This window comes from Trifolium pratense, linkage group LG4 (assembly GCF_020283565.1).
Source record: "Trifolium pratense cultivar HEN17-A07 linkage group LG4, ARS_RC_1.1, whole genome shotgun sequence".
Taxonomy (NCBI): Eukaryota; Viridiplantae; Streptophyta; class Magnoliopsida; order Fabales; family Fabaceae; genus Trifolium; species Trifolium pratense.
This window is the reverse complement of record NC_060062.1, coordinates 57,572,830-57,644,918: the sequence shown is the minus strand read 5'-3', so window position 1 is coordinate 57,644,918 and position 72,089 is coordinate 57,572,830. Positions and strand designations below refer to the sequence as shown.

Here is a 72,089-nt window from a genome sequence, read left to right as displayed (position 1 = left end):
TTTGGCTCGCTGAGCCTTCGCTCAGCGAAGGCCACTGGGACAGCAACTTTTTGTTGATGGTTGTAAGTGTAATTAGACACTTGTAACATGGTTTAATGGTATTCTTACATGATTGTTGATGCTTGTTGATGCTTATAATGATTGTTAATCATGTATGAAGTTGTAAATGACGAATATTAAGGTTTTGTTAATCTTAATAATGACGTATGTTGGATAGTGTTCCACATAGTAAATGACGAGCTTTATGCTAAATAATTGTTGGTGAATTCATGAAAAACATATACATGCATTCATGAATTGTTGTTGTATATTGGATATTCCAATAAAGACGGATATCAGATTATATTTATCCGATAAAGACGAATATTAGAGGTGAGATACTCTAATAAAGACGAAACGGTACCACATGCATTAGATATGTCTAGGGTGACATTGCATGAAGTTGACGCATTAGAATGCATTAGGTTATGTGTACATTTATGTGATAAGTGATATGTGACACATACTTGGCTAATTGTGATAATTGATTGTGTGAGTATTCGATTATATGTGTTTATGTACTTATAATTGAATGGTAGATTGTTGATGAATATGGATGAATGTATGATATATGCATGATTATTGAAGAAGTGTTTAAGTACTCTTTTACTTGCACTTGTATTTTGATGATGTGATCTAACTCTCATGCTTTGTGTTATGTGCTGGACCGTTGGGGGTTCAGATTCTCAGGTTGAGGATCCCGATCAGAGTTAGAGGATTGCTCGTGCTCTTGGTAGTGCGCTTTTTGGTGAGGAGTTTAGCTTAGACTACTCCTTAGATATATTTTGTATATCTTTTTGACTGGGTTGTATAGAATTGCTCTGATTAGGTATTTACCGGGTCGGGTTATTCGTTTGAATTGTATTAAGCCCGTGATGGCGTATTTGACCTTGCTAATCGTTTACTTTTTGTTGTAAACATAATATCCTTGTTGTTGATATGGCCTAGAGCCTAGGGATATTATGTGAACAATTTGGATATTATATGATATGCACTATGATAAATATCGCTTTTAATTCCGCTGTGCTAGCATGATTTTAATTATGCCGTGATTTTGTATTATAACATGTGACGCCTGGATTTTCTTAAGTGTTTTATTTATTTATATTCAATAAGTTTCCGTTAAGGGGTTTGGGTGTTACAATAGTGGTATCAGAGCAAGGTCGGTTCATGTGGAACCAATTAGGATTAGTTGCCCATATATTCAACTTGTGTAGAGATAACACTGTTGATATTACCTTTCTAAGTCTGTTCTTGGATTGGTTGGTTGTTTAGGATCATGGCTGGAAGAGGTAATGGAAGGGGTAACAATCAGATGGCAGATGCGATAGCTACTTTGACCAACATTGTGGCTAGAGATCATCAACCCGGGAGGGAAGATGAGATGAGGTTGGAGCGGTTCATGAAGCATAATCCGAAGCTTTTCACTGGAGGCTATGCTCCGGAAGCTGCTGTCAAGTGGATAGAGGAAGTTGAGATTGTCTTTGAGGCTATGAGGTGTACCGAGGAGAGTAAGTTAACCTTGGGTACCTATGTACTTCGTGAGGAAGCTAACAAGTGGTGGAAGAATGCTAAGCTGAGGATGGGAGCTGGTGGTGTGGTAATCACTTGGGAGATGTTCAAGGGAGAGTTCTTGAGGAAGTACTTTCCGGCTGATATTAGGAACAAGAAAGTGGTGGAGTTCATGGAGCTCAAGCAAGGGAACATGTCTGTGGCGGAGTATTCCGTGAAGTTTGAGGAACTATGTGCGTTTAGTCCACACTACAACACTATGGAAGCTGAGAATGACAAGTGTGTCAAGTTTGAAAGTGGGTTGCGCCCGGACATCAAGCATCTTATCGGATTTTCTCAAATCCGAGACTTTGTAACTTTGGTGGATAAGTGCCGTATTTGTGATGATGATGGAAAGGCCAAGACTAACTACTACAAGGCTATGAGTGACAAAAGAGGAAAAGGTCAAGACCGTGGGAAGCCCTATGGTGACAAGGGAAAGAAAGTTGTTGAGACTAGTGGTGGGAAGAAGAAAGGTAGCGGTCAGTGCTATAGGTGTGGAGAAGTGGGCCATAAGTCTTATGAATGCCCAGGGAAATGAGACAAGTGTTTCAATTGTGGAAAGTGGGGACATAGGTCCGATGTTTGTCAAGTGAAGGTGACTTGCTTCAATTGTGGTGAAGAAGGTCACAAGAGTCCTATGTGCAAGAAGCCGAAGAAGACTATGGGAAAGGTGTTTGCTTTGAGTGGAGATGATGCGGATCAGGGGGATAATCTCATTAGAGGTACGTGTTTCATCTATAACACTCCTTTAATTGCGATTATTGATACGGGAGCAACACATTCTTTTATATCCGTTGATTGCATGAAGCGTCTTAGTATACCTGTGTCTGAAATGTCTGGTCGTATGGAAATAGAAACTCCTGCTAATGGTTCTGTAACTACCCGTCTCGTATGTCGTGACTGTCCCGTAACCATGTTTGGTAGACACTTTGGAATGGATCTAGTGTGTATCCAACTTAGTGGAATAGATGTGATCTTTGGTATGAACTGGTTAATATTTAATCGAGTCCATATCAACTGTTGTGAGCAGACTGTTGTGTTTCCTAAACCGGAGGAGAGTTTGCATTTGATGAGTAAGAAGGAAGTAGTAGAATCGTTGAAGGAACCTGTAGAGGTGTATGCGTTGTTTGCATCCTTGAAGATGGAAGGTGAAGTTAAGGTGGAAGAGTTGCCGGTTGTTTGTGAATTTCCCGATGTATTTCCGGAAGACGTGTCAGATGTACCTCCGAAAAGAGAAGTAGAGTTTACGATTGATTTTGTACCTGGTACTAGTCCGATATCTATGGCACCGTATCGAATGTCAGCATCAGAATTTAATGAGTTGAAGAAGCAACTAGAAGAACTACTTGAGAAGAAGTTTATTCGACCTAGTGTATCGCCGTGGGGTGCACCTGTGTTGTTGGTTAAGAAGAAAGAAGGGAGTATGAGGTTGTGTATTGATTACCGACAGTTGAACAAAGTGACGATCAAGAACAAGTATCCACTTCCGAGGATAGATGATTTAATGGATCAGTTGGTTGGAGCTTGCGTGTTTAGTAAGATCGATTTGAGATCCGGATACCATCAGATTAGAGTGAAAACGGAAGATATACCAAAGACTGCTTTTAGGACGAGGTATGGTCATTATGAATATTCAGTGATGCCTTTCGGTGTGACCAATGCACCTGGTGTTTTTATGGAGTACATGAATAGGATTTTTCATTCATTCTTGGATAAGTTTGTCGTAGTATTCATCGATGATATTTTGGTTTACTCAAAGTCCGAAGAGGAACATAAGGAGCATTTGCGGATTGTTTTACAAATTTTGAAAGAGAAGAAGTTGTATGCCAAGTTGTCGAAGTATGAATTTTGGTTGAAAGAAGTAAGTTTTCTTGGTCATGTGATTTCAAGTGGAGGAATAGCGGTTGACCCAGCGAAAGTTAATGCCGTATTGCAATGGGGAACGCCAGAGTCTGTTTCTGAGATAAGAAGTTTTCTTGGATTGGCCGGTTATTATAGGAGGTTCATTGAAGGATTTTCGAAGTTGGCGTTGCCTTTGACGCAGTTGACTAGGAAGGATCAAGCGTTTATTTGGGATGTGAAGTGTGAAGAAAGTTTTCAAGAGCTCAAGAAGAGGTTGACTACCGTGCCTGTGTTGATTTTACCGGATGCTAAAGAATCTTTCGTTGTGTATTGCGATGCTTCGAAGATGGGACTTGGAGGTGTGCTTATGCAAAAAGGTCAAGTGGTAGCGTATGCGTCGAGACAACTGAAGGTTCATGAGAGGAACTATCCGACACACGATCTTGAGTTAGCCGCAGTTGTGTTTTCATTGAAAGTGTGGAGGCATTACTTGTATGGATCTAAGTTTGAAGTCTTTAGTGATCACAAGAGTTTGAAGTACCTATTGTTGGAACAAAATTGATTTAAAAATGTTTGCCCCTAAATCTATAAAGGTTTTGATGATAACAAAGTATTAATTAACAATTGGAAGGACTAAAAATTTATTTTGAGTGCGCAGATATAAGCATCATATAAGCTCTGAGTGAAGTTCAGAGGATGTGAATTCAGAAGTTCACAAGCGCTCAGAAGATGTTGGATTTCAGAAGTTACAACATTCAGAGGATGAAGACCTCAGAACTTCATGTCTGTTCACAAGCTTCATCAAACTCTGAAGGTCTCGTTGATAGCTGTAAAGATTCCCTTTGCTAGTCAACTCTTCTACCAATGGAGAAAAGGACCTTTCAAGTCTGATCAGTTCAGCTACCTCTGTTTTGTCTGTCCTAACCTGAGAACGTGGGTCTTCAGGTTTGTTAGCTGAATAAGGAAAGTCTTCTCTGCAGTAGTCAAAGTACCTGAAACTCTTTCTTAGTTTTGGATACAACCAAACTGCATCAAGACAGGCTGCTTGAAGACAAAAGTTTATCAACTCCAACGGTCATTTAGCAACGACTCTTTTCTAGTGGTTTAAATACTAGAAGCTTCAGCTACAACAATAAGAACAGTTGTTAAGATTTGAACGTGCGCTGAACAAACTCTGAACTCTGTGATATACAAGCTCTGAACCTCTTATCAAGTGTTTTTGCACTTTAGCCAAATACTCTGTACTATTTGTATTTGCTCTCTTTAGGTTCATCTTAGAGCTGTTGTATATTTTCATATACTTTATTATTCTTGAGAAACTTAAACTTGTGTGCTTAAGTGTGAAGTCTTAAGCTTGTGTGCTTGAGCATTGTTGTGAAGTCTTAAGCTTGTGTGCTTAAGCATTGTTGAGAAGTCTCTTGCTTGTGTGCTTGAGCAGGTGTAATCTTGTGTGATTATAGTGAACTCCCTTGGAAGTGCAAGGGGACTGGACTACTCTCGTTTTGTGAGAGGAACCAGTATAAATTGCTTGTGTGATCTCTCTCTCTCTTTATCTTGTTATTTATTGTGTTACTTTTCCGCTGCAATCGTAGTTGAGTTAAGAACTTGAAAAAGTTTTAACTTAGCTAAAACACAATTCAACCCCCCCCTTCTTGTGTTTTCACACCTTCAATTGGCATCAGAGCACCTGGTCTGTTACTTTCACTTAACAGTGAGACAGTAAAGATCTTGTGAGAACACTATGTCTGGAGGAGATGATAGTAGTACTAGAACTACTGGTGAAGGTGAGGCCAGTGGAGCTGGTGGTGGTCCTAGAAATGCTTTTGGTTTTGACTACTTAAGTAATGAATCACATGAACATAGTGGCAACAGAAAAGCCCCTATATTCAATGGTGATGCTTCATTATTTGAGTGGTGGAAAGAGAGACTGTATAGCAATATTACTGCTATTGATCATGAGTTGTGGGATTTGGTTGAGTTGGGAGTAACTTTTGAAAACTTGAATGAACATGGTAGGTTGTCCATGGAGAATAGAAAGTTACTCACACCAGCTAACCTAAAAATCTACACAAAACATCATAGAGTAAAGGACATTGTTGTTGGTGCTATTAGACATGAGGATTATGTCAGAATAGAGAACAAATCTACTGCTAAATCTATCTTTGATTCTATGTGTGCTACCTATGATGGTAATGAAAAGGTTCAAGAGGCTAAAGCTAGTCTTTTGATAAGACAATATGAACTTTTCACTATGCAACAAGATGAAAACATTGAGACTATGTTTACAAGGTTTCAAATCCTTGTATCTGGGCTGAAAGCTCTTAAGAGAAGTTATTCAACCTATGACCATGTTCAGAAGATTCTGAGAAGTCTTCCTATTGCTTGGAGACCTAAGGTCACTGCAATAGAAGAAGCTCAAAATCTCAAGACTCTGAGTCTTGAAGCTCTGATAAGCAATCTCAGAAGCCATGAGATGGTTCTGGATGCTGATTCAGAAACTAAGAAGAAGTCTAAGTCAGTGGCTTTACAGTCAACTAAGACTACTTCTAAGGCTCTTAAGACTCAGCTTCTTGATATTGAAGAAGAATCTTCTGCTGATGGTCAAGAGGATGAGATGAATGAGGATGAGTTTGCTTTATTCACCAAGTTTCAGCAATGGAACAGATTTAACAAAAGAAATTTCAGAGGAGGTAACAGCTCCAGAAATTTTGTCAGCAAAAAGGATGATCAGAAGAACTGCTTCAACTGTAAGAAGCCAGGACACTTTATTGCTGATTGTCCAGAAATGTCTGCTAAAGACAAAAGCAAAAGATACAGCTCAAAGAAGCAACAATTCAAGAGCAGATTGAAAAAGAGTCTGATGGCTACTTTTGAAGAGCTATCATCTGAGGAAGAAGTTGAGGAAGAAGAAGAGGCAAATCTAGCCCTGATGGCTTCAGCTGACTCAGATGTAGACTCAGACGATGAATCAGAATCAGGATCAGATTCTGAAGTAACTGATGAGGTATTTTCTGACTGCTCTAAATCTCAACTTATAACTGCACTTAACAAGGTCATTGAGAAACATCTCAGAGTGTTGGGTAAACAAAAAGTTTTTCAAGAAAAGCTCAACACTCTGACTGAACAAGCAGAACATTTTCAAGGTCTGTATCAAGAAACTCTGAATAGAGTAAATGACTTTGAAAAGGGTTGTGCTGTTTGTCACAAACCTATTGATGAGCAGGAAATAGCTCTTCAACAGTTTGTGCATCTCAACCTTGGGAAGAGCAAAGCTGCTAATAGAATTTATAATGTTTTAAGACATAGAGGAGAAGGACTTGGCTATGAATATGGTAGAACATATTCAAAGCTAAAGACCTATCCCAAAAAGGTTGGAAAATCTTGGGTTTACTATGTTGTACCTCAGAGTGAAGAAGGAAAGAAATTTGGTACTCTGGAAGATGAGGACAATAATCTGAGAGATTTGGGAAATGACAACTCAGAGGAACCAAGTTCCTCAGGATCTGGGAAGAAAAGCTCAGAAGATAAAAGCTATTCAGAACTTGACAGTATTAGTTCAGATGTTCTGAAAGTTTCAAAATCTGAGGCTTCAACTTCTGGAACCAGAGGAATTCTAGTTCATGAGAAAAGTCAACCTAAAGGCTCAGAAATTCTTAAAAGAAAGTCAAACCTCAAACCTCAGAGGCAACATAGGACTAAGGTTATTTATGATTCTAGAGTCAGTAAATATAACCAGTCAAATCAATGGACTGGTGATAAATGCAAACTCTGGAAGCATAAACAATCCAAGTCCTGGAATAATAACAGAACTCAAACTAAGAAACATTTTCAAAAGAGTTATTATTCCAAACCAAAATCTTTCTCTCACACTCAACAACACAGTAAACATTTGTGGACTAACAAGCGAGGACCCAGAAGATGGGTACCAAAAGCTGAAATTATGTACCATTCAGATTTACCAACTAGGAAAGGATATGTCCTACCTAGTGTGTGGAAACAAGTCTTATGCAAGGGAAGAAGGGCTTATGTCCTAGATCAATGGCTGACAAGTTCTCAAGTTAACAATCAGAACTTGGGAAATGAAGAGGAAGAATACTGTGATGACTTTATCATTAACATTGATGAAGAGTTCCATCGCAATGATTAAAGTTGTTTCTCATACAGCCTGCCACTCAAAGAAATATCATGAAACATTCATGGTATCTGGATAGTGGATGTTCAAGGCATATGACTGGTGACAAACAACTATTTTCCAAGCTGACTATGAAAGAAGGAGGATCTGTTGGCTTTGGAGGTAATCAAAAGGGAAAGATAATAGGTACAGGTACAGTAGGTAATTCTTCCCTATCTATTAATGATGTTTGGTTAGTAGATGGACTTAAACATAACCTATTGAGCATAAGTCAATTTTGCGACAATGGTTATGTAGTTGTCTTTAATAAGGAATCATGTACTGTGTCTAAACAATCTGATAACTCCATGATATTCAAAGGTCTGAGAAAGAACAATGTTTATAAAATTAATCTTTCTGATTTGAATGAACAAAAAGTGATGTGTCTTTTGACCTTGAGTGAAGAAAAATGGATCTGGCATAAGAGGTTAGGCCATGCTAACTGGAGGTTAATCTCTAAGCTTAGCAAGCTTGACCTTGTCAGAGGTTTACCTAAAATCAAATATCACTCAAATACACTTTGTGGTTCATGTCAAAAAGGAAAGATTACAAAATCTTCTTTTAAACCTAAGAACATTGTCTCTACCTCAAGACCATTGGAACTTCTTCACATTGATCTTTTTGGGCCAGTTCAAACTGCCTCTATCAATGGAAAGAAGTATGGATTAGTAATTGTTGATGATTACAGTAGATGGACTTGGGTAAAATTCCTAAGAACAAAAGATGAAGCTTATGATGAGTTTAGCATCTTCTGCAAACAAATTCAAAATGAAAAAGGCTACACTATTTTAAAAGTTAGAAGTGATCATGGTGGAGAATTTGAAAATGAACCTTTTGAAAACTTTTGTGAAAAATATGGCATTCTGCATGAATTCTCTTCTCCTAGAACTCCTCAACAAAATGGGGTTGTAGAAAGGAAGAATAGAACTCTGCAAGAAATGGCCAGAACCATGATGCATGAAACAAATGTAGCAAAGTTTTTATGGGCAGAAGCTGTAAACACAGCATGTTATGTTCAAAATAGAATCTATATCAGATCTAAGTTGAACAAAACTGCTTATGAATTGTTCAAAGGAAGAAAACCTGATATTTCTTATTTTCATCAGTTTGGATGTACGTGTTACATTTTAAATAACAAAGTCCATCTAAAGAAATTTGATGCTAGAGGTTACAAGGGTATCTTTATAGGATACTCTGAACGCTCAAAAGCATACAGACTGTATATTTCTGAAACACATACTGTGGAAGAAAGTATGCATGTCAAATTTGATGACAAAGAGCCTGACCAAGTGTCAGAGCTTGTGGAAGGTTTGTCTAGATTTCAGGTATCAGAGGATCAATATTCAGATATTCCAAACTACTCAGAACATCCATTTTCTGAAGAACCTCTGAACACAATAGTTCCTACAGACTCTGAACAACCAAGAACTGAAGCATCTGCTGAACCTAATGTTGATGAGTCTGAAGATGATGAGCCCCCAAGAAATACTTTCAAATACAAGTCATCACATCCAGAGGAACTGATTTTAGGCAACAAGGATAGTCCAAGGAAGACAAGATCTCAACTGAGAAATGAGGAATCATTAGTTGGTCTTATTTCAATGATGGAACCTTCAAAGATTGATGAAGCTCTGAAGGATGATGCTTGGATTGTAGCAATGCAAGAAGAGCTGAATCAATTCCAAAGGAATGATGTATGGACTCTAGTGCCCAAACCTTCACACAAGAACATTATTGGAACAAAATGGGTATTCAGAAACAAGCTGAATGAACAAGGTGAAGTGGTAAGAAACAAGGCTAGATTGGTTGCACAAGGTTATAGTCAACAAGAGGGGATTGACTATACTGAAACCTTTGCACCAGTTGCTAGACTTGAAGCAATCAGGTTACTTCTATCTTATGCTGTTAATCATGGAATAACTTTGTATCAGATGGATGTTAAAAGTGCCTTCTTAAATGGTTTCATTTCTGAAGAAGTGTATGTTAAGCAACCTCCTGGTTTTGAAGATGTCTCAAACCCAGAACATGTTTTTAAATTGAAGAAATCACTGTATGGTCTGAAACAAGCTCCAAGAGCTTGGTATGATAGACTCAGTAATTTCCTTCTTGAAAAGGGTTTTGAAAAAGGAAAGGTTGACTGCACACTCTTTAGAAAAACAACCAAAGAAGACATTTTAATTATTCAAATTTATGTTGATGATATTATTTTTGGTTCTACTAATGCTGCTTTGTGCAAGAATTTTTCTAAGATAATGCAGGATGAATTTGAAATGAGCATGATGGGAGAGTTGAAGTTCTTTCTTGGAATTCAAATCAATCAGAAGAAGGAAGGAACTTATGTTCATCAATCAAAATACACTAAAGAACTTCTGAAGAAATTCAATCTAGATGACTGCAAGATAATGAATACTCCTATGCATCCAACTACCAACATGGGCAAGTCAGATGATGAAGGAAAAGTAGATCAAAAGGTCTACAGAGGTATGATTGGTTCCTTACTCTATCTGACAGCCTCTAGACCAGATATTTTATTCAGTGTTTGCTTATGTGCAAGATTCCAGTCAGATCCTAGAGAATCTCATCTTACAGCTGTAAAGAGAATCTTTAGGTATCTGAAAGGAACAACTAATCTTGGACTTCTCTATAAGAAATCCAATGATTATGTGCTAAATGGATTCTGTGATGCTGACTATGCTGGAGATAAAATTGAAAGAAAATCCACAAGTGGCAATTGTCAATTTGTTGGTGAAAACCTTATCTCCTGGGCTAGTAAAAGACAAACTACTATAGCTTTGTCTACAGCAGAAGCAGAATACATTTCAGCAGCTAAGTGTTGCACACAACTACTCTGGTTAAAATATCAGTTAGAAGATTATCAGGTAAGCAGTAACAATATTCCTTTATATTGTGATAACACTGCAGCCATTCATTTATCTAAAAATCCTATTCTACACTCTAGAGCCAAACATATTGAAATTAAACACCATTTTATCAGAGATTATGTTCAGAGAGGCATTATAGATATTAAGTTTGTTGATACTGAAAATCAATGGGCTGATATATTTACTAAAGCTTTATCTGTTGAAAGATTTGATTTTATAAAGAAACATCTGAACATGTTTTCAATCTCTGAATGAAAATTTTTTTTGCAATTAAAGTGTAAAAGGTTAAGTATATCAGAACTTATGATTCAGATCATCTGAAACACAAGCTCTGAAGTACCTAACCCTAATAGAGATTTTTAAATAACTCAGAGGCTCTGAACTATTTAAGTGGGAAACGTTTAGTATTCACTGCTGAACAGTTGTCCATTAAAATAGCAGTTACCGAGTAAATTTCTGCACGTGGTCTACGTGTGTCAGGTAGTGGGTGGTTAATGATGATTTTTGGTATTCAACTTTCTGTCAATTAGCGTAACTTCCCAAATTTACTATTTTCGTGTTAACTGTGTGCATTTAAATAAAACTTACACAATACACTTGCACACTATTCACTTTCACAACCTACACTTTCATATTCTCTCTAAACCTCCAACAAACTTTCTTTCTCTCTCGTTAGTTTTCCAAACCTTACCCTAATCTCCAACAATGGCTGGTACTTCATCTTCTTCGTCAAAAAGGATTCCACCGTTTATTTTCAAGAACCTTCAGATTGTTGGGAACGAGATGGAATTCCCAGAATCTGAACTCACATTTCTGTCAGAAAAGATAGTTGATTTCGACGGTTTGAAAGCTAATGGTTTCGACGTTAAGCCGTACTTTATCACTCAAGGTTGGGATAAGTACTTCGACATGCTTAACGGTCCTATCTACCCAGATTTGTTGAAGAAATTCTGGATGAAAGCAAAGGTGTTTGATAAGCATGAAGCTAAGAAGGAAGAGCTTGCTGCAATAGAAAGGAATCCTAGTCTGAAGGGTAAAACTAGGAAGGAAATGGGTTTGCTGGATTATACAGGTGTACAGATTAGGTCAAATATCTGTGGGATGAACATGGCACTCTCGCCTATCCATTTCAATGCTCTTCTTGGTCTGCCTAACTCTGGGATAGAGTTAGATGTGTTTGAAAAGGATACAAGATTCAGAGATGATCTTCTGCATCTCATATGCACAGACTTCTCCTTAAAAGGGAAAGTAAAGGGTTTGACTGATGAATGTCGAGTTCTTTTCAAGATCATCATAGCAGCTATCAGTCCAAGGGTTGGTGGGACTGATACAATCTCCTGGACGCATCGTCATCTGCTGTATTTCCTTCTGACAGGAAAGAAGGTAAATCTGGGAGATTACTTCTTTGAAAGGATTTGTGAAGCCATCTTTGCAAGTAAATCTCAGAGGAAAACTACTATAGTTTATCCTAGGCTGTTGTCAGACCTTCTGCATCAAGGTCATGTTGTTCAGAACTTGAAGAAATTCCACCCTGAATTGGTTGAGAAGAAGTTTTATCCAGAAATTCTGAACGCCAATTTTCTGTCCAAGATGCGTTTGATTGCATCTAAGCCTGTTGCTCCCCCACAAGAGTTCACTGTTAGACCTGAAGATCGTATGTATGTAGAAGGCTACCCAGTTATATCTGAAGCTGATGCTGAGCATGTGATTCAGGACTACTTAGAAGTGCTCAGACAAGAAGGTTTGGTTGTTGATAGAAGTATGGTTCCTCCAGCTCCTGTAAACATGTATAACCCTAAGAGGAAACCAAAGAGAAAGGCTGAAGCTCAAGCTGATCTTCCTAAGCCAGATCTTCTGGTTCAGAAGAAGATTAAGGTAGAAAAAGCTATGGTTGAGCAAAGGACTAAGAGGAAGCATGAAGAATCTGCTACCAAGGCTGCTGAAGGAGCTTCCAAAGAGCCTATTGTTATTGAGGAAGACAGTTCAGAAAGTTCATCTGAAGGATCTACATCAGAAGATGAGACTGAATCTGATGAGGAGACTCTTACTGCTAGTTTGAGGAAAAGACCTGCTTCTACTTCCAAAGATAAAGGTAAATCTTCTAAGTATGTCTTCAATGAAAATGAGATTGGATTAGGTTACACCAAACCGCTCAAAACTGTTTTACCAACCTCTGATATTCCAACCTCTGATAACCCCTTATCTGAACTAGAAAAACATTTGAGCCCTGACCCTCTTAATAATCACCCTCCTTCTCATGAAACTCAACACAAATCTAGCTCACCTCCTAAATCTCAATCACCTCAACCTCAACCTAACATTCCACCATCTGAACCTCAACCAGATATTCCTGTCACTGAACCAAACTCCCCTATCAAACAACCTTCTCCACAAAAATCTCCTAACCCAACTCCTGAACAAATTGCTCCTGAACCAACACCTGACCATAAATCTCCTGAACCATCTCCTGAACATATCTACCCTGAATCCACTTCTGATATCTCATCATCTGAACCAACCCCTGAACCCCATCCTAATCCAAGTACTGAACATGCTTCTCCTGAGCGTATTCATACTTGTGCCCCCAAGCCTTCAGAGGCAGAAGTTGTTATTTTTGACAACCCTGCCAATGAAACACCCAACCTCTCTACCATTCCCAATCCTTCACCATCATCATCCAACCCTTTTGGTAATCTATCCGCTCAGATTCATGAAGACTTAGTTAGATTATCTCTGCTTAAGGACAGGTTTCTAGTTTGTCCTTCTGATGTGGACTTGGAAGTTTCTAGCATTAAGGCAAGGCTTTGCAATGCTTTGGATAGTGCTGCTGAAGAAATTAAGGCTGTTGTTGGTAAGAGGGACTTGGATTTGATAAGCTTCTTGAAGGATAGTATGGCTCGGGCTGAATTGAAAAGGTTAACCATGTTCAATCATGCTGGATTTGAACTTGCTAGGCTGGAAGAAATTGCTGCTGTTGAACACCGTCTGAATGCCTTCAAAGTCATCTGGATAGACTCCAAGCTGTTTCCGAATCTTGAAGCTCAGAGGTCTGAGTCTGAAAGGTTAGAAGAAGCTGCTGCTAGAGTTGCCGAGTTGGCAAATGAGCTACATAATGAGGATGTCACAGAAGAGGATGTACTGAATGTGCTGAACCAGGATGATGTCCTGATGATTGATTACCCAGAGGAAGGTGAACCCTCTGATAAAGGCAAGGCACCCTTGGTTGAAGAACAAGTGCCTATGGTTGAAGATCAAGCTCCTGCTGTGGCTGATCAATTGCAGATACTTCAAGAAGCCCTGAGGGAACAGCAAGAAGGTTTAGAACGTCAAAGAGCTGCTCAAGAGACATTGGAAACCAAGGTGGATGGTTTAGTTTCCAATGTGGGATCCTTGAATGATAAATTCGACCAACTCCTAGCCTTTCTTAAGAAACCCTAGGATTCTCTGCACTTGTTTTAAGCTTTATTTTTTATCTTCTGAACACTTTATCTGGTTTATCTATTTTAAGTTGTTTTGTTTATGTTTTGCTTGCTTACTTCTTTCTTGTTCACTTGGTATTTATATTGTCTTGATAAATAAGAACATAAGAACACAAGATGTTTTTTTTAAAACGAAAATTTTTTTATTAATGCTCCAACAATGTTGAGTACATTGGTAAAAAGAAAAAGAAAAACAGACAACCTAATCCTAATCAGATGGATAATACTCAGAGGAAATCTCAGATTTCTCCTCAGCATCCTCTGATGAAATCTCTATGGGATCTGGGTTTTGTGCTTCTTCTTCTTCTTCTTGTTCCTCTTCTGGAACATAGCTAGCCAAGAACTCAACATAGTCAGCATCATCTTCATTCTCTTCAGCCTCAGAGTCTGATGAGATGATTATTATCTCCGCATCTTGTGGTTTCTTGTTATCTTCTTTATCTTTCTCATCGTCTTCGCGTTTCTCTTCGTTCTTCTTTCTCTTAAACTCAGCGATGCGTAAACTGAATCTTTTCATTATTCCTACCTTCTCTTGCTTCACTTGTTTATTCTTGTTTTTATGTGAAGCAGGCATGTTAACTTGTTCCTTTTTATAAACCTTTGAGCGCGTTGGTTTTCGTTTTTTGAAATTAATTCACCTTTGTAACAACCACTCTTCTTCTTTGACTGTCTTGATTATATCAATTTTTTTACTTTTTGATAATGACAAAAGGGGGAGTAGTTACGCATTAATTGATAAGTGATAAGTTCAAAACTGAAACCACGCTTTTATGCTTTTATCTCGCTTTTATCCGTTAAATTAAAAGTTGTTACTTTTAAGTTGTTTTACGTATTTCAATGCGGAGACTAAGTTAGTTGAAACTAAAATAAATTTCATAAGTAAGGATAAGTTAAGAGTGCAATTTTAACTTAGCCTTATGAGACTTAGGGGGAGAGCTTGCAAACCTCTCACTCTGAAGAAAGATATGAAACTTGTTTTATTTCAGATTATCTTAATCTTATACTAAATTAAAATATCATGGATATAACTTAAAGTTTTGGCTTTAAGGAGTATCAATCTTAGGGGGAGCTTGCAAACCTCATAAACCTAAGAGAAACATGTTAAGTTAATTTAACAACAATTGTCAATTAATACTTATGTTTGTCATCATCAAAAAGGGGGAGATTGTTGGAACAAAATTGATTTAAAAATGTTTGCCCCTAAATCTATAAAGGTTTTGATGATAACAAAGTATTAATTAACAATTGGAAGGACTAAAAATTTATTTTGAGTGCGCAGATATAAGCATCATATAAGCTCTGAGTGAAGTTCAGAGGATGTGAATTCAGAAGTTCACAAGCGCTCAGAAGATGTTGGATTTCAGAAGTTACAACATTCAGAGGATGAAGACCTCAGAACTTCATGTCTGTTCACAAGCTTCATCAAACTCTGAAGGTCTCGTTGATAGCTGTAAAGATTCCCTTTGCTAGTCAACTCTTCTACCAATGGAGAAAAGGACCTTTCAAGTCTGATCAGTTCAGCTACCTCTGTTTTGTCTGTCCTAACCTGAGAACGTGGGTCTTCAGGTTTGTTAGCTGAATAAGGAAAGTCTTCTCTGCAGTAGTCAAAGTACCTGAAACTCTTTCTTAGTTTTGGATACAACCAAACTGCATCAAGACAGGCTGCTTGAAGACAAAAGTTTATCAACTCCAACGGTCATTTAGCAACGACTCTTTTCTAGTGGTTTAAATACTAGAAGCTTCAGCTACAACAATAAGAACAGTTGTTAAGATTTGAACGTGCGCTGAACAAACTCTGAACTCTGTGATATACAAGCTCTGAACCTCTTATCAAGTGTTTTTGCACTTTAGCCAAATACTCTGTACTATTTGTATTTGCTCTCTTTAGGTTCATCTTAGAGCTGTTGTATATTTTCATATACTTTATTATTCTTGAGAAACTTAAGCTTGTGTGCTTAAGTGTGAAGTCTTAAGCTTGTGTGCTTGAGCATTGTTGTGAAGTCTTAAGCTTGTGTGCTTAAGCATTGTTGAGAAGTCTCTTGCTTGTGTGCTTGAGCAGGTGTAATCTTGTGTGATTATAGTGAACTCCCTTGGAAGTGCAAGGGGACTGGACTACTCTCGTTTTGTGAGAGGAACCAGTATAAATTGCTTGTGTGATCTCTCTCTCTCTTTATCTTGTTATTTATTGTGTTACTTTTCCGCTGCAATCGTAGTTGAGTTAAGAACTTGAAAAAGTTTTAACTTAGCTAAAACACAATTCAACCCCCCCCTTCTTGTGTTTTCACACCTTCACCTATTCGATCAGAAGGAGTTGAATATGAGACAAAGAAGATGGCTCGAATTTTTGAAGGACTATGACTTTGATTTGAGTTATCACCCCGGAAAAGCTAATGTGGTGGCCGATGCGTTGAGTAGGAAATCGTTGCACATGTCATCACTAATGGTGAAGGAGTTGGAGTTGATTGAAGAGTTCCGAGACTTGAGTCTAGTGTGTGAAATGACTCCTAAGAGTGTGAAATTGGGAATGTTGAAGTTGACGAATCCTTTTCTAGAGAATATCAAAGAATGTCAAAAGACGGATAAGAAGTTAATGGAGAAGTTGGAACTAGTAGTTGAGGAGGGAAAAGAAGCTAATTTCAAAGTTGGCGAGAATGGAGTTGTGAGATTTCATGGAAGAGTGTGCGTGCCCGATGTGCCCGAGATGAAGAAGATGATTTTGGAAGAAGGTCATAGGAGTGGAATGAGTATTCACCCTGGAGTAACCAAGATGTATCAAGATTTGAAGAAGTTATTTTGGTGGCCAGGAATGAAGAGGCAAATTTCTGAGTTTGTTTATGCTTGTCTAGTTTGTCAGAAGTCGAAGATTGAGCATCAGAAACCGTCTGGTTTGTTGCAACCTTTGTTTATACCGGAATGGAAGTGGGATAGTATTGCGATGGATTTTGTGGGAGGTTTACCCAAGACTACGAAAGGTTATGAAGTGATTTGGGTGGTAGTAGATCGTTTGACGAAGTGTGCGCATTTTATTGCTATTAAGAAAGGTACCTTGGTGCCTAAGTTGGCCGAGATCTATGTGGAGCAAATTGTGAAGTTGCATGGTATTCCGTCGAGTATTGTTTCAGATCGAGATCCGAGGTTTACTTCGAGATTTTGGGAGAGTTTGCAAGAGGCTTTAGGGACTAAGTTGAGGTTGAGTTCGGCTTATCATCCTCAAACGGATGGCCAATCGGAAAGGACAATACAATCTTTGGAAGATTTGTTGAGAGCTTGTGTTTTGGAGCAAGGAGTAAGTTGGGATTCATGTTTGTCGTTGATCGAGTTCACGTACAACAATAGTTTTCATTCGAGTATTGGAATGACACCTTTTGAAGCTTTGTATGGGAGGAGGTGTAGAACACCGCTTTGTTGGTTTGAATCCGGAGAGAGTGTGATTCTTGGTCCGGAGATTATGCAAGGGACTACGGAAAAGATTAGAATGATTCGAGAGAAGATGAAAGCGTCTCAAAGTCGTCAGAAGAGTTATCATGACAAGAGGAGGAAAGACATTGAATTTCAAGAAGGTGATCATGTTTTCTTAAGAGTTACATCGACTACCAGAATTGGACGTGCTTTGAAGTCGAGGAAGTTCACGTCGAAGTTTATTGGTCCTTATCAGATTTTGAAAAGAGTGGGGAAAGTGGCGTATAGGATTGCTTTGCCGCCATCATTGGCGAATTTGCACGATGTGTTTCACGTGTCACAATTGAGGAAGTATGTTAGAGACCCGTCACATGTGATTGAGTCAGATGATGTTCAAGTGAGGGATGACTTAACGGTCGAGACTGTGCCTTTGAGGATTGAAGGAAGAGAAGTGAAGAGGTTGAGAAACAAAGATATCGCCTCGGTGAAGGTGGTATGGGGAGGACCCGCTGGTGAGAATGCGACTTGGGAATTGGAGAGCAAGATGATGAGTTCGTATCCAGAGTTATTTCCAGGTAATTTTCGAGGGCGAAAATTCTTTAAGCAGGGTAGAGTTGTAACGACCCAATTTTCAAATTATTAATTTTTATGTGTTAAAATATTTTATTAACGTAGAATTTTAATTAAGTTAATAACTTGAGTTATTTATCGAGTACTTTAGTTATAAGCGAGTAGAGTGAGTTAAGGTGTTATTGGGCCAAGCCAATTGGGCTTGAGGCCCAATGGGCCTTGTGTGTGAGAAGGGCGCCCATATGGGCATAGTGAGGAAGAGAAATTCATTTTTCTCATGTTCTTTGTGTTCTTGAGAGAAGAGAGAGCTTGTGGAGCTAGGGCAAGGGGAAAGCTAGAGATTCGAGATCTTCATCGTGTTTTCTTCGAATCCAGGTATGAGAGTAGGTTCCATAATCGTGGGTGACTCGAGGAAGGGGAGAATGTCGATTTCTCCTCACCCGAACTTCCTCCACCCCATTTTCGTTTTAGCTTAGAACGGATTTTCTTGATGGAAATCGTTCCTAAGGTTCTTAATATGTTTAACATGCTTTTAACATGATTAATGAACGAAATTAATGGTTAAAAACGAGTTTTATGAAAGATTAAAATCAAGAACTTTGTGTTCTTGAGAGTTTTGATGAAAAAGTGTCAATCTTTACTTTTTCGATGTTTATGATGTAGATCTGATAAATGAACTGTCCTTTCGTGTTTATCCATGTTTGATATGCTTGAATACAAACTCTTTTGGGATTTATAACATGAAAAATGGGATTTTTGGGTGATTTGGTGTAGAAAACGCAGGTTTTGAACTGTCCTGACAGGAGACACTCGCTAGGCCTTCGCTCAGCGAACGTGTGGCGAACAGCTCGCCACAGCTCGCTGCAGCTCGCCATGAGCAGGTGATCCCCTGGTGACGTTCGCTTAGGCTCGCTGAGCCTTCGCTCAGCGAATAGTTCGCTGATGCTCGCCGATGCTCGTCGTGAGTCAGTGACTTCCTGGCATTGTTCGCTTTGGCTCGCTGAGCCTTCGCTCAGCGAAGGCCACTGGGACAGCAACTTTTTGTTGATGGTTGTAAGTGTAATTAGACACTTGTAACATGGTTTAATGGTATTCTTACGTGATTGTTGATGCTTGTTGATGCTTGTTGATGTTTATAATGATTGTTAATCATATATGAAGTTGTAAATGACGAATATTAAGATTTTGTTAATCTTAATAATGACGTATGTTGGATAGTGTTCCACGTAGTAAATGACGAGCTTTATGCTAAATAATTGTTGGTGAATTCATGAAAAACATATACATGCATTCATGAATTGTTGTTGTATATTGGATATTGCAATTAAGACGGATATCGGATGATATTTATCCGATAAAGACGAATATTAGAGGTGAGATACTCTAATAAAGACGAAACGGTACCACATGCATTAGATATGTCACTAGTACAAAAATTGCTTTATAGAAAACGTCTTAAGTCAGTTGGCATTACCACTAGAGGTGGGAATAGGCTAGGCCGAGCTAGGCTAGGCCGAGCTAGGCTAGGCCGAGCTAGGCTTTGCCAAGCCTGAGCCTGGCCTGTCAAAAAATCGAAGGTCTGAGCCTGACCTGTGGCCTATCATAGGCTTAAATTCTAGGCCTGAGCCTGGCCTTTTGAAAGTCTGATGTGGCCTGTTAGCCTGTTTAAAAGCCTATTTCATATGAACATATTTAAATAAATAATTATATTTATTTTGAAATATACTTATGAACTAATAAAATAATGTTCCATTTGATATTTTAGAGAATTTGACTATATATGTCATCATATTTCAATTCTAGTTTATAATAATACATTTATATATGTTAAAAACTAATGTAGATTAATAAACTTAAATTACTTAAAAAGTTAATAGATTTATAATTTAATCAAAGTATAAATTTTAATATATAAATAATAATCGTAATAAAAATATTATTCATGTTAACTTAAATAGGCCGGCCTAGTAGGCCTCAAAGGCTTTTTTAATGGCCTGCGGCCTGGCCTTTTTAGCTAAATAGGCTTATAAAAAAGCATTGGCCTGCTCTATTTAAAGAAATAGGCTGGCCTGGCCTGAGCCTATGTAGGCTAGGCCTTAAGGCCATGTAGGCCGGCCTGGCCTGTTCCCACCTCTAATTACCACCCGACCTAAGAAGTCACGCGGTGGCAGTTGTGTAAATATTCTTAAATATTTTAGATCGGTTTCCTGTATAACCGACTTCAAAAATATTAAATAAAAATATTATAATTCATGTTTAATTCCTTAAGTCGCCTATAATAACTAAATGACTTAAGAAACCTATTTCTTAAGTCAGGTTTCGCCCACCCGACCTAAGAAGTTTTATAATTAAATTCCAATGTGTTATATGGGAGAATCGAACCGAGTAGCTTTCGAAGAATCTAACAAATTAATTTTTTTCTTTTTTTTTTGGTACAAACAAATTAAACTTGTTAAAGATAAAATAAAAAATTAAATAAAAGCAAACACAAACAGAACCCAGTACCCTTCGCCATCTCTTCTTTCTCTGCAAACGCCTTCTCTCACTACGAACCAAGAAATCCTTCACTGGGAAACCCCTCGATTCCTTCTCTTCACTGAAAACCCAGAAATCCTTCGTCACTGGCAACCCTAACTTCATATGTATGTAATTTTTAAACCCTAACTTTTAATTTTTTTGTTGTTGTGATAATTCAATTTCTGTATCTGTTGCTATTTATGTTATTATTATTATTATTATTTTCCTATTCCAATTGTTCTGTATTGATGATAATAGGAATTCTAAAAACTTATAATTATAATTCCTTCTGTATTTATGTTATGAATTATTATTTTCCTATTCCAATTCTAAAAAAATTATAATTCATATTAGATTTTTATAGTTGTTGAGTTGTGAAATAGGTATTAGTAGTAACAAACTAAATATGAATAAATTTAAAGTGATTTTAGGTGAATTGGATGGAATTGAATTTCTGCCAGGATAGAGACTTATGCTCATAAGTATGGTTACACACTTCTAAACAACTTCACATATAATTAGTATTACTTTTTTTCTATGCTCACATTCAAATTAATGTTGGGGGTGAAGAAAACCTTTCCTAAAGAATGTATTCTTGCCTAACAGTACATGCAAAATTAACACATGCACTATGAGATGGTTAAGTGGCAATGTCTAGAGTTACTATGAGGAAGTTTGAAAAAACAAAGTAAAGGTGATTTTCTGCCTCCAAATCATTGCTACACATGTAAGTTTTTCATACTCTACAATTTTCCCTTCATTGTTTTTGGTTTCCTTCATTTTACCTCTATACGACATTATGACTCGTTGTGATTTTACTTTTTTATATATACACACACACACACACACCTTTTCTTGCCTAAAACAAATTCAATAATCGTGAAATATTCAATAATCACAGAGTTTCCTTCTCCTTTGATTTGCACCCAACTTTCCTCCGCCGCTGTATTTCCCTTCTCACTGTAAGGGTTCGCCGTATAAAGGCCTCCCCTGTCGTCGACATTGAAATTGGTGCCTTTGTTTTGTTTCTTCAACTTCACTTCGCCGTATTTCACCTTTTCTAGGGTCCGCTATATCAAGGTAATATCTCTGGTGGTTCACCGTATTTCACTTCACCGTAGTTATGTTATTCCCCTGCTATTGCATCTTTCTATATGTGTGGTTTAATGTTATTAATCCAAAATGTTGTGGTTTCTATTTAAGCTAAGAAGGTTGACGGATTTTTAATGTCATCAATCCTTGTTTTATGTTGATTTAATTGCTATCTTCTTCTTAGTTTAAAGGAATTGTTTCCGCTTTTGAACTTTTATTTTTCCTAATCATATATCAGTAGCCACCATATTAATTTAGTGATGATGATTTATTGTAAAATTGTGAACATCATTTTGATGTCTAGAATCTGGATACATGAGAAGGATCATACAGTATGTTACTAATGTGTCAAAATCCTTGTTCCTATAGAATTTTCACCTCGTGACACTCCTACTGGACTTGATGCTAGAGACCAATATGTTCTTCAACTTGGTAGGTTGATTGATGCTCTATAACACTAACACATTTCTAGGAGGAAGCTGATCTACAACTAGCTGGTGAGCTTCAAAGAAGCAACACCAACAACCACTTTTCACTGGAAGTTCAATTCCTTCTCCTACTCAATTGAGCCTCTAACATAAATATTCAATTTGTTTGTGTAGAGTGATGGTATTAATTAATGATTATGGAAAACTGAAATATCTTGGGTTTGTGGACTCTCATTTATGTATTACTGTGGAATTCATGTAATTGTGCATACCACTCTACCTACTTGGATTTAAAGGTATTGATTCTCTGTTTGATTTTTATCAGATTTGCTCAATTGCTACTATTTCCAAACTTCATAGTTAAGTTATTTAAAATTTAAATAGGACCAAGAGGTATTGAGAAATAACGACTTCTTTTCTTTCTCCAATGGCAGCATAATTGAATGACCATTCTTTGTACCAAACATGATGTAAATTTATCTCATTGAACTAAGATAATAGGTACATAGTTTTCCATCATAAGATAATACTAGTTTTTAATATTAGTTACTACAATATTGGAGGCATTTGAAGGGTATATGTATACACTTTAGTTGTGACTAATTCACTACTGTTTCTACTCCATTGCAGTCATTGGTCAAACATAAATTAGATTTTCATAGTTGTGCTTGAGGTGCTGGATGATTTGGATTCCTTAGTCAGAGAGTTGGTCTGTCATTGGTAGTTGAAATACTCAGAAACCAGGTTTGTACTCTATTTTAAGCAATTATTTTAGACCACTCTTATTAGTACTTGCTACTGTGTATCTTTCTCCCTCTCTATGTATAAGGCATTTTTGGGACTTAAATGATATCATAAAAATTATTGTTTCTAGTTTTGAAGATTAGAACAACTTTCTTCCACATATTTACTTCTTTAGTCTTGGACAGTGGCATAGTTAACCTTGGTTAAAGTTAAACTTTATTAAATTGCATCTTTCTTCCCCATATTTTGTGTTCCCCATATTTACATTAGTGTATTCAACATGGTATCCAACACGTGTTATAGGTTGCACTTTTCTTTCAACTTTAGTTGGGGATTTTTAATATTCTTTCAATTTTTAAGTTCAGGACATTTTCTTATGAAGGGCTAAACTTGTCATTCTCAAGCATGGTTGATCTATTCATGGGTTCCAAATGTCATTGATGCCAAGAAGTAAGAAACCAGAAAATTCACCTTAAGCATTAGTGAAAGAAGCAATTGTTGATGAGAGATTTGAAGTATCATTTGATTGTGGTATTATATTGCTATTGCAAGTTTTTAGTTTGATAATGATTAAAAGTTTTGTAACATTGTTTTCTTTTAAACAGGTTTTGTAACATTGTTGATAGTGGCATGTGTTAAGAGACAAGGGTTGGTGATATTTCTTATTTCTTTCACCTTGTCTTAGTGTTGTTTATTACCTGTGAATGTTATATTTTACTTTTGTTTATGAGTATATATATATATGTACTATGTAGTGTAATTTGTATTGAAATTTTAGATTTGTTCTTGTTGTGATGCATTATATATAGTCAATAAGTTAATTTTTGATTGTTATACATTCTATTCACTAAACACTTCATTCAGTGGTTATAATTACAAAATCAAGCTTGAATATTTTTTTGCATCTTACTTATTTTTTGTGTATATTGAATAATGCTGGGAAAGGTTCTTTAGAACGGTATTTAAATTAATATTTTTAGAATGCAATTTTTTTTTAAAAAAATTTGCCATGCTTTTTAAGTCGGGTGGAATATAACCGATCTAATAAGATATTTCTTAGGTCGGTTCCAAATCCGTGTTAACAACTCAATACTTCTTATGTCGGCTTTTCTTAGGTCGGGCGTGAAACCGACTTAAAAGGTCATTTTAAACAGACCTAAGAAGTGTTTTCTTAAGTCAGGTTAAAACCGACTTAACAAGTCAATACTTCTTATGTCGGCTTTTCTTAAGACTGGCACGAAACCGACTTAAAAGGTCGTTTTTAACCGACTTAAAAAGTGTTTTTTGTACTAGTGTGTCTAGGGTGACATTGCATGAAGTTGACACATTAGAATGCATTAGGTTATGTGTACATTTATGTGATAAGTGATATGTGACACATACTTGGCTAATTGTGATAATTGATTGTGTGAGTATTCGATTATATGTGTTTATGTACTTATAATTGAATGGTAGATTGTTGATGAATATGGATGAATGTATGATATATGCATGATTATTGAAGAAGTGTTTAAGTACTCTTTTACTTGCACTTGTATTTTGATTATGTGATCTAACTCTCATGCTTTGTGTTATGTGCTGGACCGTTGGGGGTTCAGATTCTCAGGTTGAGGATCCCGATCAGAGTTAGAGGATTGCTCGTGCTCGTGGTAGTGCGCTTTTTGGTGAGGAGTTTAGCTTAGACTACTCCTTAGATATATTTTGTATATCTTTTTGACTGGGTTGTATAGAATTGCTCTGATTAGGTATTTACCGGGTCGGGTTATTTGTTTGAATTGTATTAAGCCCGTGATGGCGTATTTGACCTTGCTAATCCTTTACTTTTTGTTGTAAACATAATATCCTTGTTGTTGATATGGCCTAGAGCCTACGGATATTATGTGAACAATTTGGATATTATATGATATGCACTATGATAAATATCGCTTTTAATTCCGCTGTGCTAGCATGATTTTAATTATGCCGTGATTTTGTATTATAACATGTGACGCCTGGATTTTTTTAAGTGTTTTATTTATTTATATTCAATAAGTTTTCGTTAAGGGGTTTGGGTGTTACATTATACACATGAGGCGGTACAATTTTGACTTTTGAATCTTATTTTGGGGTTTTTTTATCAGGTGTTTTTTTTTATTTTCTAACTCCAGATGATATCTCATCTAATTACATTAATTTTCACTTAGAAATTCTAACTTCATAATACAACAGAGTAATATAATTACGGTTAAACTACACAAGATTGATGATTTGTTAGTGACATTTTCTTATGTCATTATTTAATCATATAAGCTATATGTGCCCGTGTGTTGCACGAGTCCGATTACTAGTCTGAAACAAACACAAGTAAGATAAAAAAAATCTGAAACAAACATGCCCTTTATGTCAAGGCTTAGGTTTGGTTAAGATATGATCTACTGCTGCTACTCATTTATTTCGTTAAAGTAAGACCTCTGACATTATAGTGATCAGCGATGCAAACAAGAAGTTATTATTTTCTGTTCTTCTGGTGATGAATTTAGATGATGACTCCCTTGGTTCGCCTCTTTCTTTCTAAGCTCTCTGAATCTTTCTTTCTATTTTTAAGTGTAAAATAGTAAGCGCGGAATATAAGTGAGAGAGACGTTATTTATAAGGACAACAGTCAAGTAGAACTAGGTGATATTTACTAATCCCACTACAACAAAAATGGGTCTTCAATAGCGTTTTTTTTAACTTTTAATAGCGCTTAAAAACGCTATTACTGATACCGCTATTATAGGTTTGGTGCCTATAATAGCGTTTTAAAACGCTATCAAATGTCCACCTTTAATAGCGTTGTTTTCAAAAACCGCTATTGTATGTAGTCAGCCGCTGCTTGGAAACAATGTTTTATAGCGCTTTTTCTAGAAAACGCTATCATATGTCAGTTATTTAATAGCGCCCGCATATAAAGCGTTGTTATAATCATTCAAGGATACAGCTTTTAATAGCGCCCGTAACCAAAAAGCGATATTGTAAGTCCTTTTTAAAATTAAAAAAAAAATCCTTTTTTTATCTGAATCTGGATAATAAAAACCAAACAAATTTCATTAATCCTAAAATCAAACAGCACATAAGAAATAAAATAAGTGACATGCACTACAATATTAACCAAGTATTGGTTAATAAAATAATCCAACTTCAAAATACAACTCAAATATATCTAGATGTATCAAAATGACAAACTTAACTTAATCAATCCTTTGCTTATAAATGACACCATTGATTTCAAAATAGTTGATCTTTGGTACATGAAAAAAGCCTTAATTACTAGCTCAGATTGTCACAAAATTCATAACTACATGTGGTGCCTTAGTACTTAGAGGCATATGCAATTCCACATAATGAACAAAGTCACCTAAAATGTCTACACATGAGTGCAACGTGGACAATTTCTTCCCATTTAAATAAGTTACTCTCCCATTAGATCTTTATCTACTATTTGATTTAATCTTCCCTCTGGTGCAGAGCTTCTTCACCTGAAACTTGATTCTTGTAGATAATAGATGTCTGCGGGCTGCAACTTGATTCTTGTAGTCAACTAGAAATAAAATCATTAAGTTCAATGAAAGATATAGATAATAGATGTCTAACCTCAGGAAGCCTGGCAGAAAGGTGTCTTATATAAGCAATGTCCGCTTTCTTTAGTTGGAACCTAGAAGTTTATTGACACAAATCCAAAATTCTTAGAACTTTGAACCTAACAATGATCTTATAGCCTAAAACTTCACAACCATCATATCAAAATCAAAAGGCAGAGTAGTATGCTTTATCAAATAGAAAATCAAAGAAATAGAAGCTCACCCAATAAAGTTAGATATCAGAAAGCTTTATCAAATAGTGGACCACATCAAACTAATTCTTTGAAAGCTACAAGACAAGCTTGTAACTCTTTTCAAAAAATATTACAGCCAAGGAACCAGAAAATTCATCACTTAGTGTTCAAACTTGAATGAAGCATAACTAATAACACTAACAAGAAAAGAAGCTACTCACGAGTCATGTGTTCAAACTTGAATGAAGCATAACTAATAACACTAACAAGAAAAGAAGCTACTCATGAGTCATGTCTACGGGAGTAATATTCAGAAGTTTCAGAATTAAAAATAAACATGATAAACAAAAAAAAAATTATGAGCTACATACACTTAAGTACATGGTTACTTACACAATATGAGTGATAACAGTTCGACACATCAAATACGCTTCAAGGCCATCAAACAGCTGAATGACTACGATAAAATGGAGCACCGTTAAATTGTTTGAGTTACATAAACTTTGGAAGGTAAGTGTGAGAACTTGAGGGGAAGGGGGCACTGTCTTGCTTTCTTTTCCCTCTACCATTTTCCAAACCAGGCCAACAACTTTCTCATCTTACCAAGAAGTCCCTGAAAAATTAAAGAAAAATAAACTTAATAACAATAGCTTAGCTTATAAGCAAACATACAATTTCAAATGAACCGATTCAAAGAATATTCTGATTCAATTTCAGTGAGCATCTATACTTATTCAATAACAATAACTACTTTTTCTTTTAACCTTGTTGTGTGGAAAAAGTCAGGGTAAACTATATTTACTCAGGTTTCCAGAATTTCACATGTAAAAACACACCTTAACATACAATATGTCCAATTTAACAAATCATTCTTATTACTAAAGTTGGTTTTGAGAAAGCATATTTGGTTCTTTCCTTTATAATGAATCTGTAACAGGTTAATAAAGGTAACATTTATATAAACAAGAAATAAAAAACATTATAGATCAATGAAATAAGATAAACACATTTACGTCAAAAAAAGAAATAAAAAAGAAATAAAAAACATTTATATAAACAAGAAATAAAAAACATTTATAAAATAAAACATGTTTTCAAGTTTGTGCAAAATGTCAGCAGCTTTCATTCTGAGGAAATAAATAAAGGCCAATGCTGAGATTACTATTGCATCTTCAAAGCCTTTATTACCAAGCAAAACTAGAAACACTACCGACCTGCCTCCACAAGTACCAAATAGAAATCCAAAAAACTAAAAGATAACTACAGCACATAAAAGGGACAAAACACACCTTAAAATTACACCTACACACTCCCAAACCAAAAAGGAAGACAATCTCAAAGAAACAATAATTCATTAAAACCAACTCAACAACACCACATCTAGAAACCACTCCTACAAATGGCAAACACACCACAGTCTGAAGCAGGGACAACCGCACCAGAAGAAGATTAACATAATGACCGCATCTATAAACCTCTAATGTCACTTTCTGCACTCTTTGACTTGTATTAAGAAGATCATTCTTCCTTCTATGTTATTATATAGAAATTTGACTAATCCTATCAAAGTATCCTATAATATTTCAATTATCCAAGATATATCAGCATAATCACAAAAACTTACCAAGGCCATTAATTTTCTATGTTTAGGAATGTTAAGATTTCAGAAATATAAGTAGTACATCATACGAATTATGTCACACTCTTTATCACTAAATAGTAATACAACTTGCAGCTTCAAATGCAAGTGTCCTCCCCCAAGTGGAAACATGTCTTCCCAACCTGATATGTGCTCCTGCCAATTAATTACTGCATCATGTTAGAAACATTTAATCTTTGATCAACTTTAGAAAATATAACTAAACCTTTCTATCAAATGAAATCTTATCAATCAAAATATAACCTGCACGTGATATTTCATTTCCTTCAGCATCCTGAATTTGGAAAGAAAAAAAAAACAGAAATTACCATAAAACATTAAGAACATAAGTATAGTTTAATTTAGTTTGTGCAACAAAAATTAGTAGAATTGAATTTGTGCATAACCTGTGAAAAAAAGACAACAGCATAATCCCCAAATCAGACAATTTTAATCAATCTGATATAAACAAAAAAAACAAAAAAAAAAGTGTTGTTGATTGAGTAAGACTGAATAACCTAACCACTTATGATAAGATGGAGGAATGATGAATTTCTGGGTAAATGATGGACAATGATGAACGATGGGGAAATATGGTTTTAGTGTTTCAGCGAGTTCTCTAGGTTCGATTGATTTTTAATTTAGGGTTTAAAATTCTGAGTTCAATCGATTGAGATTTAATGGGGTTTAGGGTTTTAATGAGTTTATGGGTGAGTGAGAATGATGAGACGAAGGTCGAAGACGAAGAAGGGTTCTATGTGGAGTGAGATGAATGTTTCTGGGTGGTTTGAAGAAGGTCGTTGGGTTTGAGTGAGATGAACGAAGGTACAAAGGAGAGAAGAGGAGAATTTGAACAAAGGAAACTATAATCTTTTTTCTAAAGAATTTATCTATGTTTTTTTTTTATTATTCAGCAACCAAGGGGTCAAAGGTTCGACACCCACCCCACTACAGATTTTAATTTATTTATTTTCCTTACTATAGCGCTCATGTAAAACGCGCTATCATAGAGTTACGCGTTTATAGTTTTAATAGCGCTTTTCTCAAAAACGCTATTGTAGCACTCCTGGGTTCAAGGTTTTAAAAGCGTTTATACTGAAAGCGCTATAAAAAGGCTCCGTGTTTCATTTTTAATAGCGTTTTTTTAATAAGCGCTATTAAATAGGCGCTATTAAAACTCATTTTTGTAGTAGTGTCCCGAACTATAAAGATAATATAACTAGAATTGGAAACAGTAGTACATACAAAGGTCCAAGGCTAGGGGTTACTAGGATTAAGAGTTGCATCATTGTTAAATTCTGCATATTTTCAGTTATTTAATTACGGTAAAATAAACGTTGAGAACTTGTTAAAGGTTAATACGTGACAAATAATGATTTTCTTATCACGGTAAATAATAGCGTCTTCACTTGCAATAGGGGTAATTTTAGTATGCGAGAGCACATTTTACAAATTAGAAATTAATCTGCCGGCTAATGAAAGAATGGTAATAATATAACGCCGAATTACCAAGCAGAGTAGAGGAGAGATTCAAAAGCACTTAACCTATTCTCTAAACCCTACATCTTTTATCTTCTATTATCTGAATTTGTCTCAAACCTTTTTTAAAAACCAAAGCGAATGCAAACTATCTAATTCCTAAACAAAACTAATCGTTTTGGCACAATCCATGTGAATACGAACTCATTCAAATGAGAATTATTACTCGACGATAGACTGATCCACTTGCCAGACTGCACTCATGAAACCAAAAAAAACTATCATCCTATGACACATTTTTCCTAAAAAATTATTTTATTTTTCTAATAAATTAAATTTTGTATTACAATTATTTAAAACCTATATACTGTAAAATATTTTTACTATTAAAGATAAGAAATAAAAAAATTTAATTCTTTCTGTTATTGTTATTTTCTTTGACTATTCTATTATTTTTAACCTTGTAAAAATAAAAAGAAGCCCTTTGTCAAATTTTGTATAAAAATATTTAATTTTATCCAACTATTAAAAACCTATGATAAGCGACTGCTTAGGATCGTCTTGAAAACAGGTAAAAGAGAAACTTGACCCTAACCGCGACCTGCCGGTAGAACCAAAGTTATCAAAGAAAAGAGGAACTTGACCATAACTGCGACCTGCCGGTAGAACCAAAGTTATCAAAGAAAGTGCGACCCTAACTGCGACCTGCCGGTAGAACCAACACTATAAAGTTCTTATCTCAAGAACAATGTTCTTATCACAAGAACAAAGAAAAAGTTCTCAAAAGAGAAACTCTCAAATTAGATTATATTCCAAGTTTCTTGAAAAGTACATGATAGTCCTATTTATAGCATATCCTTACATAGTAGGATTTATTGTCCACTACCATACATTCACCATAGGACTTAGAAAATTCCCACTAACATGCTTATAAATTTCCACTAGCCACTATAATGACTTAGTGCACCACTAGGAAGCATCTAGAGAGCCTAGGGAGCAACTAAAGGTCATCTAAAAACCCTCATAATACCAAAAACGAAAATTACAATAAAAATAAAGAAAATTGGACTTAATTGTTTTTTATTTAGTCCAATATTATTAGACCACAATTCAGCCCAATGATGTTTCTTATCATGTGAAATTGGCTTCAAGTTGGGCTCAAGCATCTTCATCCAAATATTTTTTTGTGCATTTTGTTTTTATAAGTTTCCTTCCACATGTTTAGCGAACTCATGATCGTATCATTCTCTTCCTCTTCAAGAGGATTTGTCCTCAGATCCAAACCTGCATAAATAACTAAAGGATTAGTAAAAAAAATTCTCTCTTTTGGATACTCCCTTTCTTTTTGCAAGTTGAATTTTTTTTCTTCAATCTTCTCAAAGTTGTCATCCTTTTCAACCTTCTCGTTTATTTTCCTCTCATAAATTTCCTTTACTTTACATTCATTTTTCTTTTCTTCTTTTCTCTCAATATTTTCTTTCTCCTCCACTACAATAACATCATTATATTCTCTATCACAATTTTCTATGTTCATAGAAAGTGCGACCCTAACTGCGACCTGCCGGTAGAACCAACACTATAAAGTTCTTATCTCAAGAACAATGTTCTTATCACAAGAACAAAGAAAAAGTTCTCACAAGAGAAACTCTCAAATTAGATTATATTCCAAGTTTCTTGAAAAGTACATGATAGTCCTATTTATAGCATATCCTTACATAGTAGGATTTATTGTCCACTACCATACATTCACCATAGGACTTAGAAAATTCCCACTAACATGCTTATAAATTTCCACTAGCCACTATAATGACTTAGTGCACCACTAGGAAGCATCTAGAGAGCCTAGGGAGCAACTAAAGGTCATCTAAAAACCCTCATAATACCAAAAACGAAAATTACAATAAAAATAAAGAAAATTGGACTTAATTGTTTTTTATTTAGTCCAATATTATTAGACCACAATTCAGCCCAAGGATGTTTCTTATCATGTGAAATTGGCTTCAAGTTGGGATCAAGCATCTTCATCCAAATATTTTTTTGTGCATTTTGTTTTTATAAGTTTCCTTCCACATGTTTAGCGAACTCATGATCGTATCATTCTCTTCCTCTTCAAGAGGATTTGTCCTCAAATCCAAACCTGCATAAATAACTAAAGGATTAGTAAAAAAAATTCTCTCTTTTGGATACTCCCTTTCTTTTTGCAAGTTGAATTTTTTTCCTTCAATCTTCTCAAAGTTGTCATCCTTTTCAACCTTCTCGTTTATTTTCCTCTCATAAATTTCCTTTACTTTACATTCATTTTTCTTTTCTTCTTTTCTCTCAATATTTTCTTTCTCCTCCACTACAATAACATCATTATATTCTCTATCACAATTTTCTATGTTCTCTACTTCCTTTTCTTTACTTCTCTCAAAATTGGAATTTCTATTTTCCTCAATAACTTCTCCTTGAGATAAAGACTCTAGAGTACAAGAAGTAAAATAAACATTATTAAAAGGAATGATGACATTTCCGGTAGCCACAAAAACGCTATCAATTTCTTTTTCAATAATCTCTTCTTTTTCTTTCTCACTCTTAGGAATGGTGACATTTTCGATAGCCACAAAAATGTTCTCAATTTCTTTTTCAATAATCTTTTCTCCCTTCACTTCACTTTCAAGTTTCTCCTTGCTCTCTTGTTTTCTTTTCTCTCTACCAATCTCTTTATTTTGGAAGTTACCCCAAAATACATCAAAATTTGCAATATGTTTTTTTGTTTGTCCCTCACTATTCATTCTTCTATCTTCTATCTCCTTTTCTCCGTCTCTTTTTATAATTTTTTTTATAATTCCTCTCTATGCGATCAAACTTTTCATGAAACTTTTGAAATTCTTGAAATAATAACTTCTCCAAATGTTTCATGGAGACATGCTTTTCTTCCTCCATATTTTTTTTTCAACTCTTTTTTTTTTTAACAAGATAAAAAAAATGATAGATCAAACATGATTTCAAGAGCCGAAGCTCTGATGCCAACTGATAAGCGACTGCTTAGGATCGTCTTGAAAACAGGTAAAAGAGAAACTTGACCCTAACCGCGACCTGCCGGTAGAACCAAAGTTATCAAGGAAAAGAGGAACTTGACCCTAACCGCGACCTGCCGGTAGAACCAAAGTTATCAAAGAAAGTGCGACCCTAACCGCGACCTGCCGGTAGAACCAACACTATAAAGTTCTTATCTCAAGAACAATGTTCTTATCACAAGAACAAAGAAAAAGTTCTCACAAGAGAAACTCTCAAATTAGATTATATTCCAAGTTTCTTGAAAAGTACATGATAGTCCTATTTATAGCATATCCTTACATAGTAGGATTTATTGTCCACTACCATACATTCACCATAGGACTTAGAAAATTCCCACTAACATGCTTATAAATTTCCACTAGCCACTATAATGACTTAGTGCACCACTAGGAAGCATCTAGAGAGCCTAGGGAGCAACTAAAGGTCATCTAAAAACCCTCATAATACCAAAAACGAAAATTACAATAAAAATAAAGAAAATTGGACTTAATTATTTTTTATTTAGTCCAATATTATTAGACCACAATTCAGCCCAAGGATGTTTCTTATCATGTGAAATGGGCTTCAAGTTGGGCTCAAGCATCTTCATCCAAATATTTTTTTTTGCATTTTTGTTTTTATAAGTTTCCTTCCACGTGTTTAGCGAACTCATGATCGTATCAACCTATGTGTGTCAGTGTGTGTATATATTTCCTTTAAAATATCTCTATTGTTAAAGAAAATAATATAAAAAATTAGAAAATATCTCATTATTGTTATTTTCTTTGACCACAAAATAAAGTTTTTTTTTACTAATTGACTGGAATAATTATTTTTTTTATGAGTAGTTTGATTTACCATTTTTGTTTGTTTTCAGACATTATAAATAACGGTAACCTCTTTTCAATCAATCATACCTCATTTTCATTCGTGCTGTTTCCGAGTCACAGTTTCAGTTTCTGGGAACAATCTCTTCGTTCAATCGCTGTAAGTTCTTTCTTTTAAATTTCTCTCACTTTTCATTTCTATTAGTTTCTCTATTTCCCGCCATGCCAACATTGCTTACTGAATAAGTTTTGCTACATATACTTTGCAGAACAACTATTCGGAACTGTGGCTACTGAATAAGTTTTTCAATTTCGAATTCTTTTGTTTCCAATCGAACCTAGCATAGTTTGTAATCCGAAATCCTAGGATTATTATTCTTGTTGTTGTTGTTGTTGTTGGGTTGGAATTTAGGTTAATTTAGTTTGCGAATAGCCGAATACTAGAAAGGGTTATTTATTATATTTATTAGGAACAAACAATGGCAACTCAGTCTTCAGATGGATCTGTTTCGAGGTATTCACTGAGAAAAAAAGTTAATTCTCGGAATTATATTGATGTTTTGATGGATGATGATGACATATTTGATGATAAGTTGGATGCTAGTTTGAAGAAGAACAAGTCCCAAGAAGATCTGCAGAAAGAGGCTAACACCGAGTCTATGATTGCCTTTTCGCTCGGTTTCCCTATTAATGTTTTGCTTGAGAGTGAGATTCGTGCTGGGGTTGTTGGAGAGTTGGGTGGGAAAGAGCAGAATGATTATATTATTGTTAGGAATCATATATTGGCTCTTTGGAGGGGGAATGTTAGGAGGTGGTTGACAAGGGGGCGGGTTAGGGAAACTGTGAGCAGTGAGTTTGTTCATTTAGTAAATTCTGCGTACGATTTTCTTTTGTATAATGGGTATATAAATTTTGGGGTTTTGCCATCCTTTACGTCTCAGTTGCCTGAGACGACAAAAGGGTGTGTGGTTGTTATTGGTGCTGGGTTGGCTGGGTTGGCTGCGGCGAGGCAGCTAATGTCTTATGGTTACAAAGTTGGGGTGTTAGAAGGTAGGAACCGTCCAGGCGGTAGAGTTTATACGCAAAAGATTGGAAAAGAGGGTACTTTTGCGGCCATGGATCTAGGAGGGAGCGTGATTACAGGAGTTAATGCTAACCCTTTGGCGGTTCTAGCACGCCAACTTTCAATTCCTCTGCATAAAGTCAGAGCGAATTGCCCTTTATTCAAACCGAATGGGGAACCGGTTGATAGGGAAATGGATTCAAGTGTTGAATTTGTTTTCAATAAGTTGCTTGACAAAGTTATGGAGCTGAGGAAAATTATGGGTGGATTTGCAAGTGATATCTCACTTGGTTCAGTCTTGGAGACACTTAAGAGTTTATACGGTGTAGCTCAAAGTACTGATGAAAAGCAATTGCTCGATTGGCATCTTGCGAATTTAGAATATGCAAATGCTGGATGTCTTTCAAATCTTTCAGCTGCCCAGTGGGATCAGGATGATCCTTTTGAAATGGCTGGTGATCATTGTTTTCTTGCCGGTGGAAATGGAAGATTAATTAAAGCTATGTGCGAAGGAGTTGCTATTTTTTACAGAAAAACCGTCAATACTATCAGATATGGAAATGAGGGTGTTGAAATTATTGCTGGGGATCAAGTCTTTCAAGCAGATTTTGCATTATGCACCGTGCCTCTTGGAGTTTTGAAAAAGAAGGCCATTAATTTTCAACCTGAATTACCTGCAAGAAAGCTGGAATCAATTGAGAGGATGGGTTTCGGGCTTCTGAACAAAGTTGCTATGGTTTTTCCACATGTATTTTGGGGGGAAGAACGGGACACATTTGGATGTCTCAACGAAAAGAGTCACGATCGTGGGGAATTCTTTTTATTTTATGGTTACCACACTGTTTCTGGGGGCTCAGCACTTATTGCGCTTGTGGCCGGGGAAGCTGCGCAAACCTTTGAAACCACGGATCCATCCATCTTACTTAATCGGGTTTTGGCCATTCTAAAAGGTACCTCTCACTTTTTTTTTCACTTACTGATGAAAAGTAAACACCCTATCTATTGTACTTATTTTTTGACATGTGAAAGTAAACACCCTTATCTATTGTTTTTGCTCAATAAATTTTATTAGTGCTTCCTTTTGCACATTTTCCTTCTTTCCCTTTGTTTTATGTGTTACTTGTTAGGGTTACATGATTTGCTATTTTAATTGTACGATTCGATATGATTTGCCTTTTTTTTTTGTATGTATAATGTGTGAATAAATATCATATACATGCATGCAATTACAAGATTTCATATCATCAATATGAATCACGTGATATAGTAACTCAATGTTTACATTTATTTGGCTATACCATTCCTCTTTATTCACTTGCTTACTACCATGTGCACCGTATTTGACTATGTCATTTCTTTTTATGATGTGTGGCTTTTTATTTTGTTTTGTGAGACTTATAGTGTACCTCTTTCCCTCAATTTTTAGCTCACAATTATTGAATTCAACATTATTATTATGATATATCTCAAGCTATTAAGTTATTATTCTTAATCATATGAATTGATATGATTCACTGTTAAAAAAAATGTGGTTCCAACTTTGAATTTGATTATATATTTTTCCACAGGTATTTTTCAACCTAAAGGCATCACTGTGCCAGATCCAATACAGTCAATCTGTACCAGATGGGGAAGCGATCCCCTTTCTTATGGTTCATATTCACATGTTAGCGTGCAATCATCTGGTCAGGACTATGATATACTTGCAGAAAATGTGGGAAATCGACTGTTCTTTGCGGGTGAAGCCACTTGTAGGCAATATCCAGCCACTATGCATGGGGCTTTCATGAGTGGCTTGAGAGAAGCTGATAGAGCAGAGATAACAATATAAAATGGTAAGAAGTTATTGTATATATGATGAATGGAAAACTGGAAATACAACCAGAGCTAAGGCTCCTCAGTAGAGAAAGTTTCTCTTACTGCCTAACCACAAAGGTGAATAATAAAACCAAGTGATATCATAACTAATTCCCACTATGATATTTATTGGGGAATATCCTAACAAACTGCCACGTCAGCCATCACACTTCCTTTGTGACTCTTTTCTTAATTCTCCTCTCATACACACGCCACACTTTGGGCTTAACATTCTCTTTGTTAACCAGCACATCCCCTTCTTTGTTAATAGGCCCATTCCTATCATCACTCCCTCCTTCATAAACAGCCTTGTCCTCAAGGCAGAGGTCAGGAAATTGACTCTTCAACAACAACTCTTCCTCCCATGTCGCATCACCAATATCCATTCCTTCCCACTGCACTAACCATTCTCGAGTATGTGTGCCAGCATCAAACTTATCCCTCCAAGACAGCAATTTCGCGGGACTTACATCTCCTTTATCGACTTCCAGGCTTGCAGGCAGCTCATTAGTTGGTGTGTAATTACCAACGGCTTTCTTCAACTGTGATACGTGAAATGTTGGATGAATTTTTGATGTAGTAGGCAGCTGTAGCTTATAAGCAACTGATCCCACTTTCTTGATGATTTGATAAGGACCAAAGAATCGCGGAGCTAACTTTTGATGGATTCGTTGGACCACAGATTGTTGTCTATGAGGCCTTAGCTTAAGAAACACCCAGTCCCCCACCTCAAACTTCACATCTTTCCTCTTCTTATCAGCCTGAACCTTCATTTGTGCCTGCGCATTCTGCAAATTGAACTTCAGCTGCCTCAAAGCTTCATCCCGATCGCGTAATTCCTGCGCCACGGCTTCAACTCTAGTTTCTCCCTCTAAAAAATGTACCAACACCGGAGGCTTCCTGCCATACACCACCTCAAAAGGTGTGAACCCTGTAGATATATGGAATGTGGTGTTGTACCACAGCTCTGCCCACGGAATCCAATGAGCCCAAGATTTCGGTTGGTCAGCGATGAAACATCGAAGATAGGATTCTAAGCACCTGTTTACCACCTCTGTTTGGCCATCGGTTTGAGGATGGTAAGCAGATGACATCTTCAACACGGTTCCCAACAACTTAAACAGCTCCTTCCAAAAGATACTCACAAACAATGGATCACGATCACTAAGGATTGATTCAGGAACACCATGAAGTCGAACTATCTCTTTCACAAAAATGGAAGCAATGGAACGAGCAGTAAATGGGTGTTTGAGAGGAACAAAATGGCTATATTTGGAGAGACGATCAACAACCACCAAAATAGCTTCATAACCATTACTCTTAGGTAGATTAGTAATGAAATCCATGGAAATTTCGCTCCACACCAGCCCCGGAATAGGCAAAGGCTGCAGTAACCCGCTAGGTGTGGTGGCAGCATACTTTTGTCTTTGGCACGTATCACAAGCTTTAATAAACTCTTGAACGCGTTTCATCATGCCCTGCCAATACAATGTGCCTGCCATTCTTCTATATGTTCTGAGATAGCCCGAGTGTCCCCCACTAGGAGAAGAATGAAAATCTTTAAGCAAATCATCAATCATTGGGGACTTGGCTGAAATTACCAATCTGTTTTTGTAAAACAGGATACCGCCTTTGATAGTAAAACCGGGCTTAGACATAGGATCTGATTGAATGGCTTCCACAATCTGCTTGAGAACAGGATCTTGCATGATTTCTTGCTGCAACTGACCCCCTTGGGTCCATATCGGGTACGACAACAATGTTTTGACCTCTGCCTCCTCATGTTTCCTCGATAAGGCATCAGCTACCTTATTCTCCACCCCAACCTTGTAAATAACCTCAAAGTCAAAGCCCAACAGTTTGGCCATCCATTCTTGTTGATTGGAAGTAGTGATCCGTTGTTGTAAGAGGTGTCTCAAACTCTTCTGATCAGAGTACACAATAAACCTCCTACCCAACAAATAATGTCGCCAATGTTGGATAGCTAGGACTAACGCCATCAACTCTTTATCATACGCGGATTTGGAAAGTTTTGATGATGCAAAAGCTTTGCTAAAATAAGCAATTGGATGCTTTAATTGCATCAGCACGGCACCAACCCCTTTACCGGAAGCATCACATTCAATTTCAAAGGGTAAATTGAAATTTGGCAAAGCCAAAACAGGGGCAGAAGTAACTGCAAGTTTCAGGCGCTGAAAAGCCTCCTCAGCAGCCGTATTCCATTGGAAACCATCCTTTTTAGTCAATTCGGTCAAAGGTTTAGCAATGTTCCCATAGTTAGCTATAAACTTCCGATAATAGCCAGTTAAACCCAAGAAACCACGAACGCCTTTCACATTCTTTGGAACTGGCCACTGTAACACACTGTCAACCTTAGAAGGATCCACATTAACCCCTGCCTTAGAGATAACATGTCCGAGGTATTCAATCCTCTCTTGGCCAAAAGCGCACTTGCCTTTGTTAGCCACAAACTGATGCTTCAACAGAATTTGTAAAACCAAAGCTAAGTGTTCCAAATGATTGGCCCAATTAGTACTATATACTAATATATCATCAAAAAAAACAAGGACAAATTTTCTCAAGTAAGGTTTGAAAATTTCATTCATCACCGATTGAAATGTAGCCGGGGCGTTAGTAAGACCAAATGGCATTACCATATACTCATAATGACCTTCATGAGTTCTAAATGCAGTCTTATGAATGTCTTCCTCTTTCATCCTAATTTGGTGATATCCGGATTTTAAATCTAGCTTGGAAAAATATGTAGAGCCCTGCAATTCATCTAATAATTCATCTACCACCGGAATAGGATACTTATCTTGCACTGTGACTTTATTCAACGCACGGTAATCGACACACATCCGCCAAGATTTATCCTTCTTCTTGACCAAGATGACCGGACTGGAAAAAGCACTTGTGCTATTCCGAATTACCCCTTGCTGCAACAAGCTCTGGATTTGTCTCTCAATCTCGTCTTTGTGATGGTGAGGATACCGATAAGGTCGAACACTAACCGGACCAGTACCATGTAGCAGCACAATGGAATGACTTGTGTTGCGAGCTGGGGGAAGGCCATTGATGTCACAGAAAACACTTGAAAACTTGTGTAATAACACTTGCATGGCCTCATCTTGTACCTCATTCAGTCCTTGAGCTGAAACCCCATTTGTTGCCATCAAGGTAGGCCAACTCTCCTCCTCAATGACTCTGAAAGTACACATTAAACTTTGGAAGGTAACCATTTTGTCTTCCAAGGGTTGACCCACTAACTTCACTAAATTACCTTTGTAAGTGAACAACATAGACATCTCCTTCCAATCCATAGTCACCTTACCAAGAGTCTCCAGCCATACCACTCCTAAAATCAAGTCCACACCACCTATCTCCAGTATGTAAGCATCAAAAGTGGTTTCCATATCACCCAATGCAACAGAAATTCCAACACACTTACCCATAGTCATAACACGATGGCCATCACCTAACTTGACACCCAAAGGATTGGAGGGAACCAGAGAGAGACCTAGAGCTTCAACTACTTTAGGAGAGATGAAATTGTGTGTCGCACCGCTATCGATCAAGACCAGAATGTTAGCCCCTTTCAATCCACCTTCTAACTTCATAGTACGCACTTGCTTAGGAGTTGTTGATAAGCCAAACACTCCCAGAGACTTACATTCAAGCTCATCAGCCTCTTTCTCTTCCTCAGAGTCCCCTTCCAAAACAACAATCTCGCCGTCGTCGTTAATAAATTCATCATCACCCAGAATTAGCACCCGCAACTGTTTCGAAGCACATTGATGGAGAGGATCCCATCTCTCATTGCAGCGAAAACAGAGGCCCTTTGCTCGCCGTTCATTAACCTCCGCCCCCGGAATATGACGGATTCCACGAGGATTCCGGCGGTCATAGTTTGCACGTGATCCAACCGGTGACGTCGGCGAACGAGTTGACCCGGTTTGAGACCCTGATGCTTGGCTTGAACGAGTTTTTCCTAATTCGCCCCCAGTTTGGGTCAAATTAGAATTAGCCTTCCCTTCACCTTCACGATAAGCCCACAAAGGTTTTTGAGTCCGGGCCCAAGACCCTTGACCCGGTTTGAAACGTGACCCGGATCCGTGACCCACTTCTTCAGAAAACTCACGTTCTATATCACGTGCCAATTGCATCGCAACATAACGGTTTCGTGGTTTGAAGGTACGAACACGAGAACGAATATCGTGACGCAAACCACCAACAAAGTAACCCAAGAATTGTTGCTCCGGCAACCGTCCACATTGAGAAGAGTACAATTCGAACTCAGCGATGTAATCTGCCACTGTTCCCGATTGTTTCAATTCCTTGAGTTCCTCAAAAGGGTTTTCCAATCGGTCACCACCAAATCTAGCCATCATCGCCTCCTTCAAATTCTCCCAAGATAACTCCTCCGTTGAATCACGCCAGAGATTAAACCAATGAATCGTGGGACCATCCATGCTAAGCTTAGTCAATTGGATGCGTACTTCCTCAGAAATCCGTTGCACCTCAAAGTATGTCTCAGCACGAGTGATCCAAGCCACCGGATCGTCGCCGTTAAACGACGGCAACTCCACCTTCTTCGCCGACAAACGAAACTCATCCAACTGAGAGGTCACTGTTGCTGCACTCGGCATCGGAGTCTCACGACTCGCAACAGCACGTTGAATCTCAGCACCAATGAACTCACGTAACGCGAGAATACTCTCCTCAACACCGGCCAAACGTCCTTCAACAGCTGCAACACGATCCGCCATCTTAGGTGCTTTATAGGCACGGGGCATCAACAGCGGTAGGTCGGACCAATTGATAGAGCAGAGATAACAATATAAAATGGTAAGAAGTTATTGTATATATGATGAATGGAAAACTGGAAATACAACCAGAGCTAAGGCTCCTCAGTAGAGAAAGTTTCTCTTACTGCCTAACCACAAAGGTGAATAATAAAACCAAGTGATATCATAACTAATTCCCACTATGATATTTATTGGGGAATATCCTAACAAACTGCCACGTCAGCCATCACACTTCCTTTGTGACTCTTTTCTTAATTCTCCTCTCATACACACGCCACACTTTGGGCTTAACATTCTCTTTGTTAACCAGCACATCCCCTTCTTTGTTAATAGGCCCATTCCTATCAGAAGCTTCACGCATATATCAGTTAACCCATGTTCAGGAAGCTCATCCTAAGAAGTCCCTGTCGAAGAATATAGGACAAAGCACCAACGTCTTACTTAATTTATTCCAGAGGCCCGATCTAGAATTTGGGATTTTTGCTTTCGTATTTGATCTTTCAACAGAAGATTTCCAGTCGAAGGCGATTCTGCAGATGACTTTTCATGGTACTGAAGAACATTATAACGAGATATTATACTTCTTTCCAGATACCATAAAGTTACCGTTGAAGCTTTACACCATCATATCCCGCGAACAGGTGTATCAAATGCAGGAAATGACAGGTGACGAAAATAGGTTGTCATATTTGACTAAAAACCTCGGGTTGAAGCTGATGGGTATAAATGCTTTACTCATTGCTGGTAAAGCTGTAATAGCTAGCATTGCTGCCTTCCGAAAAAGCAGGACGTACCACACACTTATCGCGCATAGTTTGTAAATGGGAGTGCTTGTTATCCTGTCTTGCTTTGAAATGTTGTACTGTATGAAATCTTGTAATGGAACAATAGAAAATTTTAATGGGATAGGGAAAGCATTAATTTTCAGAGGGGTCCCCAATCCCATTGTATCATCTATTGTAACTTTTTATGTTGTTGTAGAGTTAGCAATACCCCAACCCTGCTTGTAGTTGTGTCATATTTATTTCGTTAATTCCTTCATTGGTTACAATGCCAAGTCGGAGAATAATATCAAATTATGTTCCTGGGTATTATGGTTTTGTTTGATTCTTATTGAATTTGTTGATGCAGTTCTTTTATATGGGGTTTAAAGTTTTCTATAAACTTTTTTATTAACCTAAACACTGATGGGTAGGCTTTATTTTACATGTTTTAGTTTATAATAATAGTGATAGTAACATGTTAGATACTGAAGTAGATTTACTATTATAACAGTTAAGATTATTAGGATTATAATAATGGCTTGTAACAGTTAATTCTTTGCTGCTAGTTAAGATTACAAAGAAGCATGGCCTGTAACAGTTAAGCCATCTTCTAACAATGGTTGCAATAAACCTCTTCACTGTAACAGGAATGTTGTAGGGCAAGGATGGTAAGGAAATTTTGCTGCCAGAACAACTTTTAGAGCATATGTAAGAGGATGGAATAAGCCTTAATCATAGTGATAATGATTCTCAGGTTGGTATTGTTGGGGATTGCGCTCCTGAAACCCCCCGTTGTCTGTCTAATTGATGTTGCTTGCAGAAAACTATTCGGGAATGGTAGGGACGAAACTGTCATGTATTTTTGTGACTCATTCTAGTTGGCATGAGGATGATTAAATGGCGAACAAAACTAGTAATAATAACATGATCATTGATACAAATGGACATTATGGCGGCATTTGGTGTTTATGTGATAGAAATGTTTAGAAAGTCGGGTGTTTTTTCAATTTTTCATATCGACTATGAATTTGTTTTGATTGTGAATTATCTTTATATGTGATGATTGATGCAGACCGGAGCTAACACCGAATCACGCGAGAGTGCTAATTCCGTTTTACAAAGATTTGGAACTGTTATGCGTTGAAGAAAGAAGGTTTGGTAGTGTTATCAAGTGCAAAAACCGATTTACTAACTCTCAAGAATTTACACATTCCTGAAGATCAGAAAAACATTGGCATTCCATTCAGTATTTTACGTCACGCCTCTATGCTCAAAGATTTTAATCATCCTCATATAGTAAGGTTAGGTTAATCATGCAAGTTTGGATTCAATTGGAGTAATTAATTAGTTTCTTAATTGTTTTTTATCGGCTATTTTTTATTAATGTTTAGTTAGGTTTAGTCGGTTATAGATTTAGTTAGAGTGATTAGTTACTATGTTAGCTTCTTTATAGATTGATATATGATTTACATTTATTTGCAAAAATAATCAAACTATGGATCAGCTTATAGATTTTGGTTCAGTTCCATAAGTTTGGCTTCAATTGCCTTTTATGTTCATGATTTATAAGATTTATTAGTTTTGAGATTTAAGTATAAGATGCTGCATAGATATTCACAAGACATGGTATCACATATATATCACGTTCAAGTCACATATATTAATAACCAACACATCACAAACCAATTAGCAAAGAACCTCAATGCTATCGACAGAGATGTCTCGGTCCCAGCAACACATAATTCTCCCGGAACATACAAAACCATACTATAACTCTAGATTTAATAACACACAACTCAAGAGTTATAAGGATAAACTGAAAGAGTGAAAGTAACTCTTACCAATATAAAATTGAGACTATAGTATCATACACTACTACACTAGTAGAGTATGGTGAAAGAGGAGATTCTGTTTGGACTATGTAGTTAGTGTATGATACTATAGTCTCAATACACAGAATATTCTGTTTGACCACTTCAAAAATCCTATACTGAAGCTATCTGAATTTGGTGCAGCAGTAACTAGTGAATCTCCTCTTTCACCATACTCTCCTAGTGTATGATACTATAGTCTCTCTTTTTTACATTGTTAAAACAATTGGAAACAGGTCCCTGTAAGCTTAGCTCAGTTGGTAGTGACATCAGCATTTTATATGCAACCCCGGACACTCCACTTATCCATATTTCAAGCCTAGACTACTTGACCCAAAAAAAATTAAATGGAAACATCTCAATTATCACAGTCAATGAAAGTACACATAGGATTAGCTTTGAATTTGAGGGTTTTTTTTTATACAGAAGCTTTGAATTTGAGTTACTGTAGTTAATTTAATGAATAAATGCTACTCTTGTTAAAAAAAAAAGAATAAATGCTACTAATACTAACTACATAGTCCAAAGTCCAAACCATTGAAATTAATTCTTCTGTAATTGTTTTTTTGATTTTCAGATGGGTAATCTTGTTATAAAACACCTGAACTTTTGATGAGTTCTACCAATTACTCGACTGCAATTGATATCTGGCCAGTAGAGTTAAGATCCAAATCCAATCTCTGTTCAATGGTAATCGTCATACAGCAAAGCAAATATATATATCTTGCAGCAGTGGTATTGCTGGCGCAATGGGATCAATGATGGTTAGAAAGGACGGAATCTTCACATTAAAGGATTGAAATCACAAAAAAAATAATATATAGAGAAAATCTGAAATTCACTAATATTACAGGAGATAAAACACTATTTAACCCTAATTTTTATTGATTCTTTTTCCTTATTTTTCACTTTCTTGCTATATGTAACGTAATCATCATGATTAATGAGTAGCAGTATCATCACTCACTAACAATTTTTTTTAGTGTGAAACTGACATTTTATTCTGTGTAATAGATTTATTTCCTTGGTTATATTTTACAATTTTTTTTTTATAAGCAAGATATATATAAATTATAGGTTTAATTAATAAAATGGTCCCTTAAAGACATTTTTGGTTTCAGATTGGTCCCTTAAAGAAAAAAAAGGTCCAAATAGGTCCCTTAAAGAAAAAAAAGTCTGAATAGGTCCCTTAAAGACATCTCTGTTAATCAGTTTGGTCCCTAAAAAGAGGTCTAAATAGGACCAAACTGATTAACGGATATGTCTTTAAGGGACCTATTCGGACTTTTTTTTCTTTAAGGGACCTATTTGGACCTTTTTTTCTTTAAGGGACCAATATGAAACCAAAAATGTCTTTAAGGGACCATTTTACTAATTAAGCCTAAATTATAAGGAGTACAAGGAGTACTCAGTCCCTTACAACTAAAGCAAATTATTATATGCTTTGGAAACAACCCATAGGGTCAATAATACATCACTCCGAAAAAGAAAGACAAGACTTTTGGCCATAACGGCCACCGAACCACACCCAAGAAGAGGCTTTAATATCATCCAATAAGGAAACAGTATTCGGGATGCCTCCATTGAAACAATATTCGAGAGACACCGTTCGCCGGGTTCATTGTTCAAATTAAATTCAAACAGATCAATCCAAAGTTTTTTCTTCCCAAATAAATTACAAGGAGAATATATATTGACAATATAGACCAACACTGCTTCCCATTCAACACAAACTCCAAGAAAACCGTCTCCTGAATTAAGCAATGATGTCAGACGACGTCGTTTCGCCGTATTGCCCCACCCACGCATGTTAAGGGACACAATCTTCATGGGAGACTTTGTTGATGTTGCTCCCTCAAAATTCGAGCTGATTCTTCTCTGCTTTCATTGATAAGAATCATCTCTACATACCTCTCCTCTTCCTCTTCACCTTCAACTCCCAAATCAACCGCTCCCTGCCAAACCTTACAAGCAACTTCATGATCATAATTTTTCACAAATTGCTTGTTGCAATTTTGAATATCCGAAGAGTTAAGCGAACTACAACATAAGACAGCTTCAGCCGATGAAAGAGAAGTGACTGGCTTCTTACCCGTCCGATAGCGCGACGGAGGATTGCGATGAACTCCTTCTTCACAATGCTCAAAACGGTGAGTAGACACTTCCCAACCTAGAATAGATGAATTCACGGTCGATAGAGAAGAATTAGAAGATGGAACCCGCAAATTGAGATTTTGGATGAGTTGTTGTTTTCTCACGCTAGCAGGAATAGGATTAACACGTTTCATCTTCATCTTGCTATTTTCTTGCGTATGGATATTAATATGAGGCAAATCTTTGTTATTTGGGCCCTTGTTCAGTTTGGAATAAACTTCTGTAGGACCATCACTACAGACACCACCCTTATGCTCCCCCTTACCACCACTGACACAATCATTAGAACTAAAGGGCTTTTGGATACAACCCAAATCCTCTGATTGGGTAAATCTTCTAATCGCACCCCCTGTGATAGTATGATGTATGTTAGTAGAATTTTGCGGCCTACCTGGTCCATCCTCCTGGCCCAACAAAACTCATACCTTCATAATCTTACTACCCTTCTTTAACACACACCCATATGGCTTCTCCAGCCCTCCTAACTTGGTCAACATAAGATTTGAAACTGAATTATTTGAAACTGAATTAATCGAGTCTTCCCTCCCTTCCTCCCTATCTTTAATTATTACCTTATTTGAATCAGACAAAAATTCTTGACCATTATTTGCATTAACAAATGGAGTTATTGCTAATAAATTATCTTCCTCTTCCAACAATTCTCTCTCCTCATCCTCCACCACCAGCCCCCGCTCCTCCTCCTCCTCCTTCGATTCATCTTCGATATCTCTGCCTACAGCCCCCTGGTCTTGTGGTAACAAAATCCTCATAGGTCCGTAAGAATCTTCGAGCACACGGAGATGAAAAAGGTCTCCATTTACCTTCACATCAATAAACTCATCCACCACTTGTTGACAAGACGTTCGGATCATGAGATGTGCTACATCCAAAGTAGTTTTTTTCATCGTACCATCGTCCGCATTAATAAAGGTACCCCATGGTTTGACAACTTGGGCAAAAAAGAGATCATTCCACGCATGAGGCGGAATTCCATAAATCCTTAGCCAAATAGTTCTTTTGACATCCATTACTTTGGGATCCCAAGGATGGATCTCCTTAAACCATTGCTCCAACCATCCTTTTGCATCTTCCATCAACGCTTGCACTTCGCCGGCCTCTTGTCCTTCTAGTAGAGTCAAATTTGACCCTAAAGGAGTGACCTTTACACCAAAATAACCTTGTCTATGGAATGCGTTTTGAATGTTATGCAACATCCCCGGTTGCACAACTTTCTCGACAAAAGCCTTCTTTAATCTCTCCATATCCGCATTCTCCGCTTCGTATGCTAGGACTAAAGGAGGGTGTCCCTTCGCCTGTCTCGAATGGCTACCGTTCCTTACCGCGTGAGCGTATGATGTTTCCTCTTCTCGTGGCTAATTTGGTTTCTGTGCAAAATGGAGTTTTGAGCGACCCCTACTCTCCTTGCTATTTCTTTCTTCAGGTTTCTGACTGTCTCTTGTATCCCTCCTAACATCACTTCTGCAGTCTTTCTTCCTTGAATCTTCATGACGTTGAAAACGTGACAAATTGACCGAAATTTTGCCTCTCCCAATAATAATATTATCCAATTCAGTGTCTACTACTCGGTTGAATCGATCGAATCCGAACCTTCTTCTGCCTTTGTCGCGTTTGGTTGGAATAACAACCTCTTTGATATCCCCATAATATTGAAAAGCATTGAACATCGCTTTTGCACCAAAACTGTTCGGAAAATCCGTGAAGAAATACGAAGTGAGATTGTCACTATTCTCTCTAGAAGTTCTCGCTGCTGTAGCAATATCAGGCCTGTGATCATTTTTTCCTTTCCCTTTTCTGAGACGTCCTCTCACTGGTTGCCAAAGAGGATCATCCTCGTCCCCTATAGTGCTATGCCAAAAGTGTAAGTTAAGTTTGAATTCTTAAAGATATATTTTACAATTTATAATTTTCCGTATAATAAGAACTACACTCTCCGCGACAATATATAAGCAAAAGTCACATTTCTAGGTTCATTACATATTTAATGTATCTGGGCTATATTATAAGACAAATACATTAAATATGCAATGAACCTAAAAAGTTAATTTTTGCTTATATATTGTCGCGGAGGGAGTAATTTATATACATTGATTGATTTTTACGTTGGCAAAGCACTCATAATTGTTCCCTTACTTTCGAAAGTTTCATTTTTGTCGTATTTAACTTTAAAAGCTTCCAAATAATAATTGGTGATTAGTTGACGGTGTAAACATTTTACACTTACAATGCATAAAAAATATTCTAATACTTTCGCCATCTCATAAAAAGTATGAGAAAAATAAAAATGCATAATTTTACATTGTCAACCAATACCAACCATATTTTCTGCCACGTCACCCCCACTTTCTTGATATGATATGGCAAGTTGATAGTTTTTTATTGGATGGTCGTGTAAAACTATTTTACACGGTCAGTGCATCTCCGTTAAACTCAAAAAGTATTTCATTTGACTTTTTTTGTCTTAAATTAATTTTACCTTAGATTATCAATGAAGTATTCTTTTCTCATTAATATATACTATTTATGCAGAAAGTTTATATTGATACTTAGTAGGAAATGCTCTGAGGTTAAGTCTTGGAATAAGTGCATATTTAAAAAATATGATGATCCTTCACCATGCTAGGGTTTTCTATATATAGGTCCTTTAGGTATTTGTCTTAGCGAGGTTGACTCCATAAAGGAGTGGAGCGGTTGATCCCGCGATAAATGGAGTAGAATATCTCACGTGACCTATTTTGTAGGCTTCACCCTCATCTTATGACCGAGTCATAGCCTATCGTTAGGCACTTGTTGTTGGGGAAATCTGTTGGATATTTGAATTGGCCTCATTTTGCTAAAACAAATATACAAGCAAGATGTTGGACAACATGTTACAACCAGGGGCGGAGCCCTTCATGGGCTGGACAGGGCCATGGCCCGCCCCAGAATTTTTAATTTTTTTTTCATAGGTATAATATGTAGCGGCGGCTATAAACCCCCGCTAAACAGTCTGTGTAGTTTGTTATATTTTGTTTTGCGGGGGTTTCAAACCATAAAATCCAGTATTCTTTAACAGGTTTGCATTTCGCGGGAGTTTCAAAGCCCCGCTATTTGTACGTCCCAGAATTCAAATCATTCAAATATACTTTTTAATTAGCATCCCTTCTAATGTTTGATTGTTTAATAATTTATAGATGTCTTAAAATGTGTAATTTATTTTGTTGAAGTATTCAAGTATATTGTTTTGGAGAAAAAAGTACTCCAATTTTTATTTAAAATAGAGTTTGTGCATAAAAATTTATATTTGATCAATCTTTTGTTAAAAAAATTTAAATTTTTGTTAGAGAGATGCATATAATATTATAAACATAAATACAAAAACTAATTAAAAAGTATGAAGTTTACACATTTGACATAAAATATATTTCATAATATATTTTTAAAATTTATTTAATAAACATGTTTTTTTTTTATATAAATTAAAATTTATTTAATAAACATGTTAATGGTCCACCTTTTAACTATTTTTGAGATATCCATACTAGACAGACTCTCAATATGATATGTCATTTTTTTAGTAATTTCTTTTGCATATTCGATTTATATTTGTAGCGGCCCGCCCCAATTTTTCGGGCTAGCTCCGCCACTGGTTACAACATTAGTTACAACATGTTATTTGCTAAGGAAATCTCGCGCATTTAATACGAGTATCTGCTATATATGGAAATCCACATAAGAGCGCGTTTTTTATAAGGATTTGATCTGATCAGGTGTTCTTGAATTAAGTCAGATTTAATGGATTATCTTTATGGCTTGTTTATCTCCTGAAGTCATTTAAACACTTTAGGAATGTTTTGATCTATCTTTGATGATCATTGAAATTGGATCAGATCACCTTTATGAATGGAGGAGCGTCCTATCTATCTTGAAGAGAGTGGAGCGTGCTAGCTCACTATATATACGAAGACCAAGACCAAGACAAAGTATCTCAATTGAATCGAATTTATACATTTGAGTTTTATATATTGAGTCAAAGTGTTTGTATTTGTTAATTGTGATTCTTTCTTGTGGATTCTATAACACAAGCTAAGAACTGAGTTTGTTGTGTATGTTTTAAGGTTACTCCTAAGCTTTGAAGTACGGAGTTAACTGTGTGTGATTTACTCGAAGCTTTTAAGCAAGAGTAAAGTATTGTCACAGTGATTGTCACCACATTGTATTCAACATTGTATGAACAACACAGGTTGTGTTGGTTGAGTGGAGGTGAGATGAGATCTCATGTCTAGGAGTTCCTAGGCAGAAGTTGCATGAGTAGTGTCGAAGTTATAAGACGTAAACCGATGGTTTGCTGAGGTCTTAGTAACTAGAGCTATTAGTGGATTTCCTTCCTGGATTGGTATCTCCAGAGTAGGCAGTCGGCTGAACTAGGTTAACAATTACTTGTGCAGTTTATTTACTTCCTGACATTTTATACATGTTTCGTCATATGTGTCAACAATAAGTACAACATTATTCATAAAGCAATTGTTGGGACATCTGAGATAACATCATCCTAATGATACCAGAATTTAAAGTTCATATGGCGATTTTTGGAATTCGCCAGTGCACTATTATTTATTGTTTTTCAACTCATCTAATCATTCCAATGACTGCAATTGACTTTTCAGAATTATGCACAACTTAAATAAAATATTAAATAAAATATTTTGCAGTTTGTAAAAAAAAAAAAATACTTTGCATGCACATGAAGTAACATCTTAAATTTTGCCGTTCAAAAAAAAATTAATGTAATTATTTTATTGTACATGCATATCACTTCTTTTTTCATATCACATTTTATTAGGTTTTAAATTTATTCTTCGCTTAAATACAGTTTTACCTCCCTGTTATGAAAAATGCGGAATTTTACCCCTATTTTAAAATGCAGAATTTTACCCCCCCTATTTTATAATTTGTTGGATTTGCCCCACCAAAATTCTGCAAAAAAATATGCTTCTGAGCCTCAAGTTCAAAGCTTCGCACAGAACTCAATTTGGATCAATAATTCACCAAACTGATACCGAAACGACCGCAATCAAGTTAGTTTTCCACATAATCAAACTCCACTAAATTTGGAGTTACAGAGAGAGAGAGATTAATTACCGTTTTATCTGATAATCAATAGATTGCAATTGTAGAGTTTCAATTTTCACTTAATTTTCATTTTTCTTTTACTCAGATTCTCTGTTCTTGAATTTCTTTTTGTTCTTCAAAAATATTGAAATTGAGTTAATCAGAAGAAATGAATGTTTCAATTGTTGATATTGATCGTTCTGTTCAGGAAATTCTGATTCATTTTGGTTTTAATTTGAAACGAATGATTCAATTCTTGATATTTTATTTTATGAAATGAGTGATTCAATTGTGTGAATTAGAAGAAATAAATGATTCAATTTTGATATTGATTGTTCTGTTTACAAAATTCTGATTCATTTTGATTTTAATTTGAAATGAATGATTCAATTGGTGATATTTGATTTTATGAAATGAATGATTCAGTTGTCTGAATTAGAAGAAATGAATGATTCATTTTGATTATATTATGCAGACCGTTTCTAACACCAGATCAATGGGATGCGATAACTCATGACTACAAAGATTTTGAGCTGATACGTGCTGAAGGTCCAAGGTTCGGTGAGATGTTCAAGTGCAAGTTGAAATCTACCAAGGAGGTTGTAGCTATGAAGATTTTAACCATTCCAGAAGACCAGAAAAGCAATGGAATTCCATACAGTATCTTGAATCACTTCTCTATCCTCAAAACGTTAAACCATCCCAATATAGTCAAGTTAATCATTTTCTTTCCTTTATTGATCAGCTTATTTAATTAATTTGATTCTGTTTCATAAGTTTTACTTACATTCATGACTTGTTACATTTATTGTTTCTGTGATTTAAATACAACATTTATATGTTCATTCTTTAAATGTTTCTGTTATTCGTTATATATGTTCATTCTTTATAATATATATGTTCCATTGTTTGATGATTCGTTATATAATATATATGTATGATTTGCTGTTATCTACAGATTGCATACAGTGCTAAGAACTGATCTGGATATGGAAGATGTGTTTCTCGTTTTCGAGTATATTGACGTTAGTCTTAAAAAATTCCTTGCCACTCCGTTCCCTATTGACGTTCTAAAACTGGGAAAAGTAAGTGAATTTTTGTTAACGATTGTGTGTAAAGTAGTGCTACAGAAAAACTTTGTGTGATTCTAGTAAAAATTGCATATATGATATATACCTTTGTTTTCTGTTAGTTTTATTCAATATGATTGTTTGATAATTTATTGTGCTTCTATAAGAATAACATGTTCATTTTTTTTACTTATGTTTGAAGTTTGATAGTTTTTATATATTAGATGCAAACAAGGAAGCTATAACTCATTTTTCTCTTGTCCTTGCAGCCTTTTCTACGTCAAGCTCTTTCTGGATTGGCATACCTTCATGTGCAGAAAATTATACACAGAGATCTGAAACCTAATAATGTTCTGCTTTCATTTAAAAACCATGAGATCAGTGCATTGAAGATGGTGTGGCAAAATCTATTGAACCTCCTCTTTCACCATACTCTATTAATGTATAATACTTTAGTCTTCTTTTTATTTCCTTCTTAGAACTAAAACTAGAAGCATACCCCAATATCATAATTAGAATTTGAGTTAGATGGTGTAGTTTATTTGATGAAATTAATGCTTTTGTAATTTTATTTTTGATTTTCAGATGGGTGATCCTTGTTATAAAGCACCTGAACTTTTGCTGGGTTTTACCAACTATATCTGGTCTATGGGCTGCATATTTGCTGAGATGATTAAGTTCCAACCTCTGTTTATTGGTAACGATGGACCGAAGATATTGACCGAGATATTTTGGTAATTTCATCAAAACACAGTAACTATGACTATTTCTATTTGTATGATTTCTCTGCACTTTTGAAACAAGCTAAATTAATTAATTGGATATTTTAATATGTGAAGTTTGCTTGGCATGCCAACAGAAGAAAACTGGCCTGGTGTGGCTTCTATGTGCAGCTTTATTGAATTTGAAGCATTTGACCCTCCCATAAAGCCGAAGGTATTCATGTTTTGCAGGTTTTTTGATCAGTTTTTTGTTCCATTTCATTTTATAAATTTAGGCCAGCCAATAAGTATTGTATGGAAACTATTGGATTTTGTAGGACCTTGCAGCTGAATTCCCTAAGCTTGAACCAGATGGTCTTGATCTTCTTTCGGTAAATTAACTGCCTCGTATCTTTATGAATTGTTTTTTACAATAAGAATTTATCTATTATGCACTAACATAGTAAAATATTTTACACAATTGTCTAAAAAGTATCAATGTACTTATGTACCATAGAAAATAACACAGTATCATAATGTTATAGTATATGGATGAAAATATAGTCTCATCCTAAGCAGATTGAAAATTAGTTGCTTAAAATCATTTATTGATCTACTGAAAGTTTATTTAATGTGGGTGTTTTGTGTTGGACAGAAAATGCTTTGCCTATGCCCAAATAGCAGGATTTCAGCTGAGGAAGCTGATGACAAAATTAGCAAGTGTACTAATTTATCGTTAAGTAATAAATTAAATTCGTATCCACAGGGATTGTTTCAATCTCGACAAGACAACTGTATCGTATTTAGGAATGTAAATGCAGGGGGATTTGCTAAGCAAAGTTGGTTTATAAAACAATTAAAATTAAAAGTGATGATTGCAAACGATTAAAGAGATGATTAGAATTTTCGATTCACTTCCTCTTCATGATTTGGTAAATGCGGTCCTAAGCTACCTTTTCACTCTTATTGTCACGATGAATTAACTAAATAGTTCAGACCAGTGTTAATGACTAAGAACCCTTTTCCATAAAAATAATTTCCTAATGTCTTAGGTCAATTCAAATTCATCGAAAGATTTATGCTCTTTAATTCTCCTTATCATAGTACAATAATCTGATATCTCTAAAACGACTATTGACCAAACAATTATTTTAAATTCGGGTTTCAAAAATTATGGTTAGTAATCATTCGATTCCTAAATTCAATTCATAAATTCTTCAATTCATAAAAAGCATTAAGCGCAGAAATAACTGAATAACAATAATACTAAAAAGGTCCCAAGGATCCTCAACAATTTACATGGTTCAAATCAATTCAAGGAAGATCATCTACTAATTCTAATCAATAGAGATTTAGCTCCTCATAATAAAATTAATAATCATAGGAAATATGAAATAAACCATATGAAGTGCAGCTCTCTCGGTGGTTTCGGCGTGATGTTGTTTGCTTGATCTCCACTTTTTCTCCAAAAGTCTGCGTGAATTAGGTTACAAAAGAAAGTTGATTTTTATATGCCCCTGCGAACAAATCGCAACCCTTAAAGGAATGAAGGAATCATCTCCCTATAACATGTTGACACATCATCATTCAAGGAGAAAATAAAGTTGATGGCTTCTTGCTGCTACACGTGGCATGAGTCATGCTTTGGATCATGTGGCAAATCGCACCACCATGTAAGTTCCATAGGGACACGAAGAAAACAGGGGCTGCATTCATTTTTCACCTTCAATTTTGCAATATTTTTTTATGTCTTTTTTTTTCTTGTGATCTTTTGTCTTCAAACTTCTTGCTATTGTAATTTCTTTAGATAATCTCCTTTTTGATCATGTATTACTCCTAAAAATCACTAAAATACTATAAAATAATAATTAAAAATACTTAAATGACTGATTGTCATCACAACCCCAAACTTGAACTGTTACATGTCTGTTAAAACAAAACTGTCAGGGAATTAACAAATTAATTTGAATGATAAAAATCTCATAAACCTTTTTCTCTTCATCCGGCAATAGAAGCACCGGTCTTAACTTCAGTGATTCTGCTCAATCAACACTCTACCTTCTAAGACTCCAATCAGATTCAGTCCAATGACCGTTCCAAACAATGTTCAAAGTTCAACCTTATCTCTCACTCACCAATTCACTCAATTTGACAGGGTATTCACTCCATCAACATGCAAATGCAATTTTACCATAAGCTTGAAAAAATTCTATACGTCAATCAAAGTAAAGACATTACACACATTTTTGAGGTCTTTGGGGTTATTACTTGGCTTGGGTAAATGGTGGGATAATTTGGGAAAAGTAGGCTAATTTGGAGTTAGGTATCCACTACTATTCCTTATTGAAAAATTACCATTATCGGGGTTCACTTCATTGTTAATAAGATACTTAGAGAACTTATCTTTCAATTTTTTTTTTTTTTTTTTTTGAAGATGCCACTATTTTTCATGCTTAATGGCTCTTTATATTTAATTTTTTTTAAGAAACTCCATTATTTTTGTGAGTCTCTGTTATTCTCGTCTTCTTTTTTTTTCTTTCTTAGGTTCTCTAGTACCCCTACCCCAAACTTAAGATGTTGCTAATTCCATAAGCAACCCCAAACTTAAAACGATGCCATGACAAGGAAATTTAAAGCTTCTACCTAACTCCAAGGAGGGCAAACAGATAAAAAATTTCATGTCTAAAAGGCTTATAATTAGGTTAGTCACCGAAAGAAAAGGGAAATATTTTAGGCTCAAAGTGGTTTAGCAACAGATATATAATAACAGGGTAGCTTGAAAAGGCTCAGAGTACCAAACAAATGTGTCTCTATGTGTGTAAATGCAAAACCAATCAACAGTAGAGAATAGTCGCAAGTTCTAGAAAATATACAAAGCATTGATGCACTCATAAGATGTGAAAGAAATAGTATACCGTGGAATTTATTTGGCTCAATATGCTCACCAGCTGAGGTATCTGAAAGTTGAACTAGTACATCGTGCAAAACTCCATCTTTCCTATTTGTCTCTTTGTCTCTTGAACCATCGCGCTTTCATGAGCAGTCACACGTCAGTTATTCTTTTATGTGCAAGTCTAAGAGATTCTCATCATGCAAATTCAGGTGTTAACACACTGACAATTCTGAAAAGACATAAAAACATTCAACTTGATAATAAACAAAGTAACATAAAGATGAAACATAGGGGATTGTCACTAGACGACATTCATGACTGACTCTTTTTTTTTTTGAAAAATTAAAGATTGAAAAAAATAAAAACATATCTGATGGGTTGCCTCCCATTAAGCGCTTATTTACAGTCATTAGCTTGACTCATCACCAATCGTTAGGATGACATATATGACAAAAAGAACACATCATCCTTCTTCTTCCTCTTGTTTGGTAGGAATTCCATGAACTTGACATAAAGAGTCAAGTGCTCCCATCCTCTAATAGTCAAGCCTTGGTAATATGTGCTCATCCACTTTAGAGAAGAATAATGCTCCTTTTTGAAGTGACATTTCTTTTTACTTTCCATTGGTGGAGACTCACATGTCGCATAGAGATCAACATTCTTCACTCTTGAATTCTCTTTCATGCCATTATTTTTGTTTTTCGAATTTTCTTCTTCTACCACAATGGCATGATGTTTCATCTCCATCTCAACCAACTTCTTCTCACACTCATTTGCTTTCTCCATGAGATTATCACATTGCACTTCAAATCTATCACAGGGAATTTGATTGGACCTCCAGAATTCATCCAGAATACTTTCGAGTTGTGAATTGTAATTAATCATAATCACTTGTGGCTCTTCATCTTTACTACAAGGTTTCTTATTATATTCACAATCATGATTTTGATCACAATAAACACACCTCTCCTTTAGCTTCTTTATATCTATCTCCGTGTATTTTTCCTCAAGTCTTGATCTCAATAATTGATAACGAAGAATGCCTATTTCTTCACTATCAATCAATACATTCTCATACCATATTTCTGTCATTACTACAAAACTCAAGGAAACTTTTCAGTAGCAAAGCACAATGAAATAAACATGAAGGGTAAAAGTTTTTTTTTATATACAAAATAAAATAAAAATAACAGAAAATAATAAATAAAAATCCTATATACAATAAATTGTTTAGTCAAAATTAATCAACAATCCCCGGCAACGGCGCCAAAAACTTGATGACAAAATTAGCAAGTGTACTAATTTATCGTTAAGTAATAAATTAAATTCGTATCCACAGGGATTGTTTCAATCTTGACAAGACAACTGTATCGTATTTAGGAATGTAAATGCAGGGGGATTTGCTAAGCAAAGTTGGTTTATAAAACAATTAAAATTAAAAGTGATGATTGCAAACAATTAAAAAGATGATTAGAATTTTCGATTCACTTCCTCTTCATGATTTGGTAAATGCGGTCCTAAGCTACCTTTTCACTCTTATTGTCACGATGAATTAACTAAATAGTTCAGACCAGTGTTAATGACTAAGAACCCTTTTCCATAAAAATAATTTCCTAATGTCTTAGGTCAATTCAAATTCATCGAAAGATTTATGCTCGTTAATTCTCCTTATCATCATAGTACAATAATCCGATATCTCTAAAACGACTATTGACCAAACAATTATTTTAGATTCGGGTTTCAAAAGTTATGGTTAGTAATCATTCGATTCCTAAATTCAATTCATAAATTCGTCAATTCATAAAAAGGTTTAAGCGCAGAAATAACTGAATAACAATAATACTAAAAAGATCCCAAGAATCCTCAACAATTTACATGGTTCAAATCAATTCAAGGAAGATAATCTACTAATTCTAATCAATAGAGATTTAGCTACTCATAATAAAATTAATAATCATAGGAAATATGAAATAAACCATATGAAGTGCAGCTCTCTCGGTGGTTTCGGCATGATGTTGTTTGCTTGATCCCCACTTTTTCTCCAAAAGTATGCGGGTATGCGGGAATTAGGTTACAAAAGAAAGTTGATTTTAATATGCCCCTGCGAACAAATCGCAACCCTTAAAGGAATGAAGGAGTCATCTCCCTATAACATGTTGACACATCATCATTCAAGGAGAAAATAAAGTTGATGGCTTCTTGCTGCTACACGTGGATTGAGTCATGCTTTGGATCATGTGGCAAATCGCACCACTATGTAAGTTCCATCGGGACACGAAGAAAACAGGGGCTGCATGCATTTTTCACCTTCAATTTTGCAATATTTTTTTATGTCTTTTTTTCTTGTGATCTTTTGTCTTCAAACTTCTTGCTATTGTAATTTCTTTAAATAATCTCCTTTTTGACCATGTATTACTCCTAAAAATCACTAAAATACTATAAAATAATAATTAAAAATACTCAAATGACCGACTGTCATCAGAAGCACTTGAACACCCATATCTTTGACCTTGACCACCCATGATGATTGATGAAGCTCTTGGTTCAAGCACCCAAGAATTTTCTTTTCTGTTTTCATATTACATTTTACAGAACAATCTTATAGAATAACTAGCATGACACCCGTGCGTCCGCACGGGAGTCGCGGCGTTGCCGCTCCTCATTTGGTAAGATGAAATTTATTGGAAAGTTGATTAAAATATAAAAAAATAGAAGGGATATAATATTTGGTAAAAAAATAGAAAAAGAACAATGGTAAAATCATTACCAAAAAACCTTAGGTCTCCATATTAATATAGGAATATAAATAAGGATAATGTAAAAATTATGAAAAAAAATAGGCTATCTTATTAATATATTAGTAAAAACATAGGTCTTGGAAAAATCACCAAAAAACTTATGTCAATGTATTAATATATGAGTATAAATATAGTCACTAAAAATTATTAAAAAATAGGCAATCATATGTGAAAATATAGATCTCACAATAATCATAAAAATAATTAGGTCACCGTATTAAATATGAGTATAACCTGTAAAATTGTAAAAAAAAATAAAAATAGACAACTTAATTTTTATTTTATTTTTGTTACAAACAACTTAATTAATATATAATTAAAAGTATAAGTCCCGTAGAAACCACACAAACAAAAAAGTTTCCATATAAATATATGAGTATAAATATAGGTCCCGTAAATATTATAAAAGATGGGCAAACTTATTAATATGAGTAAAACACATAGGTCCCCGTGTACCAAAAAAAAACACTTAGGTCCCCAAAAATCACACAAAAGATTAGGTTCTCGTATTAATATATGATTATAAATATAGCTCTAAAAAAAATAGTAAAAAATTGAAAACAAAAATTTATTTGAAAAAGTGCAAAAAAATAGGAATTTATTCTTGGATTAAGATGAGGGTATAATAGGAAGATAATGTGCAAAAATCCACTTTATTAATTAAGTGTTATCATTCTAACTGAACACTTATAAAAAAATGGAAGGAGTAAAATATTAAGATGGAATTAACCACCTCAAGAAATTTTTTAAAATATTGAAATTATTTACTAACTTTCAAATATGACACAAAATATTCATGAAAGTGATGATGTGTCAAATTATTAAGTAGGGGTAACATGAGATTTTCACATGTATCTTATTTTCTTAGGTCCTTGTAATAAATATATATATGAGTATGAATATAGTCCCGTAAAAATTATTAAAAAATAAGCAATCTTATTAATATGCTAGTAAAAATATAGGTCTCGCAACAATCATCAAAATAATTAGGTCACCGTATTAAATATGAGTATAAATTTAGGTTATACATAAATTATTAAAGATCAGGAAACCTTATTAATAAGAGGATAGATATAGGTCCCGCATAATTCACACAAAAGATTATGTCTCCGTATAAATATACGAGTATAACTCGTAAAATTATAAATAAAAAAAACAAACAACTTTATTAATATAGGAGTAAAAATATAAGGCTCGTAGATATAACAAAAAAAAAGAGGTTCCCGTATTAATATAAATATAGCCCGTAAAATTATTAAAAAAAATAGACAACATAATATATTTGTAAAAACACAAGTTCTTTGAGAATCACAAAAAATTGTAGATTTTCGTATTAATATATGAGTATAAATATAGGTCTCACAAAAAATAGTAAAAAACTGAAAACTTCATTAATAAGAGTAAAAACATATGCCTCGCAGAAATCCCACAAAAAATTAGATCCTTGTATTATTAAAATATTGAAATTAGTTATTAACTTTCAAATATGACACAAAATACCCTTGAAAATGATTATGTGTCAAAAAATGAAAAGGGGAAAATTTGTGATTTCATATGTATCTTCTTTTTTCCTTCAAAAAAAAATGTATCTTCTTTTCATATATTATAGATGTGTCATTATATTCATTCATCGGTCATAATTATTAATTTTATGCGGATTTCTATATGTTATTTATTTTATTTTTTTTAAGGTAAAGAAACGTTTTAAATTGAGTAAGCAAAACAAAATTAATACTGCATATATTAATTCGCCTATATAGTAGATTGTATAGGATTTATCGATGCCCAGTTAATAGATATGTATCTTCTTTTTTTCTTCAAAAAAATATGTATCTTCTTTTCATATATTGTAGATGTGTCATTATATTCATTCATCGGTCATAATTATTAATTTTATGTGGATTTCTATATGTTATTTATTTTATTTTTTAAGGTAAAGAAACATTTTAAATTGAGTAAGTAAAAGAAAATTAATACCGCATATATTAATTCGCCTTTATAGTAGATTGTATAGGATTTATCGATGCCCAGTTAATTGATTTTTGTTTAATAAAAAAATTGAATTTGTATAAAATGAGGTAATTTGAATTTGGGTTACATACAAAAAATTGGAGTTTTAGATAAAAAAAAAATCATGGGAGAAGTAACAAATAAAGTGGAGTTTTATGGTTATAATTGGGTATTTAACTCATATTGGTTCCAAAAATATAACAAATTAATACATATGGCTTAGTAGTAAATATAATAAGAAGTGTAACTAAAAGGTTAAGGGCTCAAATCCTGCTGAGAAATGTTAGAAATGTTTTAGCATTTTTCTACTAACTTTTTTTAATAAAGACACAAAATACCCTTGAAAATGATTATGTGTCAAAAAATGAAATAGGGGAAAATTGGTGATTTCATATGTATCTTCTTTTAATATATTGTAGATGGTTCCAAAAATATAACAAATTAATTCATATGGCTTAGTGGTAAATATAATAAAGAGTGTAACTAAAAGGTTAAGGGCTCAAATCCTGCTGAGAAATGTTAGAAATTTTTTAGCATTTTTCTACTAACTTTTTTTAATAAAGACACAAAATACCCTTGAAAATGATTATGTGTCAAAAAATGAAATAGGGGAAAATTGGTGATTTCATATGTATCTTCTTTTAATATATTGTAGATATATTGTAGATGGTTCCAAAAATATAACAAATTAATTCATATGGCTTAGTGGTAAATATAATAAGGAGTGTAACTAAAAGGTTAAGGGCAAATTGGTGACTTCATATGTATCTTCTTTTTTCCTTCAAAAAAAAATGTATCTTCTTTTCATATATTGTAGATGTGTTATTATATTCATTCATCGGTCATAATTATTAATTTTATGCAGATTTCTATATGTTATTTATTTTATTTTTTTTAAGGTAAAGAAACGTTTTAAATTGAGTAAGCAAAACAAAATTAATACTGCATATATTAATTCGCCTATATAGTAGATTGTATAGGATTTATCGATGCCCAATTAATTGATATGTATCTTCTTTTTTCCTTCAAAAAAATATGTATCTTCTTTTCATATATCGTAGATGTGTCATTATATTCATTCATCGGTCATAATTATTAATTTTTTGTGGATTTCTATATGTTATTTATTTTATTTTTTAGGGTAAAGAAACATTTTAAATTGAGTAAGTAAAAGAAAATTAATACCGCTTATATTAATTCGCCTATATAGTAGATTGTATAGGATTTATCGATGCCTAGTTAATTGATTTTTGTTTAATAAAAAAATTGAATTTGTATAAAATGTGGTAATTTGAATTTGGGTTACATACAAAAAATTGGAGTTTTAGATAAAAAAAAAATCATGGGAGAAGTAACAAATAAAGTGGAGTTTTATGGTTATAATTGGGTATTTAACTCATATTGGTTCCAAAAATATAACAAATTAATTCATATGGCTTAGTTGTAAATATAATAAGAAGTGTAACTAAAAGGTTAAGGGCTCAAATCCTGCTGAGAAATGTTAGAAATGTTTTAGCATTTTTCTACTAACTTTTTTTAATAAAGACACAAAATACCCTTGAAAATGATTATGTGTCAAAAAATGAAATAGGTGAAAATTTGTGATTTCATATGTATCTTCTTTTAATATATTGTAGATGGTTCCAAAAATATAACAAATTAATTCATATGGCTTAGTGGTAAATATAATAAGGAGTGTAACTAAAAGGTTAAGGGCTCAAATCCAGCTGAGAAATGTTAGAAATTTTTTAGCATTTTTCTACTAACTTTTTTTAATAAAGACACAAAATACCCTTGAAAATGATTATGTGTCAAAAAATGAAATAGGGGCAAATTGGTGATTTCATATGTATCTTCTTTTAATATATTGTAGATATATTGTAGATGGTTCCAAAAATATAACAAATTAATTCATATGGCTTAGTGGTAAATATAATAAGGAGTGTAACTAAAAGGTTAAGGGCAAATTGGTGACTTCATATGTATCTTCTTTTTTCCTTCAAAAAAAAAAGTATCTTCTTTTCATATATTGTAGATGTGTCATTATATTCATTCATCGGTCATAATTATTAATTTTATGCAGATTTCTATATGTTATTTATTTTATTTTTTTTAAGGTAAAGAAACGTTTTAAATTGAGTAAGCAAAACAAAATTAATACTGCATATATTAATTCGCCTATATAGTAGATTGTATAGGATTTATCGATGCCCAGTTAATTGATATGTATCTTCTTTTTTCCTTCAAAAAAATATGTATCTTCTTTTCATATATCGTAGATGTGTCATTATATTCATTCATCGGTCATAATTATTAATTTTTTGTGGATTTCTATATGTTATTTATTTTATTTTTTAAGGTAAAGAAACATTTTAAATTGAGTAAGTAAAAGAAAATTAATACCGCTTATATTAATTCGCCTATATAGTAGATTGTATAGGATTTATCGATGCCCAGTTAATTGATTTTTGTTTAATAAAAAAATTGAATTTGTATAAAATGAGGTAATTTGAATTTGGGTTACATACAAAAAATTGGAGTTTTAGATAAAAAAAAAATCATGGGAGAAGTAACAAATAAAGTGGAGTTTTATGGTTATAATTGGGTATTTAACTCATATTGGTTCCAAAAATATAACAAATTAATTCATATGGCTTAGTAGTAAATATAATAAGAAGTGTAACTAAAAGGTTAAGGGTTCAAATCCTGCTGAGAAATGTTAGAAATGTTTTAGCATTTTTCTACTAACTTTTTTTAATAAAGACACAAAATACCCTTGAAAATGATTATGTGTCAAAAAATGAAATAGGGGAAAATTGGTGATTTCATATGTATCTTCTTTTAATATATTGTAGATGGTTCCAAAAATATAACAAATTAATTTATATGGCTTAGTGGTAAATATAATAAGGAGTGTAACTAAAATGTTAAGGGCTCAAATCCTGCTGAGAAATGTTAGAAATTTTTTAGCATTTTTCTACTAACTTTTTTTAATAAAGACACAAAATACCATTGAAAATGATTATGTGTCAAAAAATTAAATAGGGACAAATTGGTGATTTCATACGTATCTTCTTTTAATATATTGTAGATTCATATATTGTAGATGTGTCATTATATTCATTCATCGGTCATAATTATTAATTTTATGCAGATTTCTATGTTATTTATTTTATTTTTTTTAAGGTAAAGAAACGTTTTAAATTGCGTAAGCAAAACAAAATTAATACTGCATATATTAATTCGCCTATATAGTAGATTGTATAGGATTTATCGATGCCCAGTTAATTGATATGTATCTTCTTTTTTCCTTCAAAAAAATATGTATCTTCTTTTCATATATCGTAGATGTGTCATTATATTCATTCATCGGTCATAATTATTAATTTTTTGTGGATTTCTATATGTTATTTGTAACGACCAAATTTTCATATTATTATTTTTATGTGTTAAAATATTTTATTTAACGTGGAATTTTAATTAAGTTAATAACTAGAGTTATTTATCGGGTACTTTAGTTATTAAGCGAGTAGTGAGAGTTAACGTGTTATTGGGCCAAGCCAATTGGGCTTGAGGCCCAATGGGCCTTGAGTGTGTGTAAGGGGGCGCCCATTAAGGGCAAGGAAGAGAGAGAGAAATTCATTTCTCATGGTTCTTGTGTTCTTGAGAGGAGAAGAGGAGAGCTTGGGAGCTAGAGCAAGGGGAGAGCTAGGGATTCGAGATCTTCGTCGTGTTTTCTTCGAATCCAGGTAAGAGAGTAGATTTCATATTCGTGGGTGACTCGAGGAAGGGGAGAATGTCGATTTCTCCTCACCCGAACTTCCTCCACCCCATTTTCGTTTTAGTTGTGAATGGATTTTTCTTAATGGAAATCGATTCCAAGGTTCATAACATGTTTAACATGCTCTTATCATGATGTATGAACGAATCTAATGGTTAAAAACGAGATTAATAAAGGATTAAACTCAAGAACATTGTGTTCTTGAGTGTTTTGAGTAAAAGTGTTCAATCTTTACTTTTTCGATGTTTATGATGTAGATCTGAGAAATGAATTGTCCTTTTGTGTTTAGATATGTTTGTAGCACTTGAATACAAACTCTTTTGGGATTTATAACATGAAAAATGGGATTTTTGGGCGTTTTTGTGTAGAAAACGCATGTTTTTCCGCCTCAGGCGCAATAATTTCCGCCTGAAACGGAAGAGCAGTGAGCAGCCAGCCTTTCAGACTTTTCTGCGCCTCAGGCGTAAAAATTTCCGCCTCAGGCGTAAACTTCCGCCTCAAACGTAAATATTTCCGCCCCAGGCGGAAATACTGCAGTTTTCACCAATTTTTCATCTGCTGTCTTCCTTTGCATGTATTTTCAATCAGTGGCTTATTCTTACATGATTGTTGATGATTGTTGATGCTTGTAGATGCTTGTTGATGAAGAATGATGTGTTGATGAATTGTTGATTATATTTGTGAATTATAATTGTTATTGATTGTTGACGATGTTTGTTTAAATATCAAAGAAGTATATTAAGGTGTTAATCAACTTAATAAAGAAGGATATTAGAGTATGTTATTCTAATAAAGAAGTATATCGAATTATGTTATTCGATAAAGACGGATATTAAGGTATTGATTATCTTAATAAAGACGGACGTTGGATAGTGTTCCACGTTATTGTTGACGGGCTATATGCCAAAATTGTTGATGAATATATTCATGAGTTTGAGTGCATGCATCATGAATATTTAGGGATATTGGCTTGTCCAATAAAGAAGGATATCGAACTATATTTGTTTGATAAAGACGGATATCGGAGGTGAAATACTCTGATAAAGACGATGGTACCACATGCATTAGAGGTGTCTAGAGGACATAACATGAATGTGAAGCATTAGATTGCATTAGGGATTATGTGTGCATTTTATAATAAATGATGTTTGACACATACTTGGTAAATGTTGATTGTTAATCCGTATGTGAGGAGCAGAGTCCGTCATGACTATAAAATGAACAACGCAGGGTCCGTCATGACCATAATCTGAACAATGTATTTGTTGATGTTTTGGTATTGTCCGAGACGACGTGAAACTATATGTTTGGTGTATTTTGTGGATGTTTGATTAGGTGATAAATGAAGTATATGCATGATATATGAATATGCATGAATGATGGTGATGTATATGTATAATGTATGATTATGCATGTTTTTGTGAAGAAGTGTTTAAGTACCATTTACTTACACTTGTATAATTTGAGTATGTTATCTAACTCTCTTTTATGTGTTATGTGCTGGACCGTTGGGGGTCCAGATTTACAGGTTTTGTGGTATTCGGCGTCGAGTCGTCGGTGAAGCTCTGCTCTGATTGTGACACGGGAAAGGGTTTTATATTGTATATAAAGTCTATTGTCTAGGTTGTTTTGTATAATCAATAAATACATTATTTGATTCAAAGATTTGTATAAACACTATTTTACTAATTAATTACATTAGTATTATGCATGATAGAGGAGTGTAATACTCGAACCGATATTCAATAAATTAAATGTGATTTTCCGTTGCGTATTTTGAAAAAGATTTTTCTAAAGGTAGAAATATATAAATAATGGGTTTGGGTGTTACAATTGGTATCAGAGCCCCGTTGTCTTCGGACTGTGTGGGTTATGTGTCGATCAGAGCAGGTCTGTGCAGTCAGACCAAGTGAGTATTGTGTGTCAGTCGTGTTGGTCTAACAATTTTGTTGTGTTTGTTTTGTGAAATCACTTATATTGTTCATTTAGGAACTATGAGTGGTGTGAATTGGATTAGTTGATCCATTCTTTTGTTGAGTAATTGTATGAGTGCTATGCTTCTATGTTTATAATAGTTGTATATGCTTAGAGTTTAAACTTGTGTAGTTTAAACTTGGTTGATTGATGCTTATTTGCTAATTGTTGACGATCCGGCATGATATAAAACTGCATGTGACGATCCGACATGATATAAAACTGCATGTGGTAATGATTTGAAATAATTTTTAAAAACTAATATTATTTCTTGAAGATTTTGATGAAAATATAGAGTTATTTTCTTTTGGGTGAGTGAAAATTAATTTTCAAAATGGTGAGAAGAGTAGGATATTAATGTGTCCTGATATATGTTTGTTATATGTTTGTTTATAACATGTGCTAGATGATTACTAGGCATTTGAATTGCTATGCGTTTTATGAGTAAAAACATGAAGATCTCATAATCCTATGTTGTAATTGTGATGCATGATTCTAATTGTGCTTTCAAGTCTATAATGATGTTATATGCTTGATGTTTTGGATTTTGTGGAATTAGTGAGTCGAGAAAACGAGAGTTTAGTGAGCGTAAGTTCAAAACTGTAGCAGAGCACCCAGATTTTTGGATGTGCTCGCTAGGCGAAGAATGAACCTCGCTGAGTCTCGCTAAGTCTTGCTAAATCCTGTGAATGTTTTTGACTTGTCTCGCCGGGAGCTCGCTAGCTTTTGCTAAGCGAGGGAGCCAGACAAGAAATTTATTTTGTTGACGTCTTGTTCTGAGTTGATTGAATGTGAGTATGAATTATTGCTATGCAATGTTCATTTTTCTTGTGTTGTTTTGATTTCCTAACTTTGAGAAGTGAGGGAAGTATAGGTTACTTGAATGCTTGCATGAATTTGTGTTAGTGTTTAGGTATCGTGGGTTAGGTTTTGCCCCTGTATGCGACATGCGTGTAAACGATGTCGATACTAGTTTCTTCTTAGGAAGAATATGTTTAGAGACGATAGAACCGTTAGGTGTGAGCACCGGAAGTTCTAGTGGAAGAGTACGAGTGAGTTTGAGATAAGTGGGGGAGAAGGTTATATCCCTCTGAGATGTTTCGAACGTGAGAAGATGAGATGAGTAGAGATGTTCTTGAAGCGGAATATTCAGGAATTGGCGACGTTGTTCGAAGTGGAATGAATGGGCGTAACAAGTTGTGAGAAACTACTAGAAGAGAAGTTGTCGGACCAAGTGTTTCATCGTGGGGCGTTAGTGAGATTGGTTAAGTGAGATGAAGAGAATTCGAGACGGTTGGAGATCGTGTGTTGCACTAAATGTATGGAGGCGTGTTTTGTGGACCAAAGTTGAAGTACATGTTTGATCGAAAGGAGTCGAATATGAGGAAGAGGGAGTGATTAGGATTCTTGAGAGGTGATGATTTTGAAGTAAGTTGTCATCCAAGGGGATCGGATGTTGTACCGGATGTTGGAGTAAGAAGTTTTACGTGAGTCGTGCATATGGTAGTATGTTGAATTGGTTGAACAAGTCGGAGTTCTAAGTCTAGTGTGCGAGGTGATTTCTAGAAGAGGTTTGAGAAACTTAGAGAAAGAGATGTGAAGATTAGTGAACTGTTGGTGTTAATTAATGGATGAAGGGAAGTAGGTTTTAAAGTAGATGAGAATGGAATTGAGAAATATCATAATAGGATTGGTATGTTTGTTGAATCGTTGGAAGTGGGATAACAATTCGAAAGATTTTGTGAGAGGCTTGCCGAAGAAAGGGTAATTGGATTTGGATAATGACAGGGCAATTTGTGTCGATGTTGAATGAGAACGTAGAGCCTTGGAGGTTGAGATGAAGCTAAGTGAGTAGTAACGTCTTAGAATGATTGAAATAAGAAAGTTAGCTGTTGAAGAACGAGCAGAGAATGAGTAATGGGAGATAATGTTGGAAGTGACTTGTGTTAAGTGAGAATTTGCGAAAAGGATTATCGCACATGTGAGTAGATGTTGTGTTTGAGCACATATAGTAAGGAGTTGAAGGTGATGCCTAAGGTAAGTGTCAGAGAGCATTTGGTAGTGCCCACAAGATAAGAGTGAGTAAGTATTTGCTAAGGAATTTGGATTTGTGGAATGGAAGAGTCGGTAGAGACTAGTTTTGTTAGATGCATCGTGGATGTTGATGTAGTATGGTCGTAATCGGTGACAATGAGGTAAAGGATTTTAAATTGTTTCATCATGGATGATGGAACGGTAGTGATTTGGTGCATAACTTAAAATGTATTTTTGGACGAGAATTTTTAGAAATTTTCTAGAAATGTCAGGTTGGGAGTAGACAAGGAGTCATGAGTAAGAATACTAAGACAAAGGTTGATTAGAATTTAATGGATGGGATTAGATCGTATGACGAGTATTTGAAGCCTTGTGGATTTAATTCAAGAGTTTGATTTTGGTATCGAATGTACTAAGGGGGAGTTTAAAGATAGCTATCCATAGAAAGATGATGATTGGTAGAGGTCGGAGGTGAATAAGAAACCGATGGGTGAATAAACGAAGAAGAGTATACTTGTTGCAATGCAAGATGATGAGGAACATGAATAGATGGATTATGGGCGAATTGAAGATGTCGTTTGGAATCAACGAGATAGAGGTTATGATTGTTTGGAGAACCAATTTTAGGCGGTAGCCTAATTTTGAAGTGGCGAATTGCTAAGGGATTAAGGAGAAGTGGTATTGGAAAATGTTTGCGTTAAGGAATGCAAAGGTTGGTTAAGAGATTACTTGGGAATAGAGTAGTCGTATTGGATTCGACTCAATGTGAGAAAAGGAATTTGACGATTAGAGACGGTAGTTTTTAGCATGTATCAATGAAGTTTGAGAATGTGGTCATCAAGTGATTGTTGGAATTGAATTATCGAGTGATATGTTTGGAATAAGATTCGAATATGAATAAGTGATGTAACACGGTTAAGTGATTCATGAGGGAATCAGAGAATTATGGAGTTGTGGAAGTATTCCACGGAAGTATCTTTCAGAGAGTTCGATTGGTTATACCTGTTTTGGGGTAGAGTTGTGAGTACCGTAGAATATGAATCTATGGATGTTTCGTGCGGAGTGGACGTTTTAGCGGTTTGATAAGAATGGTTTGTGCCGATATCATGATTGTTGAATATTTATTGACAAATTGAGGAACTGGCCGTCCTTGATCTCTTGTTGATAAATGGACAAAAATTGTGTTGGATGGGATAAACTAATTTTGTCAAACTTAGTAATGTGCAGTGTTTTGAACGTTTCGTTGGAGGGTCGGATATAGGAGTTATCCGGAGTTGTTTTAGTAGCGTAATTTTCGAGGGCGAAAATCTTTTAAGTGGGGGAGAGTTGTAACGACCCAATTTTCATATTATTATTTTTATGTGTTAAAATATTTTATTTAACGTGGAATTTTAATTAAGTTAATAACTAGAGTTATTTATCGGGTACTTTAGTTATTAAGCGAGTAGTGAGAGTTAACGTGTTATTGGGCCAAGCCAATTGGGCTTGAGGCCCAATGGGCCTTGAGTGTGTGTAAGGGGGCGCCCATTAAGGGCAAGGAAGAGAGAGAGAAATTCATTTCTCATGGTTCTTGTGTTCTTGAGAGGAGAAGAGGAGAGCTTGGGAGCTAGAGCAAGGGGAGAGCTAGGGATTCGAGATCTTCGTCGTATTTTCTTCGAATCCAGGTAAGAGAGTAGATTTCATATTCGTGGGTGACTCGAGGAAGGGGAGAATGTCGATTTCTCCTCACCCGAACTTCCTCCACCCCATTTTCGTTTTAGTTGTGAATGGATTTTTCTTAATGGAAATCGATTCCAAGGTTCATAACATGTTTAACATGCTCTTATCATGATGTATGAACGAATCTAATTGTTAAAAACGAGATTAATAAAGGATTAAACTCAAGAACATTGTGTTCTTGAGTGTTTTGAGTAAAAGTGTTCAATCTTTACTTTTTCGATGTTTATGATGTAGATCTGAGAAATGAATTGTCCTTTTGTGTTTAGATATGTTTGTAGCACTTGAATACAAACTCTTTTGGGATTTATAACATGAAAAATGGGATTTTTGGGCGTTTTTGTGTAGAAAACGCATGTTTTTCCGCCTCAGGCGCAATAATTTCCGCCTGAAACGGAAGAGCAGTGAGCAGCCAGCCTTTCAGACTTTTCTGCGCCTCAGGCGTAAAAATTTCCGCCTCAGGCGTAAACTTCCGCCTCAAACGTAAATATTTCCGCCCCAGGCGGAAATACTGCAGTTTTCACCAATTTTTCATCTGCTGTCTTCCTTTGCATGTATTTTCAATCAGTGGCTTATTCTTACATGATTGTTGATGATTGTTGATGCTTGTAGATGCTTGTTGATGAAGAATGATGTGTTGATGAATTGTTGATTATATTTGTGAATTATAATTGTTATTGATTGTTGACGATGTTTGTTTAAATATCAAAGAAGTATATTAAGGTGTTAATCAACTTAATAAAGAAGGATATTAGAGTATGTTATTCTAATAAAGAAGTATATCGAATTATGTTATTCGATAAAGACGGATATTAAGGTATTGATTATCTTAATAAAGACGGACGTTGGATAGTGTTCCACGTTATTGTTGACGGGCTATATGCCAAAATTGTTGATGAATATATTCATGAGTTTGAGTGCATGCATCATGAATATTTAGGGATATTGGCTTGTCCAATAAAGAAGGATATCGAACTATATTTGTTTGATAAAGACGGATATCGGAGGTGAAATACTCTGATAAAGACGATGGTACCACATGCATTAGAGGTGTCTAGAGGACATAACATGAATGTGAAGCATTAGATTGCATTAGGGATTATGTGTGCATTTTATAATAAATGATGTTTGACACATACTTGGTAAATGTTGATTGTTAATCCGTATGTGAGGAGCAGAGTCCGTCATGACTATAAAATGAACAACGCAGGGTCCGTCATGACCATAATCTGAACAATGTATTTGTTGATGTTTGATTAGGTGATAAATGAAGTATATGCATGATATATGAATATGCATGAATGATGGTGATGTATATGTATAATGTATGATTATGCATGTTTTTGTGAAGAAGTGTTTAAGTACCATTTACTTACACTTGTATAATTTGAGTATGTTATCTAACTCTCTTTTATGTGTTATGTGCTGGACCGTTGGGGGTCCAGATTTACAGGTTTTGTGGTATTCGATGTCGAGTCGTCGGTGAAGCTCTGCTCTGATTGTGACACGGGAAAGGGTTTTATATTGTATATAAAGTCTATTGTCTAGGTTGTTTTGTATAATCAATAAATACATTATTTGATTCAAAGATTTGTATAAACACTATTTTACTAATTAATTACATTAGTATTATGCATGACAGAGGAGTGTAATACTCGAACCGATATTCAATAAATTAAATGTGATTTTCCGTTGCGTATTTTGAAAAAGATTTTTCTAAAGGTAGAAATATATAAATAATGGGTTTGGGTGTTACATTATTTATTTTATTTTTTAAGGTAAAGAAACATTTTAAATTGAGTAAGTAAAAGAAAATTAATACCGCTTATATTAATTCGCCTATATAGTAGATTGTATAGGATTTATCGATGCCCAGTTAATTGATTTTTGTTTAATAAAAAAATTGAATTTGTATAAAATGAGGTAATTTGAATTTGGGTTACATACAAAAAATTGGAGTTTTAGATAAAAAAAAAAATCATGGGAGAAGTA

General features: G+C 35.1%; 2 protein-coding genes and 3 long non-coding RNA genes across 19 annotated transcripts; 3 read left to right on the top strand and 2 right to left on the bottom strand.

The window, feature by feature from the left end:
- The first annotated feature begins 20,409 nt into the window (after positions 1-20,409).
- Positions 20,410-24,649, top strand: LOC123924602. Of its 14 annotated transcripts, XR_006814777.1 has the most exons (10): positions 20,410-20,578; positions 21,060-21,180; positions 21,355-21,533; positions 21,915-22,042; positions 22,148-22,269; positions 22,408-22,474; positions 22,604-22,717; positions 23,083-23,167; positions 23,323-23,365; positions 24,316-24,649. It is a non-coding gene; the product is annotated as an uncharacterized LOC123924602 (long non-coding RNA). The 14 variants fall into 14 exon arrangements; XR_006814774.1 differs by having other exon boundaries at positions 21,915-22,269; XR_006814771.1 differs by having other exon boundaries at positions 21,915-22,269; positions 23,083-23,248.
- Positions 24,650-25,961: 1,312 nt separating this feature from the next.
- On the bottom strand, positions 25,962-27,262 carry LOC123924392. The gene is made up of 2 exons (XR_006814678.1): positions 26,904-27,262; positions 25,962-26,390 (listed from the first exon to the last, which is right to left on the bottom strand). It is a non-coding gene; the product is annotated as an uncharacterized LOC123924392 (long non-coding RNA).
- Positions 27,263-28,111: 849 nt separating this feature from the next.
- Positions 28,112-28,603, bottom strand: LOC123919821. The gene is made up of 3 exons (XR_006813324.1): positions 28,557-28,603; positions 28,414-28,444; positions 28,112-28,305 (listed from the first exon to the last, which is right to left on the bottom strand). It is a non-coding gene; the product is annotated as an uncharacterized LOC123919821 (long non-coding RNA).
- A 4,973-nt stretch (positions 28,604-33,576) lies between these two features.
- On the top strand, positions 33,577-42,346 carry LOC123924662 (lysine-specific histone demethylase 1 homolog 2-like). Its single transcript, XM_045977614.1, has 4 exons — positions 33,577-33,654; positions 33,764-35,507; positions 36,126-36,357; positions 41,569-42,346. Exons 2-4 carry the CDS (start codon positions 33,974-33,976, stop codon positions 42,041-42,043), a joined length of 2,241 nt encoding a protein of 746 aa, XP_045833570.1. The 5' UTR covers positions 33,577-33,654; positions 33,764-33,973; the 3' UTR covers positions 42,044-42,346.
- An 8,825-nt stretch (positions 42,347-51,171) lies between these two features.
- LOC123923550 (cyclin-dependent kinase B1-1-like) lies at positions 51,172-53,935 on the top strand. 2 transcript variants are annotated; one of them, XM_045976241.1, is made up of 7 exons: positions 51,199-51,835; positions 52,079-52,205; positions 52,460-52,632; positions 52,776-52,924; positions 53,030-53,126; positions 53,230-53,283; positions 53,547-53,935. In XM_045976241.1, exons 4-7 carry the CDS (start codon positions 52,776-52,778, stop codon positions 53,778-53,780), a joined length of 534 nt encoding a protein of 177 aa, XP_045832197.1. In that variant the 5' UTR covers positions 51,199-51,835; positions 52,079-52,205; positions 52,460-52,632; the 3' UTR covers positions 53,781-53,935. The 2 variants fall into 2 exon arrangements, with proteins under 2 accessions (XP_045832198.1, XP_045832197.1); XM_045976242.1 differs by lacking the exon at positions 52,079-52,205 and having other exon boundaries at positions 51,172-51,835.
- The last annotated feature ends 18,154 nt before the right edge of the window (positions 53,936-72,089 follow it).

Excerpts from the sequence above, each read along its gene's own strand:
- LOC123924662 (XM_045977614.1), top strand. The coding sequence starts at position 33,974 with ATGGCAACTCAGTCTTCAGATGGATCTGTTTCGAGGTATTCACTGAGA. Across the intron at positions 35,508-36,125 it reads GGTTTTGGCCATTCTAAAAG|GTATTTTTCAACCTAAAGGC; the intron begins GTACCTCTCACT and ends ATTTTTCCACAG. Across the intron at positions 36,358-41,568 it reads GCTTTCATGAGTGGCTTGAG|AGAAGCTTCACGCATATATC; the intron begins AGAAGCTGATAG and ends CCCATTCCTATC.
- LOC123923550 (XM_045976242.1), top strand. The coding sequence starts at position 52,776 with ATGGGTGATCCTTGTTATAAAGCACCTGAACTTTTGCTGGGTTTTACC. Across the intron at positions 52,925-53,029 it reads ATATTGACCGAGATATTTTG|TTTGCTTGGCATGCCAACAG; the intron begins GTAATTTCATCA and ends TAATATGTGAAG. Across the intron at positions 53,284-53,546 it reads ATGGTCTTGATCTTCTTTCG|AAAATGCTTTGCCTATGCCC; the intron begins GTAAATTAACTG and ends TGTGTTGGACAG.